Below are 62576 nucleotides of genomic sequence, written 5' to 3' on the forward strand. Positions count from 1 at the left end.
GCATGTATTACAGTACAAGTACAGTCACACAGTAGCATGTATTACAGTACAAGTACAGTCAAACATCCTGTCTAAGAGGAGCATTTCAAAAAAGCCCTTGCGGTCTTGTTTCTGTTGAAAGTCCTTCGTACATATTTTATCGACATGACGTCAGATCATACATCCTGCTGTTCATCTTGTAACAAACCATAGTTCAATAAGGTTTGGTACAGAATATTTTTTGTTAAACTTACCCTCATTATAATTAAACCAATAAAGTTAAAATTGCAACTTATAGGGGGATTAAGAAGCCTAAACTATTCAAAGTAGTCTTCACACTTTCAACAACCAAGCTAAATTGCCCAATTATTATTATGCTTTATTTTAGTATTAATATATAACTGTTTAAACTGTAATCTACTTTCTATATTTTCGCCACATTGAACCCATAAAAAAAGGTTTCAAACAAGAAGTGTTTGTGGGGCCGGAGAACGGATTCACTGGATGTACATTCATTTAAATGGATTAAATTGGTGAACCGAGGTTCCACTGTGCAGCCATGCCACAGTGTTAACCTTCATTTCAGTGCATAGAGGTGTCTTCACTGCGACCAGCTGGCGGAGATGCTGAGTCATCGGCCGGTCTGTTCAGGTGTTTCTAGAACCTGAGGAGCCGCATGACTCGGTCAGCCGTGCAGCTCCTATTGGTCGATGGCCTGTTTTCATCAGTCCGCAAGTTAATGACCTGAATGGCTGAGTCGATGTGGCCCACCGCCTGCCGCCAGTACACCGTTTAAAAAACCCCAGCATTAATTCTGATGTTTCTGTTTCTGTCCGATATGAGAGACAAATCTGATTCCACTTGATGTGACCGCAGTCAGATCAGATTTCCTGTGGCTGTTCTCTCGCCTGGTGCACGACGTCAAACACAGGAGACGGAGGTCGTCAGTTTACGAACTTAAATCAAAATTGCTTCAGCCAAATACCCGTTTTGTATTCTCAATTTAAACCGTCACCTCACCCAATGCATCAAATGAACGGCTGCATCCCCTTCCGTCATGCGGGGGGTTTATTATCACCAGATCCAACAGTTAGCTGCACAAAAAAAACCTGCAAGTGTTTGAATAGAAATGTAAACGTCAAGGCCTGAAGGCATAAAACCACACCAACACACTGTTTTCTGTCACAGTTAAGATTTATTTCATTCAACATTTCACATTACAAATATTTAAAAATTATGCATACTGTTATAAATAGTTGGCTGCAAACAATTAAATAACATTAGATTTGTCTTTTTCTTTTCACTAGCACTTCTACAGACCAACTCCTAGAAATATGAACAGATCCATATAACATAACTTAATTAGAAAGGAAAATACAAAAATAGGAACTTATAAAGTGAAATGACAATAAAAATTAAGGTGATATCTTAAGTAAAAAAAAAAATGCTATTAATAAATACAACAACCTTCCCATACACAGTTAAAAACTATTCAAATCTTGCCATTAAGTAACATCGTTAACAGACAAATATTTAAATATTTATTTTCCTTCAGAAAATGTGAACCATATATTGTGGAGAACAATATAGCAATTAGTAAAAACTAGACACTTTAACATATTAAAAGCTTCACCTCAAAAATATAACAAAAATCTGATCAAAATTATAAAAATCAATTATACATTCCAATTAAAAATATACCAATAAACGGCTAAATACATTGTTGACCTAATAATTACAATGCAATCAATCACAGTAGCTTAAAAGAAACAAAATAAGCAAATGAGCACAAAACCTTTAATGTTTGAAAAATAACTTCAATTATTTATATTAGTACAAATAGTTTGATTTCTTTTCTTTTTTACAAACACCAGCATGAAAAGGATTACAATAACAGTAGAAAATGACTGTGAAAAACATATTAACATCTTCTTTAATTAAATGTCTGCAATTAAAAATGGCATTTAAAGAATTACATTGCAAAGAGTCTTTATCTGGAAAAAGGTTCAAAAGAAGTATTGCACATAACAACTTGAAGTTAACTTGCAACATTTACCACATTCAAGTCTTTAAGCTCCCCTTCCTTCCAGATAGGTCTACGTAAGATCACCTCAACACGCAGCGGGGATCAGTTCTCAAGTCTTTTAAACAGTGTTCATTAGGATGCTCCGAGTCCTGCACTGCCAAATGGATTTTATAAGTGAGTTTCTGTCTTGTTTCTCGTCTTATCGCTCTGTCGTGTGCATCCTGCAGAGGTCTGCGGATTGGGAAGCGAGAAGGTCGACCATGTGGGGAAAGGACAGGGATGAGGGGGGGGGGGGTCTAAGGTTGTCCTTAATAACTTAATAGTTGAGAAACATTTGGTGCACACCACAACAGTTAATTTTAATAGCTAATTCATGTACTTGTCATTTTCTCTTTTTAGTCATGCATGCTAAGGATTACAATAGGTGCTAGTTGTCAAGTTCAAGAATATATATATTTATATATACTTTTTTTTTTTTTTTCAAATATTAAAATATCTAAACACCAAACATCCAATCTTGTGATACAAGATTCAGCATTTAAGCGTGAACCGAATTTTGCATTCTTATAATAAGTTACGCTCCATCTATGGAGAGGAAACCAAGACAGAAGCTACCATTTCCCAACTAGGATAGCAATGTTTAGAGATGTTAACGTCATTTTCAAATTCTTTTTTTGTTTTGCTTTTTTTTAAATTTCTCGCCATGCTGTTATTGACCAGACTGACTGGAAACATCGAGTGTGCGAAAAGCTAAGACCAAAGCGAGCGATACACTTTGGCCTCTCCTCCGATCTGAAGTCGCATCAACACAAGTGCGCACTTAGTTGTAAAGTTTCCTCAGCACTGAAATGTATAAAAAGCATAATTGAAAATAATATATATTGAAATCACTCCACTTTTTTTTCTTTTTCTTAAAATGAACATTTCCATATATGCAGATCTCTCAGTAACAAAAGTACAAAAGCTACCTTTCACAATGTGAAAAATTGAGGTATTGCAAAAAGGAGTTTCCCCATTTGTGAAAAATGTGCCTAAAATGACTGTTGGAAAAAGAAAAAATATTTAGAAAAGTAGTGCATAATAAATGTTTATATGTGCATGACAAAATAATTTAGCTAGAAAACACTGTACCAAAAATCAGCAGGCCATGTATAAAATAATCTTCTTCTTTTTTTTTTCATCTCATTTAAAAGCAAATTCTTCACAAAGTGTTTTAACTTCTTAAAATGCTCACCCACCAGACTAATGCTCAGGGTGCCAACGTGGTGCGACGGCACCGCGCCGGTATGAGGATACGCTTCTCACTAGTGTGGGTAAATCAAGTTTCTGTTCTAACTCCCTGACATAGTTAAACGCTCGGCTAGCAAGTTGCCACTGAGTGACCTCAAACGTCAAACACATGTGAGGATTACTTATACTTTTGTTATCTGAATGTGCACGTTTGACTTTCCCCAAACGCGCAGACCTACGCGAGGCAAAAGAAACGGTGCCCGTCAGCGTGCACGTTCATTTGGAGCTATTGAGAGTGTCTGCAAGTCCTGTCGGTTTTCCACTGGTGTTCTAATGGGTCTTGACCACACTGTCAAATATACTCTATATATGTGTGTGTGTGTGTCAGTGTGTGTGTTCCAAGGCCAATCTTTGGTTTGCCGGGCTTGACAGTTACGTGTAATGAACGGCATCTCTGAAGAAATGAGCGAGAAGAACAGGACACAAGAGCAAACCAGAAACGAGCTACAGTTATGATCCACAACTCCAAAGCCATCTTTGGTTCCCAAAAACGCCACTGGGGAAGAACAGAGTGAACAAAGCGCAAACTGCATGCGGGGAACGAGTGTCTGGTAGCAGAGCACACTGCAGGAACTATCTTCATTTATGCTTCAAAAACACTGGATGCTGAGTTGGACTCGCTTTCGGCAGGAGAAAGGGCCGATTTCCTCCACGACTCGAGTGTGTGCTGACGATTCAGAAATCAGAAAAGCTTTAATTGCTCCTTTCTCTCCGGGGGTGCGGAGTCAAACTTAATGTAATGGGCTGGGAGAACTGCACAAGCGCGCGCCAAAAGAAACCTAACAAAGTTGGGAATTCTCTCTCTCTCTCTCTCTCTGTGGGTGGGGTTGGTTAAGCCCATCTGTCTCTCCGGTGGCATCGAGACGCTTACGATGCGATGCTACGCTCTACTCCGGGCTTGATTACAAAAATAAGGAGGTGATGAAGTAAGTAGAAAACTGTGCCAGTCACACCACGCTGCTGCACCCCTCCCTTCGTTCTGGGGGGGGGGCGCACCATTGGTTGACGATGCTTTTCTTCCTGCCGGTCATTCTTTCTTTAACGTATTCGGCACATTAGCAGCTGAGTTTGAGGTATTGGTTTTTTGTATGTCAAAATGGAGATCAAAACCCAAATTGTACATTGCTAAAATTTTGTTGTGGTGTTCAAGTAATTATATTATTCTGAAAATCATAAAAGGAAGGTACAAACATTTTGTTGTGGGAGGGGAAATCATTTCATTCTGCTGTGGGACCCTCTCTAGGGTATTCAGATTCAGCTTTGGTTGACTAATACGGGTTTTCATATGTTGGATCTGCACTCTTGAAATTGGAAATAAGTGCACTCTTCTTCAGCAAAGTCTTTCTCAATTGTAATTTGTCCTGGAGCCTGTTGTGTTCAATAGAAAGCTTCACCACACCTCTCAGAATCAAACGGTCGATGATGAACTGTTTGTTCTGGAGATGCGATCAAAAAAATAAAAAATAAAAGCAGCTCTGCCACAAACAGAAGTTAATCAAATGACAAAAGAAGTGAATTTGTTTGGGGGCGGCTCTTAGCAAAGTCAAATTGATTAGCAGAGTACCGTATCACACCTCAAATCTTCCAATACATTTTCAATGAGTAATGAAAGTATTTCAAAAATCAAATACAAAAATAAAATCATGCCACAAATCTTTTTTTCCTTTCTGGATACATTTGGATATAATTCCAGTTTTTCTTTTCTATCTTTGAAAATATAGTTGTATATCAACTAAAAAAAAAAAAAAAAAAAAAAAGAATTTCAGTGAAATTAGCGTAAAGAAATCAGCAACAGAAAAGTGCATTTATTTGTACAATGATTTGCGACTCCGGCACTACCTGCCCTCCTGCCCCCCCTGTTGCCTCTCCCTCTCTGTCGTCCGCTCAGTTCCAGCGGAAGGAGATGTGGCGGGGTCTGTCGCCCCCTTCCTTCACCAGGGGTTTGTGAAACTCCCGTCCGGCACGCGAGTGGATGGCCGCCCAGCAGTACTCGCAGTAGTACTGCAGACAGGTGACGTTGGCGCAGAAGAACGGCGCAAACTTCCCGCCACAGCGAGTTCCCTGGCACTCGTCACAGAGCTGGTCGTCCAGCACGTATGGCTTCACTTCCACCTGCAACCACAAGAGGGCGCAGTCCAAAGTTAGCGAGGTTCATTTCAATGTTGCAATTATTGCTACGTTTTTCATCAAGGATTTCAATTTCGGTTCATTTAGATTTTGGTTTCACACTCCCTTTGTACTCTGCGTCATTCTCTTGGCATTGGTGTCAATAGACTGCGTTATTATCAGGCACATGACACCAAACCACAACGGAATTTGCAGAGCAATTATACAAACGACAAAACAAGTCGTGCTATTTTTTTTATGTTGTCGCTTCGCTTGATATTTGTGTTTAAATTGTACCTCTCTTGTCTTGTCCCCTTCCTCGCCATTGAATAAGAGTAAACACTACTCAAGTCGATTACAGGCAACCTTTCGCTACAACTGGGCGACTCTTTAGCTGCTGGCAGTAGCGTGAGTCACTGATTGGTTCAGCTTGCAGGTGTACCAGAAGTACTAACAGACATGACCCAAGCCGCCAACGGACAGCACCTCTCACATGGGAACACGGACCACGAGAATTAAATCTCTAACTGCAACACTCGAGTCTTTAACTCTTGTCCGTCCGCATGGAAAAGGTTTACTTCCTTCCGTTTCTGTTCTACAAAAGAGCGCCTGTTCCTGTTTTACTCATCACTAATGTTTTAGAATCTATTCGCAATTATGCATGTTGTATTTATTTAATTTAAATGGCGTTTTGAATGTTAAAATGTAATATGTTTTACGAACCGATCTGGATTCGGTGGTGAGTTAGAGACCCCCACCCTACATGACTGTGTCAAATTTCATAAACATCGGTCAATAATCAACCGAGATATTGAGGAACAGATCTTAAAGCTCGTTTGACTGGAATGTTAACGAATTCCAAACTGATCCAGAATCCAGGATCTCTTCTGGATGGTCATCAAAATCTAATCATCTGTTGCTGGTAACATTCCCAACATTTCCCAGAAATTTCATAAAGATCCGTCTGGAAATCTTTGAGTTATCTTGCTAAAAATCGGATGGACGGACAGACAAACCCACGAGGGGGGGGGGGAAACATTACCTCCTTGGTGTTAGGAAAATATTTCTGTATATAGCGCAGTCTCAGAAAAGGCAAGGAGAATTAGAGGGGAACAAAACAGGAAGTGAGATGCGGTCGAGATAGATGGAGAAAGAAGGGGAGGCCAAAAAAAACCCACTGAGCTCTCTTTCCTTTCCACTCACCCGTTTATCGATTTCTCCATGCTGCAGCTGCACAAAGCGAGCACTGATAGCAGCAATGTAGCTCTGCTGATTAGAGAAGGCGACCCGCCCTGCTCCCTTGGGGTACTTCAGCTCCGGGTCTGTGTCGATGCCAGCGTAGCAAACTCCGCCATAGAGGCGGTCCATGATCATGGCCAGCTCCACTGCACAGGGGGGGGGGTCAGCGCTAACTGCACATGTTACACGCACACACTTGTTGTTCTGAGATCGTAAAGTCATCAGCGAAGATGGGTTGAAGTAGAGTTTAATGAGACGTGTGGGAACAGTGTCCACTACTGACGTGGCTACAATAAATCAATACAACTCTGTCTTGTTCTGTATAATTCTTCGCAACTGTTAATAAAAGTAGTAAAGAAAAAGCAGCTGCTTTTCCCTGTGCAGACAAAGGTAGTACGTTAAATGCTCTGCAGATCGTTATGACCTTCACCACAGACGGGCGTCATCACAAAACACAGCAAATATTAACACACCACACATAACATCACTATCAGGGTAAAGAGGAATTGAATATAGTGCAGAGCCAGGCACGACACAGAATGACTTCCTGATTGGACCGGTGTGGGTCAACGACGATTTCACCGGAACAGCGGTTCTTTTATCTCTGCCCTCGAGCAGGCCTGACGCTTATCATCAACAGAACCGCCTCACAGAAAGCGGAATTGGGCTCAAAGCTGGAACCTAATCACGCATGAGAAGTGTGGATGTGTAATTACTGTTGCTCACGTATGATTTACAGTCGGCAACTAATCAACGCTTTGCTCTGTTGACATAATTAAAGCGTCTTGTGAGCCTGTCAGCCGACATTTTGCTGCCACACAGATGGCCAACATTTTAGTTGAAAGTCAGACGCAGACGTAACATGAGAAAAAAATGAGGGCTTACCTGCACGGAGCGGACGAGGGACACCTCCCACAAAGATGGTTTTTCTCGGGTCCAGAGGCTGAGATCCATCCATCACAAAATCGCTATCGTTCAGGTTCCACGGGCGGATCTGGACCTGTCGACACAAAACCGACAGGTCTCAGCTCTAGAAGCGTAGAGCTGAATATGGAGTTCAGTAAAAGTCCGGGTTTCGCTGAGGTCAGTCAGCCACATCGGGGGGGTTGTAAACAGATTAGGGGTGTGTTCCCACTGACCGGCTTGTCTTTGATGGTGGGGCTGGACACGCAGAGGTACAGCTTTCCGTCCTCCTCGATGCAGGCGTCGATCAAAGCCTGCACTGAGCTCTCATCCTGGAAGAGGAGGAAGGCGTAGCCTACGCAGAACACAGAGGAGTTATTCATGGTGCTGGGGACGCACAGGGTTAACAAAGGCATTCTGCATTCACAGCAGGAGGGAAGAAGCAAACAGAAAATTAAAGCATGGTTACACAGAATGCTTCACATGAATGCTTAGACAAAGCCACACACACACACACACATTTCCAGTGGTCCTAAACGAATAAAGCTTAGAAAGTTTTGACTCAATCGCTCTTCAATTAAAAAGTATAATTACTGGATGACAAAGTGTAGAATAAAGAAGCTGCGATGACTCTGAAACTTACCTTTTGGGGGGAAATAAGATTTGCTCTCCGCTTTGTGAGGCCAGTCAACAAACAGGTGTCCAAAACGGCGAAAACTGGCTGTAATTTCATCTGGAATGACACAAACAAAATTAATTATTATCAACAGCCTGTAAAGTTGTGCTGCAGGTGCAGCTTTCTTCTCCTCCATTCTCTACATTACATTAATAACCCTAAAAAAGCCACAAAAAAAACACACAACCGGTACGGCTCCGGGGAGAAGATCTACGAATAAGTTTACCTTCGTCGATGTCTGGGGGCAGCCCTCCAACAAAGACCTTGCGTGAGTAGCGTTCAACACGCTCGCCGTTCTGGTGTGTGAAGCAGTGTGGCGAGCCCAGCCCTGCAAGGCCCTGATCGCCACGCTCATCATCAGGAAAACCATCTTCCATGGGGAAGAGAGAGGAGTGGCCTGTGAGAGGGAAGACGTGGAGGAGAGCAGGTAAGGTTCACTTCCTGAACAGAGATCTCGAGGACGCACAATCACTTTCATCTTGAGAGACGTTTCATTCACTTTTGACTGCAGTGGTTATCCACCGGCTGAGTTTTCCTGACCGCCTGCTACCATTAATGCATCGAAATCTCTTTATCAATGATGCACTGAAAGAAGTCTCTGTTTCCTAAGGCACAGCTCGCCTTTAAGATTCTGCAGTGCAAACAAAATGTGTGTTTTCAACGCCAATTTAATATCTGAAGGCATGATCAAGAAAGGTGATGCTAGCATCAGGTGGAAACAGTGCAAGTGGCAGTGAAGGGTATAGAGAAAACAGATTGGAAGGCGATTATAAACTAAATTATATTAAAGATGTCTGATTAAAATAAATAAAAACAGACAAAGCAAACAAAAAAGTTAAGGGCTTTTGGGAAAATGCTATTCGTGTAGCACGGAGAGATTGCAAAGGAAAAATAAACTGAACCAAAAACGCAAGTAATCTTTCATTATGTTAATGAGCTGCTATGACTCATACACAGCCAGCGTTGCCTGTGGAGGATTGAACATGCATGCAGGTCGTCTCCAACACAGCAACTTCCCCACTGAGCAAGTCTAACTAGTTTGACATCGAACTGAGTGTGTGTGTGTGTGTGTGTGTGTGCGCGATGTAGAGGGTAAGCCCTCGCTGGCTTATTCCTGCTCCTATACAACATGCCCCGAGCTGCTTTATAAAGATTTATGCAAGGGGGTTAGCTTAAGCTAACAGTGTGTGTGTGTGTGTGAAAGTTTGTCTACGGCCATGTGTCAGCGATTCTGTTGCAAGTGAGTGTGAATCGCATTCAACACTTTCAATGCCTCGTTGTGTCGTTAACTTTCCACTGTACGTGACACCGACGACCGTCGTCTGGTTTGAGAATCTCGCAGGATGTGTATGAAATTGAGCAACGGAGCAAAGCAGGGTCAAGTGCAACAACAAGCACACACTCAAGGATGACGGATGCAAAAGATCACATCGCAAGCTTGGAGCAAGGCTTGACACTTAGAACAGTCGTGCAGGCAATCAATGGACACAAAGACAAGAGCTATTTAGACCTTGAATGGCATTTGTTTGACAGACAACACCCCATAGCCGATATAATTACAGCAGCACCAATCACCATAACAAAATATGTCAAAATAGTAAGACCTACGAACTTGAATTTGACGTTAGAGAAGTGACACATAATACCCATCGTTATATTTTACCTCGTCTCCTGCCATAATTCCTGGCTGCATGTGGAATAAGGACAAATCAAAGAAGAGGGTAATTATAAGTTATGCATAATATGCTGCACCAATAAAAGCAATAGGTGGTCCTGTTAATGCAGACCGTTTCCTGCCCCCCCCCCCCCCCCCACACACACACACACATTTAATCAGCCGTGACTTAGGATCAGCCATTAGAACTAGAACCGTGCATAACTTACATTGTTCTAATAGTGGAAAGTCTTTATCTACAGGTCTGTGTAATCAGGCTCAACTTTAGCACAACTTATCAGTTCACTCACTCAAACTGGTTGAAGGGTACGAGGAGAAAGAGGAGAAAATCCAAGGACTGTCCCTTGAGGGACACCGTAGATACTCAGTAATGATAAAATATTATGACAGGATAATAAGTGCAGTGCTTTACTATTCAAACCAAGCATCAAATACTACATGAAGGTCAAGCAGTACTAAAATCCACATTGGAAGCGCAGAAACAAGATTGAACTCCAACCAGTTTGTCACTCGAGACTAAGCTTGTCATGTGGCAGTGGTTTATCAGTCTGTTTGATCTTGTGAGGCTTTCAGAGGTAATACTGGAGCATGAACAAAGCTCAACAACGATTGCCCTGGGACGTCACCTCGGGCCTTTAAATCTAGTGGCATGTCACTTTTTGAGGAACTGATGGTGGACGTACCTGCAGGATTGAGCTGTCTGGCTATATTCTCATTTGCAAGACAAATCAGGAAGTCACTGAGTTAAAGCCTTTGTCGTGTGAAGAGAAAGTGAAAATTGTCATCACTCTAGCACCAGGAGTTCAGCTGTGTGGCAATGAGGAAGGTGGTAAAATAAAACTCCAACTATGCATTGGGAAGTGTTTTGCAATTTTATGAACAATGTTCAGACTTACCTTGGCAACAGAAATGTTGTGTGTGTGTGTGTGTGTGTGTGTCAGTGACGTGCAGTCAGGGGAGGCGGTGCCTTTTAGATTATTATTCAATTAAAATCACTCAGTTTTCCACATTTATCGGTCAAATACTGAGAAGAGACGCGGTGAGGCAGCAGCCAGCTGAGCCTCACCATGGATTAATCAATCACTCAGCTAACTGTGCTACGTGCTATGCAGCGAGACCGCATTGCCGTCTCTGTATGCCACTATTTACTATAGCTATATGGACTACTTTTTGTGAACTGTATATGCGTAATGTGTTTCTTGTTCTGAGCAATCATAAAACAGCTGAAAGGGAGGTGAGGCACGTAGTATTTGTGCCTCATGGTAGGAGGTGCCGTGACCCCAAGGATTCTATTTGGGACTCGTTGGCTACAAAGTAAGTTACAGCTAGCGATTGTAGCTAGTAGCCAATAGAGGGGTTCGTCCTTTCAGTAAGTAGTTGCTTTTATTTATAAGTAAAGGCATTTTTTTATTAAATGTGTGGTGGTTATATATTTATTTAAGACATGCTTTAAAGCCAACTAACAGGTTCAACAGACAACAGTTCAGTTCCCATCATGTGTGTGTACACAAGGCAATGCTCTTTACAACTCATTCCAATTCATAGTGTTTCCTTGAATCGAGCTGAAGCTGAAGCTCCTGAAAATGTGAAGAGACTGAAACCTAGACCCATTGAAAACTGAGAACGGGGAGAAGATGAAGAAAAGCACAGAGTACATAGGAAATAAATAATAATTTTTAACCCAGATAGAGCGAGAGAAAGATGTGAATGGGTAAAGATTGAAAAATAGCAGAACACTATAAATATGATGTACGTGTGAGCGAGTGAGAGGAAAACTAGAGATGAGAATCAAGCTGATAAAAAGCTGGGAGGGGGCGAGAGAAAATGAGTGAGAGATCAGGAGAATGAGGAATGAAATCTCTGTACGCTGAGGAGAGAGAGAGAGAGAGAGAGATGGTGTGCAACCTCTGAATCCTGGCTGTCCACCATCTGCCTCAGGGCTCGAGGACAAGTCCTGATCATGTGACCAGCATGTGATACAGTGATCTTGTGAGCAATCTACTGTTTATCATCCTGACCCCAAAAACCAGTCGGCAAAAGCTGCAACACGATGGATGAAAGGGGAAATGTGAACCGAAAATGAAACTTCAGTTCATCAGTGGGGTTTAATGAATTCACATTTTATATGAGGGGAATAAAACTATGAAATCCAAGCAATAGGCATAAAACCATCGTAACACAAATGTAGAGCAGTCGCATCCTAAGGGAACTTTTTGTGTGACATTCTAACCCTTAAAAAAAACCTCTGTCCACTCATCCGCTTTAATTCTTCTTAATTTATTTATCTAAGGAACCACGTCAGCAGAAACATTTGTTGGTTCAAGCTATTTCAAAGGAGGCGAGAAATAGACCATTTTTATTTCGTGCCAGCATTTACAAAGCAGAGAGGCTCTGAAGGGAGACAAAAAGCTTCGCTTGGGCTCTGTCCCAGAAAAGAAAACGCACAATGCCTCAAAATCACCAGACAAAAAAACAAGGTCATCTCACACCATCTAAATATCTCCACCTGCAGTACTTGGGACCAGTTAACTGCCAATTTAAAAAAAAAGAAGGGAAAAACTGAGACACAACGATAGAAACTGAGTGAATACGAATCCGCTGAAGAAGTACTGGCATGATTTACTGGAGGGAGGACAAATTTAGTCTCACAACAGGGTCTTACTTCTATTTCAATAAATCTTTATTTAACCTTCTACATGGGGGGGGGGGGATTATTTTCACATTAAAGAGTTGTTGTGTTTTGGGGTCTAAAATTTTTTCAGCAATTTCTTAGAAATAATTATTCAAATTGTGCATGCAAATACTCTCTGAATTTAAGCCCTGTGATGTTCGTGGCCCCTGGAAAGCCCCAGCAGGGTCCCGTACATACCGTTGAGGGGCAGAGCGTTGTCCCCTCCAGGATGAGGAAAACCCAGGCGACCTGCACAGGAAGACAAAGAACACTTTAAGTATAGCTCAATGGGAAAATTATTCATATTTATCACGTTTAGACTTTTGCTCTTATGTCAGTCGATCTACAACTAAAGTAAAACTACAGAAACGGCATTCAGTGACATCACAGACAAACTGATCAGCTCTGTAGCTTGTAGTAGTTTTATGCCTGAGATGACAGTCTTCAATAATGATATATTTACTTTCCTAATGGGAAATATTTGAGCAGTTCTGCATACAGTGGGTCGATAAATGGTTTCTGAAAAGGTTGGCTTGAGCAGAACATGTTAAACATTGTGTGTTTGTGAAGGGCGCATCATGGCTGTCACAGACACATGATCACACCAGTGTTCCCAGTGCAACCCCCCCCATTAAAAAAACACAGGCCTATTGACTCAAGCTCCTCTCTGCTTGGGGCTGGGCTGAACGCAGTATAGGCTGCAACTATGGGATATTTTTTTCCGATGATCAGGCTGAAGATGTAAATCGAAATAAATCTGCATCTATATTCGTTGTCATTTTGCATGCGCACGCACAACAAAATAGCATTTACAGCATTTTTTCTTATTAATGTAACATTACATTAACATTCATTTCATCAGCATAGCCTACATTGCGTTGCAAGCACAATAACAATAATTAAACAGCCTATACGGCGCAATGCTGATGGTTAAAAATACAGGACCTCAAATATAAATGGCTTGCTGCGACTTGTTAAACACGGGCCGCTGAAGCCCACTGAAGCTCAACACCAGCAAACGTATTTTTGCATGATTTCGGGGCTGGGGAGTTAATTCAAATGATTTAGTTCAACCAGCCAGTTTTCACAGAAACGTAACTGAAAAAGAAAAACTGGAAACATAAGTGAGCGTCGTCGGTAAGGCGAGGATGAACCCAGGGAGCCAGAAAAGTCTAATAACGGGGAGGGATGAGGAAATGTTTAGAGAGCTGGGCGTCTGAGGTATTATTAATATTGTACATGAAATAAATCCAAATTCAACATTTCTAGAGTCCTACAATCCAGGTGAGAAGTAGGCTGGATGAATGATGTGATATTCTGAGGCTATGCAGAAAGGAAGACGGATTCTGTGTGACGCATTTGATTTGATTCTCTCTCTCTCTCTCTCTTTGTATATGTGCCACTTTCCGGGCCCGACACACCCACCCCACATCGACGCAAATGCATGTTATGTTAAGATGCAAAACAAGCTTCAAAGTTATGCAAGGCTCGCTAGCTGCAGAGGATAATGAGATGAAAGAGCTGAAATAGTGAGGCCATTGTTGTGCGGGTACGGCCCGCTCTGCCATTGTTGCATTCCGATGCCTCGGGTCACGTTGAAATGTGCGAGTCCTTCCTGCACATCTCGCCTATCGAGCCGCTCCGTAGAACTCAGAGATTCAGAGATCCGCAGGAAGCCGGGACTGGCCACCCGCGGCTTTGGGAGCTAAGTTTCTACACCAACGTGGATTTACATACGTTCCAGGACACTTATGTATTACAATATAAGGTCACTCTCTCCATTGTCATGGTTCACGAGCAGGGTGGTGTGTGTGTGTGTGTGTGCCCCCTTGTCTGAACGCCCGGCACGGTAACATAGCACATGCGTGCAGGCACACACACACTAGGCGGCGTTGTGTTGTGCATGTGCGGTGGCTGAACAGAGGGATCCTTTCTCAGTCAGGACAATGCTAGAAGCGATTCAAAGGCACTTCAACCATCGACATCTTTCCTCAACTGTTCTCTGGCTTCACTGGCCTCACTTTGGCCTCACTTTGGCCGCCAAGAGACAGTTGCGCTCTGATTATATGTATCTGAATGTGTTCGTGCACACATAAAAGCCATGTTCATGCTATGTGCGTGTACGTGTGCGTCTAAGCGTGTGCCAGAGAGCAGGCGAGGGCAGCCGTGCAATTAGGTCTGAGAGCAGTGAATGCTCAAAGAATATGAGCTGTAATTATATTTTTCTGATTTACTTTGCTGCGAGGGAAAAGGGAATTGACTTCGGTTGCTGCCGCTGCACTCGGCACGCCGTTGTGCAAGTCCTGACTATAATTATGAAAACAAGGAAATGGTGGAATAATCCTTTTGTAGCAGGTCGAGGGCTGAAAGAGCAAAAAAGATGAGGAGTACGGGACGGGATATGGCGTGATGCATCTTGGGAAAGCAATAAAGGGACACTGGGTAAAAACGATTTATTTGTTATATCGCAGATAAACCAGCCACAACAAATGAGCATGTTTCATATTCGAGTCAGTTGGGTTCCACGTTACTTGTGCTCGACTTACTCAGAGTGCATACCTCTGAACAATCCCGCATGTCTGTTTGCTTTTCCACACCCACGCCCCACCCCTGGCTCCGGAGTTCATGGAAATTGATTTCAGTGCTCATCAAATGTACTTTAAATTCAAGGGAAATTAATTTTAAAAAGAAATTCCGCATCTCCCAACGTCATCCAGATAAGAAGCAGAATGTATTTGGTTTTATTTCCTGTCCCGCGGGGCCAACATCACATCAAATTTCTTGGAAATCCATCCTGTAGTTTTCGTGTAAGCCTGCTGACAGACAGACAAACAAACAAACAAGCAATCCAACAAAACCACCCAACGGGCAAGTTTGTGGTTTCCAGCTCTGTGCCGGCACGGCTGGAACAAAGACACCAGACACGTGGCTAATAAGCTTAGCCTTTGTCTTCCCTTCATACTAATGTATAGAGATAGGATCGATTTTGGTAAATCATTAAAACATCAGGCCACAGCTGGATGTGACTAAGCCCAGTGGGTGAGAAGCTAAACTAGGAGCAAGGTGATGGGAAAATATCAGGAGCTCAGACTCACCTTGTTTGGTATTAAACACCTAAAAATGCGTCCCTTTGTGGGTTTTTGGCTCTTAGCTGTGTGATGACCTAAAAAAGACGGCCGTCTATTCGGCATTATTAGATGAATTCTTGTGATGCGATCAAATAGGGAGAGATTCTGCTCTCAGTTCGGACCCTAGTCTATAAGTGAAGGCCCAGGCTGTCTTTCCTGAAGGTTTGCTTCTTTCTAAATGATCCCTAGCAGACTCGCTGCGACAACAAACACTTCCCTTGACCTAAAAGCTGATATTATCCAAAGACGTTTCTGCCACATAAGCACTCCTTATCTATAATTCTATAATTGCTGCCTAAACTACACCCTAAAACAATAAACCACGCTGGCACCTGCACTCAAGAAAGCGTTTCTTGGTCAGCATCGACTCGCGCTGTCACGCAATAACAGACACCGGCTCATCTCTGTCAGTCAAAGACAGCCCGTGCCCAGTATATGCCTACGGTATGTCCCAAAGAAGAGACGGCTCTCTCTCTGATCGTGACCTCAATGAAGGGAAAGCTTATTGCAGCACGTCTATATTAGGCAGCAGTTTGGCTCAACCTCAAACTAGCAGGTGGATGGAAACATAGTAATCACCCCATTCGTAGAGCGCATGAAAAAGCAGGAACGCAGGTGCGTGAGAGACTGATGCCTCTTGGCTTGCTGAAACGTGGACGTCCGGTCTCCAAGTCTACGTGTGATGTTCATTGTGTTGCGCGTTTGTCCTCCTCGTTCTCATGACTAAATTGGACACACTCTTCTTAAACTTACCAAATGCGTTTCTCTGGGTTTTAAATTTGTTTGTTCGAAGAATTCCAACTAAAGCAGGCTTGTTCCTCGTATATCTATAACTTTAAAGCGTCTTAACGCCTCCGGAGACGGAGGTGATGTAATCGCCAGCGATTGTTTGTCTGCCCATCCGCCCGTCCGTCCGTCTGTCTGTCTGTTAGCAAGATAACTCTTGGGATTTCTTTGGGAATCGCTGCAGCTGGAATCAAGAGCCCACTACTTCTTTTCAGATCAGGGAGGGAGACCTGCCGCCTCTCTCAAAAATCATCCCTTAAATACGAAGCCTGAGCTCCCACAGAGTTTCTCTGAATCTCCAATGGCGGGGCTGCCACAGCCGAGATAATTAATGGAAAAGGCTGCTCTTTCATCATTTTTCCTCTGAACACAGAAGAAGAGACGTGATGTCTGGTTGTCTGACCTGCGAAAGCGTCTCTGTTGAAGTGAGGCATAAGAAGTGTGACGGTGTGAGCAGCTCGCGGCTCTCCGAGGCCAATCGGACGACATGGAGCAGCACACTCATCAGTATCGCGTGTTTTATTTCAATATACAAACGGGGCGGGTGGCGCTACAATTCATTTTATATGTTGCAGACATCAACGCAAGTCTAAAAGAGTTGACAGGAATTGTGCTTTCACGTAACATGATATGCACCATGCACCACATTTCATGATTATTTAATGAGTCTCGAGATGTCGAATTTGAATATGGCAAAAATATTCTTACTTCAGCCGAGTGCAGAATGAAAACTAGCGTGAAGGCCAACATCGTCACCTTTCAGAGTGTCCTGCTCGGCCCTCATGATGTCGATCAGGGAGCTCTCTAGCGTGTTCATGTTGAAGCTGTCAAACGCCCTGGTGCGATCCTAGAGAGAGGAGAGAGAATGGGAGGAACTCCGTTTAATTTCCCCCCCCGGACACATTTCAACAAGGCAGACAGGGCTTTTCCATTGGCCAGCTGGGCAGGTGTAGCACACACCGTTTCCTGTTTGCATATCCACAAATCGAGAGCATCAAAGCACATGATGGCACAGTACAGACAAAAAATAAAATAAATTAACTTAAATCTCCAGTGATTCAGCAGCATATTCAGCAAAATAAAAAAGATGCTTGACTTTTGCACATCTCAGGTTTTGCCTTTCTATTCACCCAACTGCATTTCAAATGCATGAGCGTGAGATGGAGTCGAGTCACACGAGAACCTGTGGATTGAACATCATTTCTTCTGCAGGGTTTTTTCATCGACTTAATTCTCAGCACACGCAGCCCGTTGTGAGTTTAACCTGTAATAGTTTACTGACTAACTAAGCCGTGAGGTCCAGTCAGGCAGCACAAATGGCTGAAAGGTGCAGCAGAACGGAGCAGGAGCGAGTCTTGACAGCTTTGTCATCTGCAACAAGGAACACCTTCAGCATACCAACCATGCTGGAAAGATTTGTACACAAAATATGCACAAACACGCACACACGCATACGCAAAGCGTCACGCTGATAAGACGTCTGTCCGGACTCCGCCTAACGAAACAGGCGGTCGCTGACAACAACTTCAACAAACTGATCAAGGTGTTTGACTCCCTTCCCCAAAACAACCATGGATCAGGCCAGCAATGCTGCTGAAGCCATCATGAAACGCACATCTTTAAGTCTGCAGTTGGCGCCCAAGGTCGCCATCACACGATTATCCATCTGTCACATTTTTCCAGCCAGATGTTGACCTTTTAAAAAAAAAAAAAAAAAAAAGATCTGCTCCTCATTTAAGTGTTCCGGGCCTCACGCGGCACAAGGCCTAAGACTCCTCTGGCTCGACATGGTTGTCCAAAGAGCTGCATCTCACCATTAATGGGTTTATTTCCAATAAATGTGCTTTATTTTTTTGTGCAGCCATTAAAAAGGCAAAATAACATTTGATATTTGCATTGTATCAATCTCAGCAACAACGATTAGCATCAGACAATAAAGATGATCACGAGTAGATTTCAGGTAAATGCTGACATGCATTTGAAATGTTAGCATTTTAGCAAGCAAGTAAAAATAAATAGTAAAATAATTAGGACAGAAAAGGAGGAGCTGCCCTTTAAACATATAGGCCTGTAAAAAATCCATGCATGAAATTGTTACTCAGATTATTTTAACAAAATGCTAACCTGGAAAAGACCCACAATAAAGTTCACATATCGATATATAAGGGGTTAAAATAAGCGTACAATCGTCACGATAACCCTAAACATGCCTGATAAGGGACAGACTTTACACAAGAATTGCCCAACATGTCTGTCAGCCTGGACGTAAGCTATTTGTAAAGTCAGTCTCGCAGTTATTCCATTCAATACGTCGCCTTTTAAACAAATACGAGACAAACCAACCGATCGGCGACCATTTTATTCATTTTGCGTGATCGGCCGATTCCAAGATATGAAACCGATCTTATCCACTGATCTTATCTACCTTCACAAAGGTCTGAGAGTCAGCTGCTGTCCCCCTCCTGCTCCGCCATGACATCACTGACAGGCCCGCCTACTTGCACGAGCCTATCGCTCTGCCCCCTGCACAAGCGTTAAAAGCTGGCTGGACATGTAGAAAAAAAGAAGAAGCCTGTCTGGTGAAAAAGCAGAAATGCTTTTTGTTAATGCTAAAAAAAAAAAAGCCACTAATGTACAAGAGACTGCAACAAGTCTGTGCAAACAGTGACCTGTGCCATGTTAATTCTTGTTACCCGATGACTTGTGAAAATGTTACACATGCTGCACGATTTTTTTGTAGAATAGTTTTAGGCATTTTGTCTTTTTGTACTACAAGAAAGAAAACCAAAAACTCAGGACACCTTATTGGTGGTTTAGGTTGTTTTGTTCGTTTGTCCTGTAGATGCTTGTCATTTCCTTTTATTTGTAAAATAAATACTGCAGTGCACCTTATTTTTGGGTGAAAGGCTCGAAGCAGGTCTGCAGGGTAACCTGTTGCACAAGTTTTGTTTGTGTTCAATAAAGTCAGACTGGAACATTGAAGGTGTGTGCGGTCAGTTATTTAAAAAAAATCAGAATCGGCAGGTCAGGCTTTTTAAAGATCGGTGATCGACCAGAAAATTGGAATCGGTGCAGTCCTAAATACAGCTATTCCTAACCCCTCCAGTGTGTATCCATTATCCGGTTACCATGTCAAACTAAAGGTCAATGTCTGTGGAGAACTGTCCGACAGCAAAGCCCCCTCAGCCAAAGCCCAAAGAACGATTAATACGCCATGAACTCTGTGTCGATGGGTTCAGACAAACAGCCCTGCGTTTGTGAACCATATGACAAAGGGTCAGTCAGGCGTGCAACTCACGTTTCCATCGGCTGTCTGGTTGCCTCCAACGGTCCCAAAAAATTCAATCGCTACTTTAAGATCTGATCAGGCAAAGAGGCCGGTTGGATGTCTGCCAATCTCGCTGGAGAAATGGCCCAGCTTTCCCGGCTGCAGCCAAAATCTCTTACCAGCTTTCTGCCTGGTGTGGATTTCCCCAAGGACTGAAGCGAAAACAGGCAGCAGGGTAAGAAGGACACGCCCAGTGGCCCCTCAAAACAAATAGCAACACTGGGACACAGGCCAGATTACGCTGACCAATTTCCCATATCCGCTTCGATGTCTAAGGTGAACTTGGGTATTGCTTTATGTCAAATAATGATCTAAAGGGAGGGTAAGCAAGAAAAACTGGTTGCCGTGGGATGCGAGCCCACTGGTGATCACAGGAAATGTTTTGGACGCTGAGATCAGCTCTTGCTGCTTTTGCATTACTAAACTCTAGTAAATGTATTGTGCCGTCTTCCCTAGTACAGTTATATTCTGTTCTACTGCAGGATGGTCCGGTAATATTGTTCCAGGCGAAATGAGACTCATTCTGCGGCGAAGGCAGACTCCGTCCGGCGGGTGCGAGGTCTGGACAAGCATCGCCCGGGAGAAGTGTCGACAGATTAATCCCCAAAACGCGCATCCTCCTCCTCGCAACTGGCCGGCTGACCAGCGAGGTACTCGTCTCTGGCAGATTGCAGGGTTGGCACGAATACACACAGTCGGGGGTCGCCTGTCACAAAGCACTCGTCGAAGATTTCCACACAAGAAGACACACAAACTGCATGTTTATCTGTAGCTTGTAGGCCACAGGTATAAACTTAGGTGACAATACCTGACATATATTTTTTAAAAAGGCGCCAGTGATACGCGTCATAAAAACAAATGCACAATGATCTTATACTGCCAGTCAATAAAAAGCATGCTGGGCTGATTTGCATTCAGCAACACGCCCTGCAGCAAGTCTTGTGGCTATTTTTGAATATTTGACCCTGAATCAACAAACGTGCGCTGAGCTGAGCGACACACAACAGGGCGCTTCAGAACTGGAGGTTTATTCCATATCATTTTTGAAGCGTTTAGTCCGCATTCACAAATTAGTGTCCTGGTAATGTATATACAGCAGTACAAATTATAAATATGCTATACAAAATAGCTACTGCCTCTGTAGTAGGTGAATGGAAAAGGCTACTTAGCTAATGCAGGTTACGACCCTGGAACTGTTCAAGTGTGACAGAAACAACACTTGCATCAAAAATTGACCTGAAAGTTTGCAGCAGCCTCTCAAGTCTGAATAGGATGCAATCTAAAGCGCCATTAAACAAATGGGGCGACCTCCATGACATGAAGGTGAATAGTAAAGGATGAAATACAGCATGCCGAGTGTCATTCACTCAGACATTAATCTTCTGTGTCAGCTGCCCATGAATTTGAAATGGGCGGCGGGGGGGGGGGGGGGGGTGAATGAATGGGTGCAATACGAGTTTATAGGTCTTTAAAAAGGATGGACATGGTTTTGATCTTCAATTACACACACGCGACACAACAGGCCACAGAGAGGAAGCCCAAATCAAAGAAGGGAAGGGGGGAAATGGCAGTTGAAAGAAAGAGGGTGACGGAAAGAGAGCAAGGGGGGAGCAGTGAGGTAATGCAAAGCAAAAGGTGAAGAAAGGAGGTCGGGAAAGGGAAGCGGGTCGAGCTTCTGAGGATTGTGATTCGGTTTCTTCCTGGTCAAACTATTTCAAAGAGCAGCAGTGACATTAAACACTCCCAACTGTCAAACAACTTATTACCCTGCACTGGCTGATTTGCTGTGTGTGTGTGTGTGTGTGTGTGTGTGCGCATCGGAGCTAGAACACAAGTGGGGGGGGGGGGGTCCAGGAGTTTCGGCGCTACCTGTTGGATTAAACTGAACTAACTCCTTTCATGGTAGGAATTGAGTTTGGCTAAATACAACATGACCTTTTCCACATGCCTTCTGATTCGCCTTTGTTCCCTTGTTTAGCTTCATGGTGAGAAGACAGGGACCAGAGACTGACCCGGGCTGTGGACGCATGGTTGGTGCACGCATGTCACCTTTCTTCCCGTGTCAGGGCATCCCGTCGAGGGTGTGAGAAGGGGCACAATGAGGCCGTATGAGCAGCAGAGCTATGCGCTAGCCAGCACGGCTCAAGTCTCTCATTAGTCTAAAGCCACATTTCCACTACGTAGCGCCGGCTCTACTGGTCCCGAGAACGGTGCCGTCGCTCGTTTTCCATTACAGGGAAGCAGCACCTCGGGGTGGAAGGATATTGCACAGACAAAAAAAAAAAGCCCTGGTGTAGTGCTCTATACACACACACACACACACACACACCTCATGACCCTCTCATTAGCTATAAAAGAGCGGAACGTCTGCACATCCTCAACATAGCCGACAGAACCTGAGCGTCATAGCGCCTCTCCAAAAATCTTTACTCTCTGGAGGAGATTTTGAAAGAGCCAACTAGTACCCTGACAAGGATATGAGCTTTTAATTACGCAACGTGACCCCCGCCCTTCAGAATGGACGTCTCACACCAAGCGCAGCTCTGACTATCACGCCAACAATGACTTTCCTAACTTCCCTAAACACCGATCAGGCGACCTTTCAGACGAGACACTGAACAGAGATCGCATATTTAAGTCGGTCAACGGGCAACGCAACATTTGCTTCCCTTGCAGGCACAGAGGCGGTGGTTTCATAACGCGCCTTCATGTAATAGCACTATAAAAGGCTGCAGCGTATCTAAGCTACACAAACAGCGAGGAGGGAGCCGTTACCAGCGGTTACCCAAGTCCCTTACTGAGACAATATCCTGCCCCGGCTTACCCCCCAGCAGGCCCGGCAGCTCGCCTGCCCACATTTATCGGCCTCAATCTGCCAAGTGCACCTGACACAGGAAACTGACCTCGACCTTTCACAGGTGAGGAAATAGAGAACAAGTAATAGTATACTTTCAGGTGCTCTGAGCCCCCCTCTCCCCCATTGTCCAAAGGCAGGTGGGTTCGGTTCACTTTACAGTATGCGTCCTGACCCATGATCGGCCAAGCGACCTGTCCAGGTTCTAACCCTGCCGTCTCAGCTGGGATCGGTTTCAGTCTCCTGCAGTCCCTCCAGGATAAGGATGCACAAGTAAGGGGCCGATGGACAGAAACAAGAGAAGAAGAACAGCGAGACAACGTCCTGGCCTAACCCTACCCCCCCCCCCCCCCCCCGTGTGTGTCATGGTGCCGTTACTGATGTTCATTGGATGAAATACCTGCTAAATGCTGTGCATACTTGTGCTCAAATGGCAAGGGCTCCTCGCCTCGAGCAGCAAACCGCCGTAACGCACGCGAGCGTCTCGCTGCTCCTGTCTGCCGAACAGCATTAGCAAACCGATTGAGCAGCAGAACTCTGAGGCAAAAGCTACTGACCATTAAACTATTGTGTTCAAATGGAAACTACGTGAGGAAGTTGGAGGAAGCTCACAGAAGACAGACATTTCATAAAGCAGGTCCTCGTGAGGGCCGGGAAGTCAGACGAGTCGGAGGAGCTGTGGTATTTATATCACCAAGCATCGGCGGGGGGGGGGGGTTGTCTAAAAGCAACGTGTGACATCAGTCATCTGAAGAGTGTGTGACCATGACAAACAGCATTCTGGGGGTTTTTTTTATTATTTTTTGAGGAGCTTTTGTTCTTGGTTTGAAGAAAGAAACCGACAAGACGCTGACTTAATGGCCAACAGCTCTTTCAGAATGATTTGCACCGAGGAGGCGTCCTGACAAATAAACTTGACACTTGGCTGCCTGTGTAATAATTTAACAGTGGTTTCCATGGTGACGTCTTTAACGCTGCAAAGTGATCCCCATGCTCAAAATACAATATTGCATTTTTATTTATTTTTTCCTTTTCCCAATTACAGGAGGTGAAACGACATCAGACATCAGTTCGGAAATGCAAAGACATTACGTTTGTGAGCAGGAAACAAACGCCTCTCTTACAACAAACGCATTTCCAAAGCGTCTGTGGCGAACGCTTCCTAGTAGTCGCAATATTTACACGCAAAAACAGCCCGTTAGCACCAATAAACACAGTGGAGATACTCCTTGATTTATGTGTCCTTGCAGTATCAAGAGGCCAAGAACATAGCCCTAGCAAAGCAGAGCAGCATACTGCACTTAGCAGTAATGCTAGCTTTAGCGTAACGCCGAGACAGAAGGGACGCTCCGCTGCACGAAATGGACAGAATCGCTAATCAGATGAAAAGGAATTAGCCAAACATAACTAAGTTCCTGTTCCATCAACACCCTGCTTTTATCTCGGTCTTGCCGTGATCTTTGAATTTAAATGTGATGCTTTTTAAAAAGGTTGACCTTTACAACAAAATAATTCCAACAGATATTAAGTCCTAATGATTCACAGGTCAGATGTGAGCCTGAGCCTGTGCGCATAGCAACAGTAATTAAAACGGTCAACTGATGCTAAATTGTTGCCTTATTCTGTAAAATATACCCCAGACAAGTCAGGACATGTCAGAACAACGTCTGCACTGTTTGGTCTGTGGTTCATTGTGAGTCAATAAGTACGTATGTGGAGCTGAAGCAGCACTCAGGTCCGGTCACAGTGTTCATTACTATGTAATTACTATCCTGACATGTCGTCATCAGTGCAACAGTCCACCTCGCCACCCTTTGTCCTGAGCATCCGTCACAAGCGATACAATCCAGCTTTAAACGCTCTACGTGTATATACACACAACAACTACAAGTAGTTGTGCCTTCTGACATTTAGCATTCGGTACAAAGCCTATATGAGTGGTTTCCATAGAAACTTGTTCAAGGTGACTCTGAAGGGTTGTCATGTTTTCTGCATCATATCTCCCAACACCCAGATTCCGGCTTCACCAGCCTTTACACAGAAATTAGCCACTATAAACCTTTGTTTCAAATTAAGATTTTCAAATTTTCCATTGTGGAATTTTTTATGAAAATATTTTTTTTAAGTGACACAATTGGAGGTGATTATTGGAAAAATAATCAATTTTTTAGGAGACATGGGTCCGGGAGGGGGGGCGGGGGCATCAGATTATTCCTGTAGAAAACATCATCGGTAAAATAGCAATGCTACTAAGCAGATAACGTAGTCATGGCTACCCAGAAGTTAAGGAAGACAGTTCCTGGGTAGGGAGGGGGGGGGCAGAGGTTACGTGCAGCACTTAGAGAAACCTTTCATCAGACCTACAGACCTCCCCTCCCTTCACCACTGCCTCCTTGCAACATCCGACACAATCGTGAGCTGGAGCGGATCAATAAAATGGCTGCATCTCCGAGTTCTCTTTACCGCTTTCAAATCAGTCTCCCGGCGCCGTCTTCCCCGTGTGCAGACCCACGACCAAACCGACTGTGAAAAGGATGGCATCTTGGAAATGAATAGCTGGGCTGTTCGTCAAACAACGGTGTGGGTGCCATTTTCTTTTTGCTTATTCATTCAGAAACTAATCCCATAGTATGTCACTAATATTTAGAATTCGCCTTCCGTCATTTCTTATGCCTGTTCTCCACAGACTCGCTGACGTTACCCATTTCTAACCTCCTCACTTACATATTATTCTCCCCATCCATACATGATGCCACCCCCCCTACACACACACACACACACCCTCACTCTTCCCTCCGCCTTCCCATCTTGGCTATGTGGCACACAACGCTGCCCTCTGCAGAGACACATTAGTCATCATCCGGGACATACAGCTGTGGAAGTGGGGAACCCAAAGACGTATACCTAAGGTAGCGCATTAAAAAAAATATATATATAATCAAACTCACATTTAATCAAAAAGAAGCACCTACTGCAGACAAAAAATGCATGACACAAAAGGAGACGAAAACACAATTCATTCAGAAAAAACATTTGAGGTAGTGAAATTAACCTAAATGTAGAATTAAAGGTGAAATAAACAACAAGATGATGAAAGGAGAACTGACCTGAAAGGGAAAGATGTCACTGCGGCCGACGCCGTCGTCCATCCAGGACTTGGGGTTGAAGCCGGCGGGGCTGTTCCGAGGGTACTTCTGGGACGCCACGTGGTTGTTTGGGAAGGTCTTTTTCAACGGGGAGATGGAGTTGATGGGTGTCATGCCGCCATTCAGCCCACGGCGATAATCTCTGCCCTGGGATCCTCCCCACCCGCCACTGCCATAGCCCCCACCGGGACTCCAGGAAGTGGAGGAGCCAGAGGAAGGAGAGGGGCTCTGATAGCTGGCTGGACCCCAGGGGGACGGGGGCTTGTTCAGGCTGTTGGATAAATGCGGCAACTGGCTGAAAGCCGGATTCCTGTGCGGAAAGGGGGGCGGCGGGTGGGGAGAGGCCGGGGAGCGCCGATGTTGCTGGTGTTGGTTGTGGGGGTGTTGGAAATGAGGGTGTGGCGGGGGAGCCGGGTGGTGCTGGGACAAGGCTGCGGCTGGTCCAATCTGGGGGGAGAAGTTCCCCCCGAACCCTGGGCTGACATGGTGAGAGAAGTTCTGGAACAGCAGGGGCCCGTTGTTGGCAGACGCCGGGTTGAAGAAGCTGACGTCCTCATTGATGATGGTTGACGGCGCTGGAGGGATGGCAGCTGACCAGTTGTTGAAGCTAGCGAGTGATGACGAGGTTGCACTGGACTGGACCGGGCCGGCCCCCCCGAGACCAGACGTCTCCTGGTAGTCGAAGCCGGTCAGGACGGGAGACTCGAGACGGAGCTGCTTCTCCTTCCCGTTGCTTCCTTCGGACGCGCCACTGTCCGCCTTGGCTTCCTCTGACCGGGCCTTTTCCAGTTCTGAAATGATCCCGCCGCCGCCGCCGCTTCCACCATCCTGGTGATTCCCCGGAGACAACTGCTGCTGCTGCTGCTGCTTTTCTTGTGTTTCTTGTATTTCCTGTTGCTGCTGTGCTTTGGGCTTCTCTGGGCCCCCCAGGATTTCGTCTTGCACGCTGTTGTGAGCGGCAGAGCCGGGGAAGAGCCAGGGAGATCCTCCCGCGGTGCCATTCCCTGCAGCTGCGGTGCTGTTTATGAAGGCGGCGGGGCTCTGCGACACATTTTGGTGGTGGTGAGGGGGCTGCAGATGCGGGTGGATTCGGACCGGGAATGCAGATTTGTTGCCAGTGTTGTTTTGAACTAGGACTCCAAACCCGTAATCCCCCATTTGTTTTCTTCCCCCCACGCACAAAATGCTATCCCGTGATCGCTCGGTCCTATTGAGAGAAGAGCACACAGGATTGACATGTACTGAGTTAGCAGTCTGTCGCTATTGTTCCGCTATAGATCAAGGGATTTAGATGCAACTGTGTGACGGCCATTCACATTTTCTAATGACAAGGAAAATCTTTTTCTTTTTCTTTTTTTTTTTTTCCTGATGGGTGTTTTATTCCAGCAAATGATTCCTAGAACTATATTATAACACTGTTATAAATGAACTCGTTCTAGCACTAAAAATAAAATACACCCATCGGTGAAAGAAAAAAAAAACTCAACCAGTTGACGTTACATCTTTAGCCAATTATAACCCCGTGACGTCGACAGCTTATAAATCCACAGCTGACCTGCTGACAAGTCACCGATTTCGATCTGTCGCGTCGAACCGACGCGTTTTCCCCAAATCCAGAGACGGATTCCTCCCGCAAACCGGCAGACAGACAAAGCACGACCCGCAGCGTGACCTTTAAACGGAGCGCAGTAACAAAATAGATCAAGGAACGCCGAATATATGAAGAATAAACCATTCGACCTTGTTTGACAGCTGTCAAGAGTCCATGGAGAGTCCACCCTGAAAACGCGATCAGATCTCAGACGAGTCAAACGCTCGTTTACTGCCATCGAATTCAATGGTTTCCTGCGTATTACACGATTAATTATTTTACACTTGAGGCAACTGTCCCGACAGTCAATCGGAGAAACCGGACACGTTAGCTGAAAAGCTATCTCTCGCTGCTAACGTTAGCTAGCTAGCTATCTGAGAGTTAGCGCAAATGCTAGCTAGCCGAACAGCTTCCAAGCAGGCAAAAAAAAAAAAAATGTCACCTTATGATCACCACCTTCGACCCTCGGCGATGTCTTTGTCCAGATCCTTCGCTCGGGGCAAGAGCAAGGCGGGTGTCCTTGAGAAAATAGTCCGCCGGGCGAACGGCTCTCGGAGGCGATATGAACGCTGACTCGCACAGTGCCGTCGGTCAGCTTTTTTTTTTTTTTTTCCTCCCTTCTCCTGACGTGTCCTGCCTGCTCAATGACACAGCTCCGCCGCTGCCGCTGCCTCTAAACCGGACCGTGGAGCCGAAGGAGCGTCTGTTAACAGCGTGACACGTCAATCTATCCGCGGCTCTTTCACAAGCTCGATTCGGTCGGTTGTCTGATTTCAGTATTTTTTGTTATTTTTTTTGATGAGCTGACTTTGCTACAGATCCAACCGAGTCCCCGCGGTGCTTCTTGGTTGCCCCTCTCTCTCGGAAACCGACTGTGGCCGAATGACAGCGAGAGATCAGCCGAGACACACTTCCGCCTCTTTGCGCCACCCTTTTCGCAGTGGCCACGCCCCCCCCCCCCCCCCCCCCCCCCGACAGCCACACCTCGATGTGCGATTGGTCAGATCGTCGTCGGCCTCGCCCTGTTTCAGCGACCATTCACGGTCATGCACCAATAATACAGTCACACTCCGCATAGGCACCGCCCACTGAGGTCGGGAAAGACGGGGGGGGGGGGAAAAACCATCCCAGCAGGGCCCTGACGCGTTTCAGCCGGCATCAGGTCGTGAGAAAACCGACAGCATCACCCCCTCCCCGCCTCCTTCTCGTGAAAGGATGGGAATGCGTCACAGAAAGAGCATCGTTTTTGCTATTTTCTATCACATGCTCATCCATTGTAAATGTGGGAATGAAATTGGAGGCATGGCGTTGTTTCATCTTTTGTAAAAAAAAAAAAAAATTCTTGGTACCTCTCCATGGTATCGTGTGTTAAATTGAGTAAACGTTCTACATTAGCGCCACAAGAATCAATAGCATACATTTTGCTTTATATACTCCCTATAATATTTTTGTAATGACAAAAGAGGATCTTATGGCTATTAATTAAGGTATATTTATTAACACCAAGGTTTGGAACTAGATTGCATCATATCCAGTATTAGTTAATAATGCAGTAGTAGAGTTAGTAATAAATATATTTGAATTTAAGCATGTTCACATTTGAATTTCCAAAGACACCCTTATCATTTCTTGGCTGAATGTGAGAGAATATTTTCTCTATTTTAACATTTGGAATACATCAAAGGCAGGTTTTCTGATCATTCTTGGCGTAAGAGGTTTGGACACACTTTTATTTTATAAGTATTCTTTGGCCACATAAATTTCTGATTGTGTAATATGTTGTACATGCTATGTTTGTCACATGGGATTTATGGTACTCGTGTTTTTGGGTGCCCTGCCTTGGTTCCATCTCACCTGTGGTGTACCCCACCCCTCACCTTTTGACCGCTGCGATAGGCTCCAGCATAACCGTCGACCCGGTAACAGACAAAGCGGTCAGGAAGATGAATGAATGAATGTTTTTGGTTCCCTGCAATGAGGTTCCGTCTCACCTGGGGTGTACCCCACCTCTCACCTGTAGCTGTGATAGGCTCCAACAACACCTGTGATAATGAATGAATCAATGAATGTTTTTGGTGCCCTGCAATGAGGTTCCGTCTCACCTGGGGTGTACCCCACCTCTCACCTGTAGCTGCGATAGGTTCCAACAACACCTGTGAGCTGTACTTCCGACAATGAATGAATGAATGAATGAATGAATGTTTCTGGTGGGTTTTTTCACCTCTTTTATTGTTCTGCGTTTTTGTTATTGACAAAATTAAAAAGTTGTTATGGAACAAACTGCAGATTGTTGTTTGTCATGTATAAATGACAAACAAGCAAATTGGCTAATAATTCAAGTGGGTCTTGTTGAAGCTGTACAGTGTATTTAAACAATACTAATATACACAGGATATAATACCTTTTTGATCTTCATGTGTCTATAGCCGAGATGAACGTACTGACCCTCAAGTTGTCCCCATAAAGTCAAATTCTTATTTCGAATGTATATAATCTTCATTTTTTAAATTATTATTCTATTCCCTGATATAATAGTTTTAATCATAATTTCTTCCAATTTGTGCAGAATCTGTCACACTCTTGTTAATGCTATTAACTCATCTAAAAGTCTGGTCCTCTTTATGCTACGAGACGCCTGACTGTTCTCCTCTGACCCAAATCATCACAATATCTTTTTTTATCTCCTGCTCTGTCCTCCTCTGTGTCCTTCTCACCAGGACGGTCATGATCACCTGGTGGGTCATCAAACAGCTTTTACTCTGTTAGTCTCACTGACTCCCAAGTGGCAGCATCACATGCAGCAGCAAATCACTATCTAATAAATCTGTCACTTTAAGTCCAACTGAGTGTGTGATAAATTGGGGAATCGATTGTGTTCCGCATTAGTAGGTGTGCAGAGCAGGGATGGGGTTAATTGCAGACATTGGCATGGTGAGAAAGTGAATGGTTTGAAGTATGCTAAGCCGACTTTAAATTAAATTACAAAATGTCTGACGGCAAAATAATTCACTTTTCGCTAGCACAGTGGCGCTGGGCAAATACCCTTACAAAATTAATATCTAATTTTAACGCCACTATTTTTCTTACTTCCTGGAAACCAGTCTTTTATCCAAACCACTGGTAACTGTGAATCAATCTTTTGTTAAATTTAGGGAACTTAACTGGTTTTATTGGTGATGAATTTTATATATATATATATATATATATATAATAAATATAAACACAAAGCACTATACATATATTATAACATGATTGTGACTTTCCCATCTTGTGTTCGGGACAATTGTTAATCAAACACTGGTGAGCAGGAATAGAATGATATTACGTATTCTTATAGGACTAAATCATATTCCATCTTCCATCCTGAGCAGTGGAGTGTATTCCTCTGACAGTCAGGTGGATGCTGAGGCGGAGTGCTCTGTACAGCGAGAAGATTTCTCGGACAGAATAACCGGTCTTGCTGGCCTCACTGAAGGAACACCGCCCTCTCCTCCTCCTGTCATTTCTTCTGCATATATTTTTTCTCTGTCACACACACACACACACACACACATTTTTTTCTCAAACTCCCCATGTCCTAAACATAAAGCTGAAATGTCATAAGTTTCAGCCTGAAATGTTGCTGTGTTAAAAGCTACTGAGATGTGAGATTTGTGTGCTTTATTAACGACTAATAGCCACTTGTACCATGTGTTCTCTTATTGGCAGTAGTTTTCCATGTGCTCTTCCATATCTGAGACTGGGTAGATGCTTTGAATAAAACATTGAATCCATTAAAAAATTAGTAGCAGTTTTACCCTAGTCAAAATTATCGTGCCATTCCTCTCAGAGTGTGAGATAGAGAATGTGTACATTCATTTGTGTGCATGCCTCTGTGCCTAAACACACGCTGGACTTCCTTTACTTGTTTCATTGGCCATACTCAAAATGTATGTCTGAAGACTTGTTAGTTTTTCAAGTTGTTTTTTGCTGTGAGCAGCTGTTTTTGTGTCAATCAAGTACCACTAGATGTGTGCATGTATGATGCCTGAGAGATGGACAGATGCTGTAACAGAGCCTCACCTTGTGCTGTTACGGGTTCTTGTTGTGTCTTATGAAATATTCAGAGAATGCATGCTTCTAAAAAAACAGTGGGGACGAGCTTCTGGCCAGCTGTAGGACACAAAGATGGATCTCTGGGTAAAAGGCAGAATGGTGGTGGTTGGACGATGCAAAAATACAATACAGATGATAGAGCTGTCATTGTATACTTTAAAGGTATGTAAATGCTAAGAGACAAGGCAAAAGGATTTAGCTGACTTACTAATAGCCTGAAAATAATTACATTTACATTTAAATTACTTATTTAAATGGAAGTGCAATATTTTTCATCAGACAGACATCTCTTGAAGATTAGCCTAGGAAAATAAAGGTGAAATAAAATAACATGTCCCTGAGGTTTACCTGGGAGTGTGTGTCCTGCAATGTGTGGTGTGATGTTGCATAATGCAGGTATAGTAATATATCATGCAGCTCTGGTTACATTCACATTAAATGCCATTACTTGCAGTATATTTTTCACACGCATGTAATACCTGACAGATGTAGCAGAACCTATGTCAGTCTTCAGATATTATTATCACTTATTGATCTTTCTGAATCTATCATTCATAATCATCAAGACCAGAATTTGAAATAGAGATTTTTTTAAAACATCAGGGGTTCTCCACTTATCATATCAGAAAGCAATTTCTTTCCTCAGTGTTTCTTTTTCCTGACAACCTGAGATCTTTCACATCCCTCATCTCTCTGTGTGTGTGTGTAGGGACGACTGATTTCACGACTCCACTGGGTACAAAAGGGTTAATAAATTACACCAGAGCCCCAGCTGGGGGTCTGAGAAGTGAGTGTAGTGTGGGTGTGTGTTTGTGAACATTAGATTGTGCAAATAGGTAAATGTCTTTCTGTGGGTTAACCGATTTGAACTGCAGCAAAACTTGAAAATGTCTGGCGTTTTTTTAGTCGTTCTTTATAAGAAATTTTCATTTATCTTTCCATATTAATGAAGGAAACAGAGTCGTGTTGAATAAACAGAACGATGATTATTGTCGTCTCGTCATTTTTATGATGAACTGTTTGAACATCATGTTTCGCTTTTTTTGTGTGAACATGTCAAAGTAAGCATTTAGCACAAAGCTAAACTACGAATAGCTAAAAAGAAGAGTCAACTGGACCAACTGTTCAAGTTTGATTGACGATGTTTCTCCTCTCATCCAGTTCTAAATGACTGGTAGAGAATTTAGATACTTATACTGCTGTTGGAGAAGAAAACAAAGAAACAAAGGAGGGAATGAAACCACGAAGGCAATCAGACTCCCCAGGAGTATTAGCATTTCCTTTATGAACACTAATGCCCCCCCATAGTCATGAAACCTGACTAACGAATCCCCTGGAGTCATTAGCATCCATAAGGTGAAGGGTTGTTGTTGTTGTTGTTGTTGTTGTTGTTATTCAATTGGATTATAAAGTATTAGGCCATGTGAAGGATTATTTATTTTTTCACAAGAAACATCAAATACAGTATTTCTGACAAATGTCCAACGAGTTACAACAACTAGGAGTTTCACATTCCTGCAGAAGTCTTGATTTGAGGCTATGTTTGTTGGTGGGGGGGGGGGGGGGCACATATGTTACGATATGTTAATTTTAGTTAGCTCCACCCCCCACAAATTGTTGTTGTATGAGGCAGGAGCTTGGTTGACATGCCAGTTGTAATTTGACTTGGTCTCTGCATCCTGGAAGATCTGTCTGGTCCGGATTCGTCTTTTTGTCCCTCCCTTGTTCCTCTATCTCTTTCCCACCCACACTGCTGACTGAGACTAAATCAGCTAAGGACATTAATGCTGAGTCAGAAAGACCTTCGCCACCTTCTGCCTTATACACACACACACACACACACGATGGGTATATATATAGTTATATATATATAACTATATATATATATATAGCGTAGCATAATGTAGCGTATATATATATATATATATATATATATATCCTGCAGGCATATGCATGTATATATATATAACTATATATATACATGCATATGCCTGCAGGATAGATAGATAGATAGATAGTGTGGCCCGTTGGTAGTTAGAACCATTGATTGGAGTATATCATACAGATGATCAATTTAAAACCACACTGGCTCAGCCAGTCCCTCGGCTCTGGGGTCATGGGAGGCACTCAGCACATGACTGTTTGGAGGTTGGGGGTGGGATCCTAATTTAAACGAAAGAGCATTTTGCATGAACCCATGCGTATCTTGTTTCATCACCAGAAACACACAGCACAGCAATGAACTGAAGATATACATTAATCATGAATGCACCACATACACTCTCTACGCACCAATGACATGGCAACCAACTATCAATACCTCACAAAATCCATAACAAGCTGCTTAGCATATTGTTTGACCATCTGAATGAGAGGAACTGAATTGTTTTGTGAAAAGAATGAGGAAACTGTTCTTGTTTTAGCGTGCCAGCTTTCACTGTCACATGTCGGTGCTTCAAATCTGGAGTGTTTGATGCTAACGGGCGAAGAAATTCCCATAAAGCACCACATTCCACAAGGACAAAGCGAATGTGTTGAGAAGTCAGCCGGAGAAGCAGATTCGATTTTCTTCAAAATGTTCTTCTTTTTTTTTTTTTTTAAACACTAATATAATGAAGTTAAAAGTTGCTCGCTGTCTCAAGTGTTAGGATAGAAACCATCTCAGCTATATCGCGCGAGTGCTTCATAGTCTGGAGGTGACCGTTGATATCCTCTGGCAGAAAGGAGCAGTGTAAGTCTGGGGCACTTAGCTCTGTAGCAACGGGCTTTGCTGATATAATATACACAACGCTACATTATGCTACGCTAACATTCGCCATGCTGTAATGATTCAGTTCATGCAAATCATTCAAGGAAGAGTCGTGAATCCCATACTGCTGCAAACGTTTTCATCTCCCTGCGAGTGTTCCTGATTTCTACAGTCGTCCAAACGCTCAGCTTCTCCGTTCCGAGCCGGCACGAAAGGACAGATGGTCGGATCAAACCCCATCAAACATTTACCACCTCGCAGGAGCAGTCTGATCACGCTCTCACTCAGCAGAACGGTCCATCCACATCACCCGCACATGTACATCATGCACACACATGCTCGCCCCACAAGCTCGGCTTTTTTTTGTGTGTTTTTTGTTTTCTATCAGATTGTGCTTCGGCAGAAGTCTGAATGGTGTAATAACGTTTCCTTCCCACAATCATCAAACAAAATACTGTGTGATGGACTAAACTACTCCACCATGCTTTCTTTACGCTGGTAAAGAGCTTGGTCAAGGACTTTCATCAGGACATATTGGAAAGCATTTTCCCTGTACCCTTGAATCGCCGGAAGTCACCTGCATCGCAAGCAAAAAGAGAAGGATGATACAGAAGAAGGGAGGACAAGAATGATGAGTCAAGGGAGGGAGAGAGAGAGGAGGGGGGGAGGGAGGGAGGGAGGGAGGATGACGGTGTTGAGTAGGAAAGGAAGAGCGAAACGGATGATGAGCAGGCAGGGGGGGGGGGGAGGTGGAGGATGATGAGAGGAGGAGAGGGAGGAGGAGGAGGCAGTAGCTAAAATGGATCGCTGCATTGCTGTCATGCCACAATGTCCTTCAGGCTTTCAGTGAAACAACAAGCACCCACTGAATGGTGACGATATGCAGCAAACTCTTTTGCACACGGAATAAGATTCAGCCCAGCATGGCTTGTAAAAACCATCGATGTTGCTTCCAGTCCAGCATCATGCATGCATGTTCCCGACACGGTAAACTGCACGGAACAATTTTATTGCAGCTATATGACACAACGTAATGAATGGAACACATGGCAACACAAGTCGAAGAAAAGAAAAATCATGATGATTAGACTGTTTCTAACCAGCACCTCTGCAGAGATTTAGTTTCCAAGTCAACCGCAGCCACCCTTGTCATTACCATGCAATAGTGTTCTATACCGGTATTCATCTGAATCATATCTGCTGATTCTCGCTTCATTAAAGTGTAGTTTTATTGTCCTCTTGTCGATAACATTACAGTTTAGCATGTGAGGTTTGGTTTGGACCTTAAGATTGCAGGAATCTTTAGCCTACTGCCAAAACTGTGGCGTAGGAACAATGTACGTATTATAAGTAAGTAAGCCATTCATTTTAATAATAAGCTCTAATTATTGACAAGTGATGCAGTTTAAGATGCTTTAACTGCTTCATATGGTTTGTTTGCTGCAAGTGTAGATTCTGCAGTGCACCTCCTCCGGGATCAATAAAGTTTTATTTTAACCTATAAATACATCATAATTTACAATCCAATTTGTGGACTTGCTCACGACGTAGAGCAGATCGCTTGCTGATTGAATGATTGGTTGTTCAATCCCCAGTTCTGGCTGTATGTCAAAGTGTCCTTGGGCAAGGAACTGAAAAAAGGCTGAACATAGAAATACAGTGAGGTTGAAGTAGCTTCTGATGCAGGTCTGCATCCATCCAACCATCCAACCATCCATCCAACCATCCATCCATCCATCCATCCATCCTCTTGTCGAAGAGAAGACCTCAATCTTCTTATCTGCAGTCGCTTTATCCGCCTAGTGGGTCATGGGAGTTGCTAGGGCTTATTCAAGCTGATAACGGGTCGGAGGCTGGTTACACCCCGGATGTGTCGCCAGTGCATCGCAGGGCCACGCATAGACAGACAACCATTCACGCACACACTCACACCTACGGACAATTGAGATTGACCAATTCACCTCGCTGGGAGCGCTCGCAAGGCTCAGCCGTTTAGCGTCAGCATTCGGAAGCGTGCTCGTAGCTTAAGGCGTATCTCGGTATGCTCGTATGTTGAGGTATTATTTGTATTTGTATTTTGCATGCATAAAATTACCAGATGTAGTCAACATAAATACAAATTTAATACGTAATTTATTTTCTTCTCTTTTCTTTTTTGTCAGAAACTTCAATAAACCCTGTAAAGAAATTTGCTGGCACAATTCTATCACGCTTTAGGGCTTTACAAAGCTCAGTAAATACTCGAGTAAATATGCCAATAGTTCTTTTCCACTGCTGGTGATCAGTATCAATGTAAAAAGAAGAATTCTTTAAAATAGGTTGAATCAACATTTTCATTTCCCTAACTAAATCTTCCTCTCGTACTCGTACTTCCTTTCTGTCTTCCCACTGACCTTGCATCCAACTGATCTCTGTGGGGGATGGGGCTCCGATCGGTAACCAAACACGAGAGAGAAACGTATGCACTAGAATATAATGTCATTCACGTCCACTGATGAAATAGTCACGTATGAGCAGGAGTTTTGCTGGGAACTTTATAAGCGGACTAGAGCAACAAAATACTTTTGAAGAAACACTGTCTATCTAAAGCAGTGTCTTATTTATAGCCCCCCACCCACCTATGTTACTGCTGATGCAAACTGCTAACTTACAGCATGTGGCCTCGCTGGCATACGATCTGCCACCCAAAGAAATCAAACACAAGCCAACAGGTCACGGTTGTAAAATCATTATGGGCTGTACGCTATTCAGTGCAAACAGGCTGCAAGTGTTTGAAGAGTTTTCAAAGACCCTGGTGAAACAGTCATGAACATACTCACACAACATATTCTCACTCGCATACGTGGATTTACTCAACGCCAACCTTTGCTGGTCGTGCTGCGCATTGTCACAGCTTGGCCTATAATAAGCTGCGTGAGTCAGCAAGCCATTTTTTTTTTCTTCCTTCAAACGGATAACTACCCACATGTGATCATGTGAGCTCCAGCCGCCAGGGCAACACGGGTGCAGAATAACACAGCCGTCACGGCAACACATCATCTCTGTCTTCGTCTCAGGCAGGACATCTGTTTGTTTTAAAAGTCAATTTACACGCACACACACACACACACACACACACACACATACACCTTAGCATTCAGAAACTCAGTTCCAGCGCCAGTGATGAGTCTGAACGCTAGCCCAGCGTCAACAGTGCTAAGCTCATTCAGCAGTGTGTCTGCAGTCATTGAGATGCATAGCAAGGTCTGAGCTGAGTTCTGCCAAGATGTAGGTAGGCAGCCATTTACCATCGCCACACACAGAGCAAGCAGGGGAGAGCAGAGAAGCGCAGCGAGGGAGAATCACATGCATCTTAAAGCGTTTGGATGCACGTATGCGCAGCAGGTTTTGTGCTCATTCTCAACATATGACATTTGTGCATGATTGATTGATTTAAGAAGAAAGGGGAATCAAGATTGTTAGAGAAATAGGCAACTTGATTTTATCCAACTAATCCCAAATGACCACTTAATTAAATTAACAACCCTTTAAAAAGCCAAGTAGAATTGGGAGGAAAATGGCATTTGCAAAGATGCCCCAGCTGGGGCAACATGACTGTGATTGTGCCACTGGTCTGCTGGAGGTGGTGGCCGATGATGATGCCCGACCAAAACTCTAATGAAAGCCTGTGGGCTTGGTACCTGAGTGCAACATCCTCCGCGGACTCAGCAGCAACTCTGGGCAATTCAGGCTCAAGAGTGGACTGTCATCCCACAGCATGACATCATCACAAGGATGCACCAATCCATGAGGAGGAGGATTACCTTTGTAGCATTTGCTGATGACGTACACATATCTGATTGAAAACGTTAGGGATTCCTATTTTTCTACCTGATAAATGTATCATGATTATGCAATTTATGTTTTGTTTTTTTTGTCACGTTGATGAAGTCGTCAAGATAATCAGTATTTATTGTGCTTAGTTCTGAATAGCAATGATACTCGCTGAAATAGTGAGAAGGGTAAAGAGTCTGCTAAACATCATCATGCTAGTGTTGTCAATGGGAGCGTGTTAGCAATCTGAAATCTAGCTCCAGTATTTGCAAGAAGGCTACAACCTCTCTAGATTATATATGCCGGTATGTACATTAACCATCATGTTAAACACTAAGAATTCAACCTCAGTCTACCAACATTTATATCATTTTATTTTGCCGTTCAGGTGAGATTAGGGCCAGGATGCCGTAAGGCAAGGACACTTCAGAAATGTTTTGTATCAGTGTGAGAAAATTTGCCTTTTTTCTCATTACAATTCAGACAGGTAATGCTCCCCTTTGCAATTCTCGCAGCATAATGAATGTCTGACACTTTTTTCAAGACAAATGGAAATCCTGCTGTTATAATTGGGGTCAAGGAGAACTGATTATTTACCCCCTTCTCATCCCTTTCTCTTGCCGTCTCTCCTTTCTCCCCATTTCCTCATCTTGTGAGAAGCTGACATGGAATGTGAGGAAAATAACTGTGACCTTCCTGCTCCTCTCAGTGTGTGTGTGTGAGGCTTCAGAAGTAGAAATGTCTCAGAGGCCCTAACTGGACCACAGACTGACTCCATGCACAGACACACACTGACACAAAATGGATGTTGCGTGTTTTGCATTCATAATGACTTTCAACGGAAACAAGACCGCAAGGGCTTTTTTGAAATGCTCCTCTTAGACAGGATGTTTGACCTTATTTGTACTGTAATACATGCTACTGTGTGACTGTACTTGTACTCTAACATTCTATCTAATAAATATATTCATCATCATCATCATCATCATCACCCTCATTTTCCAGGAAGCCACTCAGTTATGCCTCAACAGCCCCCGTAAACAGTCTGTTCAAGGTGGACTGTCCAGCCGATAGTTTGGCTTCACCGTTCTTTGTAAATGTTACAAAAGCACAACGGAGGTTTTTGGTTGCCCCCCCCCCCCCCCCCATCCAAGAACAACTGCATCCGATGATATCAGCAACGACAGCCAGGTGGTTTAAATTTAAATCACAGTTTTTTCATTATGTTGAGCCTGTCTGTTCAAACCGTCTTCAATTTGATGAGACAATTATGATGAGACACAAACACTGCCTTTTGCTTGCAGAACACCAGCTCGCTGTCGGTCTGACATCACGGAACGGAGCAGCGTTTTGCCATCGATAGATTGTTCAGCAAAGGCCAATAAGACTGGCTGAGAAGGGTCACCGTTGCTTGATAGCTGTGTAAAAAAAGGAGGATGAAAGAGAGACTTCATTGACCTTCCTCATACAATTTAAATTGTTCTGCACAGATTTCAAATATTGCTCCACCTACAGATATGTCTCTGGTATTAAGCAATTTTCTCCTCAAATAATTTTGCAGCGTAAAGTATGCAGTACATTTTGGCTTGTATCCATAGGAACACTAAACTCTCTTTCACTACTGAATACTATTTTGATTACTTTACACTAAGAGTTTTTCCTGTGCAGCAGATGATCCTACTCATCCCCTTTATATATTTCAGCAGTCTAATCTTTCCCTCTCTTTCTTTCTTCCTGATGCCTCCGGTTGCCACAGGTAAGGAAAATAAAATGAGATTTCCATGACAACACGAGGGAGTGACGAGGGGGTCGTTTCTGTGACCACTCAGTCTGCAGAGACAAACTTTATGACACTGATGAATCATCAAGAGAAAAAAGGACCAATACGTGAGACACGCGTTTGCTCAACGGAACCTTGCTCAAGGGAACCTTGTCAGTGATTGTCACAGGAGGGAGGGGGGGGGGCGGGGGAGTACTAACCATTGGGTTGTCGTTTTCAGGAGTTTTTCGCTACACCGTCATCATCATCATCATCATCATCATCATTAACACTTTTATCCTAACCCTTCATGCGCTCTTCTATTTTTTGCACCAGCATCTGCTATAGCAACAGATGTAACTGCATAACCTGCACACCAAGGAAGTATTTTATGGATGATAGCATATGATAGGAGAAAAGATAGGAGAGGAGAGGAGAGGAGAAGCAGGGAATGGGAAGGCAAGCAAGAGAGAAACAGGGCTTAGAGATGGAGGGAGGGGTTGCAGAAAGTCATCATCTTGGTATCTAAAAAGATAAGTAGGTCATCCTAATCTGGGGTTCAGATAGAATATAAATATGTAATGAAGCTACCTTCACAGGTAAATAAGCATCCTGGTGGAAAAACCTCTCAATATGAAGCAACCTAGTGATGTCCTCTAATCGTACATGCAACACCGGGCACACGCATACGGACAGAGGATTGGGGATTGGAGGTGTTTCAGACAGAGGAGGAAGTGATCGAGCAAGAGGAGAGGAGAAGTGACAGCATGAAAAGCGTTTGATATTTCTGCTTTCACCTTTTAATTTCTTTACCATTCAGTGGCAAAAACTTATAAAGGTATTTGTGGAATGTACACTATCCAAAACATTTTAACAATTCCCCTCCAAGAACATCTAAAACCGAATTATCTGAATTATTTACACAGGGCTGCTTGTATTTTTTCCCGAATACAAGCAGAAATGTAAACATGCTTTCGTCTTGAGACGAGTGTTGAGTTCTTCCTTCTAATATATATATATATATATATATGCATATATTCATCTTTAGCTTGTGTACCTGTACCTCTCTGTTAAACTTACTTAGACTTTACAGTAAACATTTCATCATATATGTAAAACATTTACACCATGTAAATGTGAGTATAAGAGTTTTTATTATTATTATTCTGACTCTGACGTCAACACACAATTTCCTCCAATAACCTGGTTCCATATATTTAAAAAGAAAACAACAACAACACCAGTACTGAACCCTGAGCTGCCGTCGAGGACATGGCTTTTCCGCCTGACACACTTCTCTGTCACCATTGGCCTTTGCTGATTGGATATCTTACCCTTTACCTTAATTAGGTATTGTAAAGCCGCCTTCCGTTTCCCTTTGAGCTTAGGCTTCCATTTCCCAGTCTCATTTTCCAGTGGCTCTGTAACCCCAACCACACCAGCCCTAAAATCTCAAGGGCCTATAGATCACCATGCAACATTCTACGTGTAGGTCGGTTAATGCATGGAGTCAGATTGCTGCTTTAAACCATTGTAGTGCCTTGCATCATGAACCGATGCTTCTAAAAGTGGCCATAAAAACAGTGGTTGTTTTTTTTAAGTTTACATGCAATAAAAATCCTCTTTATTTGCCCTGTGCATGCGTTTCAGAAACAAGGAAGTGCTCAAGCCATGTGTTCCCCTTACGTTCTGTTTAAAGCCTACCGGTAATGGAATGACCCATGTCTTATAGATGGGCATCAGCTGACGTGCCATCAAAGTTGATTAGGTTTACAGCATTGTGCACAGATTGAATTACTGATGATGAAATGAGCAACTTAACTCTACAGCAGTCTGACAAACATTAACTGCTATTTACATCGTAATGAGGAAGAAGAGGTGGAGGAGGAGGAGCTCACCTCTCACCTCTCCCACACGTCAGGTGGTGTGTGTTATTATAGTCATTGTGACTAGGCAGAAGCTTTACTCTAATCTCTAATGCATAGTTAGATTTTATTATATGTCTATAACAATGCATATATTCCTTCTTTGACGTGGGATTATTAGAATGCAACAAGACAATGACCATTTTCCAAGGCATGCATGGGAACATGAATACTCTACACAGTAAATTAGTTACACAATCTCTAAGTTCATGAATTACATACGTTTCTACTAAAAATATCTGTGGAAAGCTTATATCCGTGATGATGTTGCTACGTCAAGTCCTGTAAGCCCATCAAAAAACGAACGTGTTCTGTGATTTGAAATGTGGAGCTTGAACCGCTGGCAACTGCCTAAAAAAAGTATTGGGAAACAAAACTGGACAAAAAGCAGAGAAAGATGTGATCAAACCCAAATCAGTTGCATTTATGTGAGTCTGGAGGGATGTTTTTGCTTCAAGAAACGCACACATGCTTTACAGGCTTAGACTTGTGGCTCTGTGCTATAAAACCACTCAGACACTCTGAACTGGTCTGATGTATAAATAGCTTCCCAGAGCGCTGGCTGTAATGGGTGATCTGATTCTCCAGGACAATAGGTGACCTCAGCATGTGTCTCTGTTGTCTCTGGTTACCATCATTGGAGCAACAAGCTCTAATGGTGCATCCAGATCTGCATTTATGATGTTATTAATCCCGACCTGCTAGCAAGGGCTTTATTTGTACTTTTTAATTACCGCTAATAATTAAAAAAAAAAAAATACTGTTTGATTTTTGGAGGACGAGTGAAAGTTTGCGACTCGGCCCCCGAAAGCCATTACAATTCGTCATCAGGTCACGCAATGTAGCTACAATAAGAATGCCATGCCATTTAGTTGATGGAGAGATTTTTCATGCAAAAGGTGAAGCCCTAACCTGGAGGCAGCGGAGCAGTTGAAGCCAGGGAGAAATGCAATCATTAGTGCTCATTATCTGGGATCAAGGATAATTGTACCAAATTCAATTTATCACAAACCACTTCATGCTCTCAGAAACATGTCAGCCTGCATAACCAAGCAACCAACATGCACTGGCACCCGTACGGAGCGTCGTTGCTCGTGTGGCTGAATAGGAAACTAAAAAGCTGTCAAATGCACGTATGCAACGCGCTCATGCAGCTTTCATCACTTTGTCTCTTACCACAAACTGCTCTGCGCAGTCAGAGCGGACACAGCTGCCGATTCTGGACTCCTGTTGTTATTCCTGCCCCGTTTGGACACCAGAGAGCTGATGGAAACAACAAAGGCGGCCTCTCACACCAGCACAAATATGTACACACCCATAGCAGGGTATTGGTTCTAAACATGGCAGCTACACAACACCTGTCTATGAGAGCTTGAAATATACATTACAACCAGGAAATGCATGATTTATTTGGGGGGGGGGGGGGGGGGGGGGGCAGAATGAGCATGGTGCAGTACAGTAGGCAAATTAACAATTTAAATAATGTACATATTTCTTATCTAGCCAGTTTAATATATACTAATTCATATAACTTTATTGTAAATTTAATGTATGCTAAAGGTCAATGAACAAATGTATCAAAAAATGCCTGCCGCCTGACTTCTGCCTGAAAAAGCACTATTTTGTGTTTCTTTTTTTTTTAATAAAACGGGGGAAAAAAACTGCTTGTGGTATTTTTATGCTTTATTTGTTTTATGAATCAAGCATTACCAACTTTTTGGAAATGCTATGTTTGGTGATAAAAGTACATCTATGAATGAGGCCTCTGCTCCGCCCCCAAAACAGCAGACAGACAGTTAGCGGTTAGCTAGTGCACGCAGGTAAGTATTCAGCCATTAAAGAGCTAAACGTCACCTTCATGAGTACCTGAGCGCCTGAACATCAGCTAAATAGTGAGCAAATAGCATTCATCTTAGCATTCATCAGTTGGACACTGAAACAGCAAATGAATGGTGACGTTGTCTCAGGGATGTGGGAACAAACAGGTCGTCGACGTGAAAAGGTGTCGGCCGGCGTCAGTCGTTCTCCCTCTGAGTAACCAAACCAGCCGATTATACCGGTTTGACAAGTGACTCTAGTGGAAAACCCACAAACAAACAGAACAGACAAGAAGACAAATAGCTGCGTCTGCTAAGCAAACAATTACATTCATCAATGATATCATCCGCATGAGAAAGGTTTGAACATGCAATTGGAAAACAGGAGCCTGAACTTGCATCACCTTTTACAGGCACGTGTCTTTCGTGTGCTTTCATCAACTGACCGATTTCCCCGTCCCTTGCTCAGCTGCTGGATGCTGCGACTCAGAGATGTTTGTTCACAGCAGCATCCTTCTAAAGTCAGCCTTACTAGTAGCCTAGCAGCAAAGAGGCCAGTCAGATAAACACAGATACACTTACAGGGCTGTTTTTATCAGCGCAATCACACGCTGACACACCCACTGAAAGGACTGCTGTGTGTTCACAAGACCTCGAGCAACAGCACATGGTGAGCCCACGTGACCACGTCCATGTGACCCTCTCTCTCTCGCTCTCTCTCGCTCCTCACTGGGGCATATCTGCATAACCACAGGCCCGACAGAACATCTGATACGCATAACGCATACATATACTGCAGACAGTACCGCAAACAGGCACCTTTGCTCGGAGCTGCAAGCACACACCTAATCTTTTCATGTGACCCTGATTAATATTTAATTCAACTTGTAAAGTCATCTATAGTCAAATGTTCCCCGTCCTCCACCCTGTCCTGTTACATTTCTATTTTGAGGGGATTTAATCGCGTTCCCGTTGTGAATCTAGGTCACGCTTCACGCCTGTTTCGTGCAGTGCGCTTTAGAAAGAAATGTCAAATAAACAGCCGGCTGTTTTAGCGTCAAATAATTGTATTTTATTTTCAGTTTTGTCGGCTCTAAAATAGCGTATTTTCACAACGCTGGAAATGTCTTTAGTCAGGAAGCAGCGCAGTCTGGGATCACACGCACCACGTGACAGTGTAGCTGCAGGACTGCGTGTTTCTGTGTGATAGCGTGGATGACGCTGCAGAATGAGGCTCCTCTTTTAGTGCTTATAGACGATGTGAATGCTTATCTCATGACCTGAGGCTCTCGTCCTCTCCTGGTGCGTTCTTCGCTCCTCTTTGCACCCTTCTCCCATTATGTGCTTTGACTTGTTTGGAGGAGTTAAAGGGAAATTTACCAAAGGGCTCGTCCTTGAAACGAGCAGAAGGAGCAAATAACCGCTCGTGTATGTAGATCGGTATCGTGGTAGAAGGGTGAGGGGGGGGGGGGGGGGTCAGAGCTGGGGCAGAAGTGTTGGAAAGGAGACCAGACTAAATAAAGGCAGTGTGAGAGAGGAACTGTAAGGGCACTGCAGCGCCCGCCTTGTGTCCAGGCCAGCGGACCCTAATTGATTGAGACGGCTAACTTCTACTAATTCAGCTGATGAAGCTTTTCCACTCTCAGGACTGCTGGCTGGACACAAACAAACAGGAGGAGGTCAGCAGAGGCGGAGCAAAGACGAAAATGGAGGCGTGGGCAGGGTGTTTTTATAACATGCCCCCCCCCCCCTACGCACAGACAAACCAACACCGCCACAACGATGGAGTCGAAGACAAAGTGCTGATAGCGCTGTTCCCATTTCAGTGCACGTTGGTGAAGGGCACGTGCACGGCTGGCTGGAGCTTTGAAGATAATCTGGCCTGCTAGACAGCAGACGAGCCGACTGGTGGTGCAGAGGAATGCTGTCTGGACCACTTCTGATGTGACTCTCAATCGTGATTCACGTGATCTCATCTACAGGCGTGGCGTGGCGTGGAGGAAAATCCAGCCCGACATGTCCGACAATCAACGCGATCGAATCGCCTCAGCCTCAACCAATCAGCAACGGGGCGTCAGCAGATTAGAGGCGAGCGCTTTCCATTGAAGGCAGCGGTGCACTTCTCACGCCTTCCCTCCTGCCTTAAAGGCTTTCCCCAATCCCTGCCTTGCCCTCGACCACGCTGCTGCATGTGTGATATAAATAGCATCAGCTATTATAGGCTGCAGAGATCTGCAGATGAGCGGCGCGCGACCCCAAGATTACCCCTGCTGCTGCAGTCTTCCATGCAGCCACCATCTGCTGGGACGCTCTGGATTATGCAGAATGACGGGGAAGGAAAGGAAGGGATGCAGGAGGTGGTAGAGGAGAGGACAGATAGTATAGAAATGCACCGTCTTACCTGGAATTGGTTATCTGTTGAGGCTTCCCGAGCTTTTCAGTGGAGATTACACTGATATTTCATCACTGAATGTTGCAGCAGATTAGATTTCTCTCCTTAAATCCCTTTTCCTACTTGAGCATGAAATGTCAGTGGCGTTGGTTGGGAAGCAATAATCTGGCTCCGTGTGAAAGCCACAGCGGATAGATTTATAAACCTGCTAAAACAAAGTGTGAGACGGAGAGCAGGACGAAGGGGAGTGTGACCCAGAGGTGGTTGGGGGGGGGGGGGGGCATCCTTCCACTTGCTCTTGCTCCCCTGATGAAGGCCTATCTCTGTGTTTTTTCAGTTCTGTACAATGTAAAACAGTGGACGGCTTGTCAGACGGAAGCTATGTGACAGTATGCCGGAGACACAGTGGGAGCCTGTCAGGCGTTCCAATGCAGGGAATACAGGAAGGAGGGATCCCGACTCAGAGAGGAGGAAAACGGGGAGGCATGAGGCAACATATGGCCTCCACTCATTGTCACTATGACACAATCTGGGACTAGTTGGCATGAATACAGCACGGTGCCACATTCTGTGTGTGCGTTTATGTTTGTGTTTGTGTATGTGTGTGTGTGTTAGGGGGGGGGGGGGGCAAAACCAAGCCATGGCAAAATCTCCTTTTGGAAAATAGGCTGACCTCGGGTCTAGATTCATATTAAATGAGGGATTACAGTCTTCTAAAGCCACAAACTCATGCAGCAGAGTGCATCTTTGCATCTCTCTCTCTCTCTCTCTCTCTCTCTCTCTCTCTCTATGTGGCTATGACTCTGCCATACACAGCTATAGATGATTTGCTAGTGAACGTTTTGTCGATGCCGGTGCATACGTGCAGGATTACTGACTCCACGGAACAGCCACCTCATGGGTGGGCGATTGGGTCACGTCCAATCACGCTTATGCATGCATGCGTGTGTGTGTGTGTGTGTGTGTGTGTCAGAGGCTGAGCATCGTGCTGTTCGTGGGACAGGCTGCCATTTGTATGCCCTTGGCCCGCAAAGGACGATCAGCTGCCAACGGTCAGCTCAAGGAAAGAGGAATGGAGAACTTGAGGAGGGGATTGAGATGAAGATAAGAGATAAAAGTCGACGCGGAAGTCTTTCCAGTGGGGTCTTATTTTAAATCATCTTCATGACTCGCTATTGAAAGAGGGAAGAGAGAGAATATGTTAATATTTTGGGTGAGCCCATCCCGTTACAAGAGAGATGGATCGTGATTATTTTGGTCATTTGAAACTAAAATAAACTTTACTTTGTGACTCAGCTGTTATAACTAAAAGACACAAGTTTGCTTCACAATCGCCACCACCTTGAATGCAGGGGCGACAAACACAATATGAGCTTCCATCAAAACATTCTCAAAATGACGAAACCGAGCGTCCATAAATAAATAAAGTACAATAAATAAGAGGGGAAAAATAAGAAAGAGTATCATCAAGGGGAGAGACGGCAGCAGCGGGAAGTAGGATGCAAACAAAAACCGGAAAGGCACGGAATCACAAACACACTCGCAGCGGTGCAGACCTTGATCACTTATTTATTCAGACCTGAGGAGAGCGCTGGGACGATCAGGTTTCCTAATGACTAAAACACCCACACACACACACACACACTGGCAATGCAGCAGCCAATCCCACAGGGCTGAGTTCAGTTCAATTACTGTTATCGTACACCTTGGACTGAGATGACTGAGACTGGTGGGACCCTGTCTGCCCACCAACCCTCAATGTATGCCCTGCACTGAAGGACACACACACACACACACACACATGCACACACAGGATCAAATACAAGCACGATATTCACCGAGCACACGCTCACAGAACCTCCATCACTCCTGCAATGTCCCATCACAAGCTTTGTGCCATCATTTACAGTCATTATTGATTACTCTGTGGCTGTGGCATACACACACACACACACACACACACACATGCAAATGTGAAAAGCACACATTTGAAAAGCATAATGCATAAAGACACACACTGCACACTTCCACACATTCCCAAGACGTTCGATGTCGGTGTATTGATTTCTGCCGGGAATGGCGGTGGCTCCTCTACGTGACACTGCTCCATCTTCTGCCCGTGTTCTGTTTGTTTTATCCTCACTCTTACGCATGTCATTTCATTGTTCAGACTTAATGGGGGAAAAAAGAAGAAACGGCGAGGGGAGGAAAGACAAAGATCACTGAGGAAAATATGCAAAAGCAAATGCCCCGCTTCACAGACGCAGAGAAATCCTCAAACGAATAGAGAATTCATGCGCAGCTGGGAGAGGCTGTATTTGAAATTCTGTGGATGTTATGCTGCCGTTACAGTCGCTGCAATGATATGAGCATGGCGCATGCAAACAGAGAAAATATAAAGAAACTATTTCATCAAATAGAAGAAATCGGTTCCAAAAGTCCATTCATAGACACAGATGAATATCTGCTCTGCCTTATTTAACCCAGCGAAAGGGGAAGGAACAATGTAAACGCAAAGATAAAGCAAAAAACAAGATTGACATATTTAATGCAATTGTGCTACTGCATTGAATGGCGCAGACAGTCAAGCCTGCATATGTTTCTATTTCCCTGCGAGACAGAGCCTGGACAATGATCAGCTGCACCATGCAAATGAGGGCTGGTGGCCTGCTTGCACAAAGAATGGGGGGAACGGGAGAGAGAAGGGAAAAGACGGCGAGAAGAAGAGGGAGAGGGAGAGAATCAGAGCGCTGATGGTAGCTACCATGGTAACCAGCATCATGCACACACTCAGTCGTGAAACATTTATGTTTAATCTACACAGCCCTGTTTCTGGGCGTGAAGTCGTGGCTGAACCTGAAGGATGCCTCGCTGCGGGTCAGGGGTCCCCCGGCGATGTCCGAGACGTTCGCGCCACACGTCATCAATCACATCATCAATCAGCTTCTGTCTTGTAATGGTCATTTTACACACCATGTGTGTGTCAGACTATGTTAAAACTGCCCTTTTGACTAAAAAAAAAATTGGTTATGAGTTTATTCAAACTGAATATATGTCATATTGTGCTAGGTCATGTTTGTTTTTTATCTTGTCTGTGTTTTTCTCCCCACTTCCTGTTTTATTTTGGCACTCACCCCTCCTCTCTCGTTTCTGACCTTGACTTCCTGCCATTGTGTGATTGTCAACCCCCCCCCCATCCCCCGATTGGTTCCACCTGTGTTCCCCTACCTCACGTATTAATTGTTTGTAACAGAGAACCAGTTTGAAACAGAGAACCATTGCCAATCCGTGCAAGTGTGACTTGATTCTTTGATACTTTGCCATTCTTGATTTGTGACTTTGTTCTTTATCACGGCCGTACTTATATTCCTCTGCGGGGGTCATTTCTGTTGAGACTTTGCATTAAGCGTTATTGATGATAAGTCGGTTGCCCCTGAAAGGCCGATACGTACTATATGTGATGCTGTGTATAGAATAGGAACATGAACACTGCATATCCCCTACTGTGGCAATGAGGATGAGTTACCATCCCCCCACATTTCACCATGACTATGATGTGAATCTGTCCTGCATACGCTTGAACGACGAACGTGGGCACACAATTAGGTATTTGATTGGTTGTGCCTTCCATTAACCGAGCCTCATATTTCTCTCTTTCCCATCCATTCATTCCTTAAGCCTTCCTCTGAGAGAGCGATCAATCAGAGCAGTGACAAGACGTCTGCAGTCGATGTTAAGCAGATGCAGAATGTTCCTGTTACTTTACTGCTGTATGGATTTACTGCATACGTGCAGCTGTATGCATGTATGTACCATGAAGCCTGTCAGAAAGACAAAAAAACACGTATTCTCATCATCCAGGTGAGAAAATCATTATTATTTTTAACTTCAATTAGTGTGTGTGGGGGGGGCTGAAACAGAAAATTATCATATTTGATTGACGTTATATTCTTCGTAATTACCCAAACGAATAATAGGCGATCAAAACGTTTTACAGTTCGTTTTCTCTCAGTCAGCCTCCCAGTTATTCACGAGGACATATGGCGAGTCAGGAAGGTGAAGACAGTGATGCTTCCGGATTGGGGCTGGAATATGTCAGGAAGATACCTGTGAGGAGACGGGGCTGTGTGTGCTAAAACTCATACTGCACAAACACACACACAGAGAGACACACACTAACATCTGGCTTTTGTCTTAGATGGAAAGGCTACAATCAGAATGAATTCATGGTTGAATGATTCTGGAGGTGTTGGGTGTCTGGGGCATAACATGCGTTTAAAATCTACATCGAGTCATTTAGCCAGCCTGCCTGCATATGTTAGCTTGATTTACTCTGCACAGTGCCCTCATGCATCACACCAGGAAGAGTCACTTTAATATGATTCCCGGCAGCGCCTCTGGTTTGTAACTTGTCGTTCCTACCCTACCCAGACACATTTATTAACTTAAATCCGATCCGGAAAGTGATCCATAATCCAGGATCTCTTCTGGATCATCACCTAAATTTAATGATCTGTTCCTGGTAATATTCCCACTAATTGGTAATATTCCCACTAATTCCTGAAAATTGTCATCAAGATCCATCCATAACTTTGTGAGTTATCTTTCTAAGAGAGAGACAGACAGACAGACAGACAAACCAACGCAGGTGAAAACAGAGCCTCCTCGGTGGACGTGATGATTCCACTGTTCATGCACAGATCATATAGTTTATACAGCTCAGGTTATAACATGTCCCGCATCAGTTCACGTTCTCTCCTGTCTAGCCGGCAGCTTAAAGCAAAATAACACTTTAGAAATATGGATTACACACCAGAGAGGAAGCTTCAAATGAGTCTTTAATGTCGCATGACCCACGCGCACACGGGGAAGGTTTGTTTGAGCAAGAAGGAGAGGAGGGGGGGGCGGGGGGAAACGAGGGGAGGGTCAACAGAAGGAGAAACAGATGCTCAGGCCTCGGATGCCTGCGTGCAGGTATAATGATCCTGATGAGCTTCATCGAGAACAGCGCGACACGCGGAGGAAGATGAGGTAGGGTTTGGGAAACACCTCAGTGAAAAGCAACACCTGTGTGTGCGCCTGTGTGTGCGTGTTGTATGGTAAATGGGCTATAAGCAAGTTATTACTGTGTCGTGACGTGAGGGAGAGGGCAGCCTCCCTCTCAGATGCAGAGCAAGGCGAAGGAGGAAGGAGCCGAGCTGGCTCCCTGATCAATAACAGAATGAACTCACACCTGTTGTGTTCTCTGGAAGAAAAGAATTGAGTGGAAGAACAATAAAGAAAACAACAACCCCCCCCCACTCCCTGATTAGATTCTGAGGCCATCCCTGCACAGCTCGTGCTACTGATGCTGGCAGAACGTGCAGCCTAATATCAGAAGCCATCTCCTCTTTCAGATCCTTCCCAAGCAGCACCAGCGGCTTTCATCATGCGCTGGCTCTGAGCGACCTTTGCAGGTGCCCTGGAAATGCAGTGAATAGTCGAGGCCCGGCTCTCCACAAGCCGCTGCACGGTCGATGGTGTTGTGTGTGTGTGTGTGTGTGTGTGTGTGTGCGACCGACCAGCTCACAAATGCACTCGCACGCATCCACGCCATCCTCCGCGTGGCACATCTGTATTCCACACTCGTATGTTGGCTATCTCGCTTTCAGCCGCTGGTAAAGTGTTACGCTGTGTACGAGGAGATTGTTATCCCTCTTCTTCACAGAGATCTCATTATCGCCTCTGTCAGGATTACAGTACGGCGGCGTGACATTCGAGGGTGTGTCCTCTGATGGTCCACACACGTGGGACATTTCAACTATGTTGCAATGTCGCTAGGCGGCACGATGGCGCGGTCGGTGGCACCGTTGCGTCACAGCGAAGAGGAGAGGGTCACAGGTTCCGGGAGGAGTTTGCAAGTGCCCCCCCCCCCCGTGTCACCGAAAGCATGCAGGTGAATTGGTTACGCTAAAATATTTTGTTGTTAATACCTCGTCAAATACTTGGACTGGGAACGTGTTTCCATGGTGTTTGCATGGTCAATGAATTCGGCGGCACTAATAAATTTAGCATGAAGTGGAGAGCGCTTGCTGCAAGATTGTCATGGCAACATCACCACAGCGCATGCTATGCCCTGGGTGCAATTACCCAAGAGTTTATTAAGGGGTTGATCTATCTCAGTGCTTTCTTGTGTCTCTCCCTCACATTGTTTGCTGCCTTTTCTTTCTTTTTTTATATATATATAAATGAACTGTCAGCTGTACGCGTCTGCATTTGGTTCCCAAATCCCAATCTGTTCCCACAAGTCTGTCTGATGCAGTCTCTCTGATTTGTAGGTCACGCAGTTTAGCGGAAATAAAGTGAGGACGCACAGAGCTTTTTACCCTCTAGTGGTGAAGCTGGAGAAAACAACAACAACAACAACAACAACACGGGAATGTAACACGGTTTTCGTTCCTGTCCGGTCGTAAGTTGAGGCAGTGACCCAGTTAAGAGAGAGCTTCGTATTTCTGAATGGATTCTTTTATCTACCTGTCGAGGAAGTCGGATGTGAACAAGAGGGTTATATTTTGTGAGAGCAGAACCGCCCGGTCTGATGTCATCCTTCCTCCCTGCAGCCCCCAGTGGAATCAGGCTGACCCTCGCACTGCTGGAAAATCGCCTGTGAAACGCATTACATTAAAGAGCTCTGAAAGGAGCTTTGGATACGCTTTTAAAATGTCAGCCATTCATTCATTCAAGCTCCTTGTGCCATCAGTGATTAGGTGAATAAATGTGAACGCGACAGAACCCAGTGAGTGCAGACCTCCAGCGGGGCAGCTCGTTTTCACTATTCCTGTTATGACATTTTATCTAAGAGCAACAGTTCTGGTCACCTTAGTTTGACCCGCACCAGATTAATGCATGACGTGAAACGCTGTCACAGTCGCTCGGAGGTTCCATTCAAGAGAAACCATATTGATGCCTTTTTCAGAATCAAAGTGATCATCTGAGTTTTATTGAGTGTTTCCTCACAGCAGGAATCTCGTAGATTAAACTGGAATGCAATTTGGATCCTGATCAGACTTTGATGTGGAGTAAATCTATGGAGACAGCAAAAAAACAACAACATTTAATAAATGACATGCACTGCCACTAGATATCACACTGGGGTGGGGGGGTGATCAATAGGGCCCCGATGCATATATGCATGTGTGTGGTTGTTTCGAGGGGCCCGTTGTACTATCAGAATCAGAATCAGAAGTAGTAAATTGGGTGTAAATCAAATTTCGTTGTGTGTTTGCAGTGTAAAAAGTGTGTAACATATAATGACAATTAAAGGCTTTCTGTCTTTCTCATAGGAGATAACGCAAGGTGGAGCGTTAACATAACTAACATTCCAAACGTCAGCGAACATAAGTTTAGCAACCATGAAAATGGAAGTTTAATAACAAGCAAACAATATCTAAAAATAATTCCACTGCTGTTGCATTATGGGGAATATCAGCTTTGTGTAAGCAGCAGAAGTGAAGAGGGGAAAATCTTGCAGGTTTCATTTCCAGTGTTGATTAACATGAATTAATACATCACATTCAAGCATCAATAACAGCCTTCATCGAGTGTGTGTTTGATTTGTTTCCACAAACACACACACACACACACACACGCACATGCACATATTAACATATGCTCAGGGGGGGAAAAAATGCTGTTAAGCTCAATATTTCACAGTTTTGCCAGTTTGTGTTCCAACACAAAAGCTGTGACAACAGGAAGCAGAAACAGAAACGCTGAACCGAGGTTCACACTGTCAGCGCTCATTTTATTTATTTTTACCACCAAACAATGAACAAGGAATTTTCCTAGTCTGTGAGTGCGTGGGTATAAAGGTAATAATAACATTTTAAAAAAAGGAACCCAGCAGACAGAGTGAGGAAGAGGAGCAGAAGGAGGCAAAGAGGGAGGGAATAGGTGGTATTTGAAATGAACATGGTATATCCCCCACTAGGCCTCAAACGCCTCTCTGGAGACGAGAGGGACTTAACATTTCATGCTAAAGACACAACACTGAGACACGCAGGACAACTTGTCTCGGGAGAAAGAGCGACGAAGGCTCCTTCTTACACACGAAGGCGAACAGAATGAAGCGACAAGTCTCTCAATGATCAGGGGAACTCCGGCAAACACCAAACCACGCTCTGTGTGTGTGTGTGTGTGTGTGTGTGTGTGAGAACGAGAGACAGTCTAATTCTGCCCTTCACGCTTTTAGGGGTCCACGTTGTAATGAATGAGTGAATGTGCATGCGGGTCTGCAGGTTTAACATTCATAGAAATCCTCAAACACTTTCTGCTTGCAGTGTTGATGCATAAAACATGAAAGACATTCTCCTTCATTTCCTCCTGTTTGCCCATATTCATCCTCCGTTCCGCTGCGACGCTGACGTCCACAGATGCCGCCGCTGCGTCAATGGAGGGATGAATCCATGATATTTACTCGCCTGTGACGCAAACACGAGTCTCCGTGGCCATTTCTGATTTCATCTCAGGGCGTTCTCAAATCAAGCCACAGCGGCATTGGACAAATTGATCTCATCTTAAATATCCATCCAGTCACTGACAACCAATAAAGGACATCAGAATAGTTTTGCACACCATTAAATAGATGGAACGATGGGCAGCACGGCGGCACAGTGGTTAGCTGAATAAAGACACGTCAATTTGCAGGGACAAAAATCATCCTCTGAATTCAGAATACAAGCTGCTTCCATCGGGGGTTCGGATGGCACTCCCCCCCCGGTTACTAAAAATAGATATATGTTCTCTTTTGTCCCGCTCTCCATCAGGGCCTTGAATGCCACAGAAAGGAGGTGACCTTGCACACTGTTCACTTTCTCTGTATGCATGTAACCTGTTTGCACTGTTCTTATCATGTTGATTATATTACCGGTACAATGATGCTGCTCAACTCTTGTGTCTTATATGTCCCTTGCATGTGTTGTTAAATGTATGTATGACTGCTGTAAAACAAATTCAAATAAGTCAATAAAAGTGAAGTGAAGGAGACTCCAGTAGATCTCAGATCTCTGATTAAGCAGTTAAGAAAATGAATGAATGAATGAATGGACTTTACATGTTCATATTACAGCATCATCATCATCAATGTACATGAAGTCAGAAGATAGATAGATAGATAGATAGATAGATAGATAGATAGATAGATAGATAGATAGATAGATAGACAGATAGATAGATAGATAGATAGATAGATAGATAGATAGATAGATAGATAGATAGATAGATAGATAGATAGATAGATCGATCGATAGATAGATAGATGAGTCCCTCCTCCCTCTCCCTCCCCCTCCTCCTGCGCTGCACCGCGGTCAGCCACTGTCCTGTCTTGAAGGTAAAACCGCATTTTATCTATATAGTAATTAAAACCGTTTTTCTATTGTCATTAGAGTTGATTTGGTCGTTTTTAGAAGGCTGGTACGGAGTTTTATGTGGGAAATATGGGAAATATTGATCTGAGCTACGAGTGATTTGAGTTACGAGGTCGGTCACAGGAATGAACTATACTCGTATGTCAAGGTATTACTTACTGTACTCTAACTGCAGTTCATGTACAAGTAAAACAAATAGTAATAATTATATTCACACACATGAAGCGTAAGTGCGAAACCGACGTTTCACTTTGAGACGCTGAATTGCTGCTGACAGCAGCTCCGGTTCAAGTTTATTCTGTCATTTAAATAAAAGACATTTTGAAGGTTAATCGGTGCAAAATGAATAAAGAACGTTCAGGTGACTTCTGGATCCACGGGCGGACCTGGGGGGGGACGAGTTATTGTTTACGAAGGTTTACGACCTCACTGATTAGCCTCGACTAGCGTGCTAACGATGACTAGCTAACGTTAGCTCCGACCTAACTAATTAGCTTTGACTCGCGAGCTAACGATGACTAGCTAACGTTAGCATAGCTTCCGGCGGCAGCACGTTCGTCCTAATTAAAAGCTGCGTTTCAGACTAAAGTAATAGTGTTCAAGCAATAATCGATGCTCAAAGCGGCTGGGTGTTAATTTTCTGTATTATTGTGTTATTTATTTTCTCTTTCTTTTGTCTATTGACAACCAAAATCAAACTGTGTTGGTTATATAGCGCAGCATCATTTGTGTACACACAACAACAACAACACTCCCACTAACTTCAGTCATTTATCTGCAGGTGGTTTTAAAAGAATGGCAAACACTGCTATACAGGTTGCTGCTAGTTCACAGGCTCAGGCCCATCTGATGGACGACGGGGACGCTGGACTGAGGTAATGTAACCATAGCAACAACATGACGCAGGTCAAGGTGAGCTTGTAGCGCGTTGTGTAGCTGGAGGATAAAATACCCCGAGTGTTTGACTGCAGGATGAACAACAAATCGTTACTATCAGGTGTTGCTGTGTTGTACTTTGTACATGACGCCATACTGTACAAAGTACAAAATGATATACAGTATTTCATAGAATTGGGAGGCAACATAAAGGCGTGCATGATCCCAACCCTGCTTTCCGAGAAATAACAAAAACCAAATTAATTAGTTTCTTTTTTATTGAAGTATGATAATTGAATTCAAGACTTTGTGATGAAACCTTTTTCTCTTTGAAGATGAGAAGGCACAATGACCGTCATTAAACGCCAACTCGGGCTCAAGCGATATCGTTGATGAAAAGAAGTCGTTTTAAAATCTCTGCATCTTCATTCACGTGAAAGAGGAGACGACATTTGTCACTGTCGGACGGTCTTCTCTGGCGCTGATGTATAAATTGGTCGTGAGTGAAACACTCAAGATGGCTGCACTCCAGAGCGTCACAGTTTTATCTGGAAAAAGCACACAAGAAGTGCTTTCATGGCATCGAACCGATCTCAAGCGCCCGACTCGCTGGCCTGTGGGTTCAGAATATATTGGAGACCTCTGTGTTGTGTTACTGCCGTAGAAGATAAGGAGGAACTTCCGTCTTTCTGACAGCGATGACGGACCCGGAGTGGAGCAGGATAGCATCCGAGGTGATTCCAGCGCCGTCCTGTTGGGAGACGACACGAAGAAATTAGAAGAGGTAAAGTTCCCACTCGCTGAGAAATGTTTATTTTTATTTCATGTGGGTGAAATGGCAGCCAGCCGGACATGATCCACCCCGTTATCCAGCGAAGTAGACGGGGGTCGGAACCATTTGCAGAACCCGTCTCCTCTCTCAGACACTTTCATCCTGACACAAGCTTCCCTGAATTTCCAACCGGAGCGGGCGGGGCTGACGCTCGTGGCCTTTGTGGCCTTTGTATTCACCGGTTTGTTTTGTGTTCCTCAGCACGAAGCCTCAGGTGACGACGACCCGTCTACCGTCTCTATCGACGAATCATCGCCCGCTGAAAGCGTCGCTGCAGACGAGGCGCTCCCCCTGGACCAGACCGAGGACTTCAACGATCCGGATGAGCGCGCCCTGACCGAAGGTGCGGTAGCAGTAATTCAAAGCGAGGCTGCGAGGCCGTACCTGATGAGGAACAGAATATTAGTTTGTTGGCAGGTCAGGCTGGCGTTTGGAACAGAAAGCCCTCGGGGAACGCTCAAAGTAGCATCGACGGTAATATCGGTTCTGCAGTCGGACTCATCTGCTTTGTTTGCGATGCACTGGGCCAGATCTTTGAAGTGCCGAAGTATATTTCTGTCGCTTTACTTTGATTTTTTATTTTACTTGAATTTATTTATTCGCGGCGGAAAAGCTCGATATTCCCAAGAGCAGTAAATATGGCGGATAAACATCTCGTTCTCATTCTGTTGCCATCGCAGTGTACAAATGTTAAAAGGCAAGCAACGACTTGTCCCCACTTTAATAATTTAATCGAGGTTTCAGAGCAGACTCGATAGCGTGTGAAGTTCAAAATGCAGTATTGTCCATGTCTGATGTGTACTTTTCCTTCTGTTTTACTCGTCGCGTCCAGTTTGGCAGACCGCCTGGCACAAGGATCACATGACCGTGTTGAGCAGCGAGACGTTCGACCGCCTCGTGAAGATGAGTCCGGATTTCTACGGCTGTAAGAGCAACCTGGCGGCGTTCGTCTTGACGACGAGTAAGTGTGTCGGTGAAATCCGGTAGATTCCTTTCATCGATTCTTCTTTTTATATAGTTTTTCTCTTGATGAAGCAAGCTGCATTTTACTTCCAAGGAGTTTATGTACATATAAACATTAATTTATTGTTGAGGCTACTTCAGGAAGAGGCGAAATGAAAACACATTTAGTCCTTCAAACAGGAAACGCAATAAGGCGAGCTGCGTGCTTTTGTTTTGAAGGAAACGTTTCGTCGTTTTGCTCTGGATTCTGAGAGTTTCTAGCTCTTGATTTTGCTTCTACGTCTTTTCTATTTGGACTCCGTTTTTAAAATGTATTTTTAACACACGTAAGTACTTAATATAAATGCTCTCGACGAGTCATTCTCCGTTTCGGCCATATTTCCATGTCACTCTGTCTCTGGCGGTTGCTAGCGGCAACATTAGTATTGGATTAGTAAGAAATGTTTTTTTTTTTTTCCCCTCCGTTCAAAGCGTTGAAAGCAGGAGGTCGTCCGTGCGAGCGTTACGAGGTGGTGGCGTTGGGAGCTGGCCGTTCAAGCAGCAGGCAGTGGCTACGCTTCAATGGGATGATGGTTCACGACGGCCACGCCGTGGTCATCGCCAAACGGGCGCTCCAGAGGTACAAACGGCTGTTAAGATATAGAAGTAGAAGATTCACCTCATAAAAGCGGTGAACGCCGTTCGTCCTCTCCGGTACCGGTACCGGTGTCGTGTCCGGTGCGGCTGAAAGTGAGAATGCTCTTCTCTGGCTTGTCTCCAGGTTTCTCTACAAACAGCTTCTGCTGTTCTTCGACGCCGACCCGGAGGCCCGGGAGGACAGCGTTTTCCAGCGCGGAGCAGACGGCCAGCGGCTTCAGCTCAAGCCGACGATCAGTCTTCACCTCTACACCAACCACTGTCCCGAAGGAGCTCCTAATAACTTGTGCTACAAGTACAGCAGCCTGTCGCTCCCGTCCTTTAGAAGTTGCAGCGTCCATGTTTGTCCCGTGTTGTCCCTCGCTATATCGCGGCTCGTTTCCCGTGGATTCACTGTCGCGCGTTTTCTTGCCGAAAATATATCGCGGGATTCTAAGATTTCCATTATTATTATTATTATTATTATATTCTAGCCTAATAAAATTAAAACAGTAAAAAAAAAAAAGAGTACACATTTGTAAGTGTTGGTTATGCGTGTCGGAAAGGTTACAGCAGAGGGTGGGTCGATAACAGAGCAGGGAGGATCCAAAAAGGTAAAAATACACGTAAAATAAATATGGTGATGTTACTTTGAGGATTTCCGCCCCCACATCACGGCGTCCTGAAACGTAACGAAGGATAACTTGTATACGCGATTCCTTATTAAGGATTATCATCCAGATGAATCCTACCTCTAATCTGTGCTTCATTTGCTCTTGGAAGTGCTTGTCGTGAGGAAAGAAATCATTTTTGCTCTGCCTTCAGATGGAATCAGAATGAATAAAGACGCTCTGTCCTGCTCAGGGATTCTGGGAACCGTCTCTGGACCGCCGTGAACCTGCATTATTACGCCAACGACGCGCTGGTGCCTGCGAACAACCTCGACCCGAGCCTGTGGGCCGCCAAAGCCTGCTGCATGTCCGGCATCGACAAGCTGTTCCGCTGGACCGTGACGGGAGTCCAGGGCGCTCTGCTGAGTCACTTCATCCGGCCGCTCTACGTCGCCAGCGTGGTCGTAGGTAAAGAGCCTCGGAGCAGCTCGACTCTGGGGATGTGAGATTAGCGCTAACATCTGCACCAGGGATTACAGACGGCATCTTCCGGCTCTCGGGCCAAGAAATAGTTCATATAATTCATGTCTTCCACTTTTTTTTTTTTTTCTCATTGCTTTCATGTAGGGAGCAAGCAAATCTTCCACGAGCAAGTCTTTGATATCTCCGAGCGACTGGCTGATAAGCTGCAGGATTTTGCGCTGCCGCCCTACAAGCAGCACGACGTCGTCTTGCACCACGGCGAATACGTGGGGCCGCCGTCGGCCTCCCTGCAGCACGAGAGTCTCAGCATCAACTGGTGCCTCGGAGACAAGGACATGGAAGTGCTGGACGGCGCCGTGGGCTTCGTCATCGACGCGTGAGACGCAGATGTTTTATACCAGACGTGTCACTTCCTCTTCATTCAGTCGGTACGCGCACATGGAAGCGCGCTAGTCATTGCCCGCGTGCCTTTTCTTCCCAGCTCTCCCTACGTGAGCGGACCCGGCTTCTCCAGCAGACTGTGTAAGAGAGCGCTCTACAGCTACTTCCGCCGGGTCGCTCTGCTGGGCGGGCGTACGGATCTGCTGGGTTTCCCCACCTATCGCAGCGCCAAGGTGTGTGTGTGTGTGTGTGTGTGTGTGTGTGGCAGCTGCATCCTGTGACGGCGTTAGCGTTAGCGTAGCTTTGTCTCGGCATCGCTTTGGTAACAGTTGGCTGTTTTGCAGGAAGAAGCCGACGTCTACCAGGAAGTCAAATATCTGGTCAAGCAGCATTTTCTCTGGCACCACGCGGGTTCCTGGAACTCTAAGAATCTGGTGGACTGCTTTGGTGCCTGAATGCGCGCCCAGTTACCGGGCCATGTGGGACGTTTCTCTGTGTTGAGTTCTGTTTTGTTTCATATTTTGCACTTTCGGGTTTGTGTAGGGGAAACAAGAAGAAGTGAAGTCTTCAGTTTGAATTAGCTGTGAAGGGAAAGCTTGTTTGGGGGGTTCCTTTTATTTTATCGCCCTGTCGAATAGATTTGAGTCACCCTGACGTAGGGCAAATGTTCGACTGTTAATGAAAGGACATCTTTGAGTTTTCTGTTCTGTGTCCAGAATAAACCCAGTGTGTTTAGATCCAGTCGGTTCTGTCTCTTGTCTCTCTAGGCAACCAAAGTTGTGTGCAATAACGTGTTTTACAATATTTGTTTTTACCACTCTGCAGGGCAAAACATTCTGTAGCCTCATTTTAAGTTCAACTGGAATTTGTACAAGCAACAAACCAATAGCTCATACAAGTATTTGGTCCATAGTGTTGATGGAAAACTCTAAAAAAAAGATGTGAAACTTTGCAGAAGCGGCCAAGCTCGGAGTTTTAAAGCCCTAACAAGACATAATTTGAGAGATTTAATCTCTAATCTGAAACATGCACAGTAACGGTGCTGCACACTGTTCCTAACAATGTATTAGTGGTACATTTACATGATTCATACAATACAAACGGGAAAAGAAAATCCACGACAAAAGTTGTCTAAAATTATTGGAGAGAAGTGACGAGTTCTGCAGAAACGGATATAAACACAGGGAGACTCGCATCAAGGAATTAAAAATGTTATATTTTCATGCAAACTGTGTGGTACCACGGTTCATTGTCACCATGGCTCCACTAACCAGTTGCTTGGCAACCAACTCCTCCTTGGATCCGACGCTACTGCTCATGCCCTCATAATTACAGGCTCTCTTACAATATTTGGCAAAAACAAAAAAGCAAACAATTGTGCGATAAGACAACCTAACGAAAGCTGCGATGGCGGCGCTACGATTAACCACGGCTTCTCTGCATGCACAATATCTCTGGATCTGCAGATCCGCGTGCAGCAACACATCCACATCTGTCTCGTCTTCTTTTTACTGCTGGTGGAGCAAGTGATTCCTCCAGCCAGGCGTTGGGCTTCTCCCTCCGTGGGAAGGCGCGGCTCCTGATCCTGAGGCGCTACTCTGGGCTCGAGGGAGAACCAAGGAATTCACAAAGAGGCCTGCAAGATAAATGAATAAATATCCATCAATAACGTGAATCCTTGAAAGACGTGACATTTTTTAGTGTGTGGTTGAAGAATCTGTTTTTGGGGAGCTGAGTGTCTGTTGTCTCCCTCTAATTGTGTTTATTGATCACCTTCTGGCTGTTGGACTTCTTTCAGCAACGGTGGAGAGACCTGGGACGAGGCGAGTCGGAGGAATGACCTGCCTGACCTGAATATCACACGGTTTGCTGTCATTCAGCTCATTTGAGTGACCAGTGAGACCCCTGATGATCTTCAGCTCCCACTGCCAGAAACATTTCCCGCGCTTTTCACTGGGATGTAAAATCCGAGTGGGCCGTCCTGTGGCTGGTCGCCCTGCAGGGGGCGGAGCATCCCGTCCTTTGTGAGGACACCTCCTTTAAAGGTTTCATTTGCATGCACCATGTGTCCTGGTGCCTCGGGGTTCCTCAGGAGAAGTTGGAAAGTCTTGCTGGGGGCGGCTGAGACTTGACTCAACACCCCCCAGTTGAATGAATTGTGATTTTTCGGTGCTTAGATGCGTATTAAAATGGCTGCAGCGTCTTATGTGTGATGCTTTTAATGCTTTGTGTCCTCACCCAGGTTTGGTCTCTTGCAGGACGAGTTTCTCTGGCTGGAGTCCGAGGAAGCCGAGGTGCTGTCCGTCGAGCTGGACTTCACAGAGCGGACGGACGGCACCGATGCTCTTGGAGGCTTCGCTTTGGGTTTGGCCACGACTCCGGTCGATGCCGAGTTGCTCCATTCTGGACGAGGACAGCAAAGACACTCGGCTCACGTCGATCGGTTGAGCTCACCACGGTTTG

General features: G+C 44.5%; 2 protein-coding genes across 2 annotated transcripts; one reads left to right on the top strand and one right to left on the bottom strand.

Annotated features, from left to right (window-relative positions):
• Window positions 1-5143: 5143 nt before the first annotated feature.
• On the bottom strand, window positions 5144-28247 carry LOC137900912 (cytoplasmic polyadenylation element-binding protein 4-like). The gene is made up of 11 exons (XM_068745061.1): window positions 27841-28247; window positions 25769-27014; window positions 17236-17326; window positions 12764-12814; window positions 9883-9906; window positions 8446-8616; window positions 8187-8276; window positions 7780-7898; window positions 7526-7640; window positions 6605-6786; window positions 5144-5407 (listed from the first exon to the last, which is right to left on the bottom strand). The coding sequence occupies exons 2-11, from the start codon at window positions 26963-26965 to the stop codon at window positions 5180-5182; spliced, it is 2268 nt and encodes a 755-aa protein (XP_068601162.1). The 5' UTR covers window positions 26966-27014; window positions 27841-28247; the 3' UTR covers window positions 5144-5179.
• Window positions 28248-56249: 28002 nt separating this feature from the next.
• On the top strand, window positions 56250-60568 carry adad2 (adenosine deaminase domain containing 2). The gene is made up of 10 exons (XM_068744266.1): window positions 56250-56264; window positions 56893-57012; window positions 57262-57403; window positions 57893-58033; window positions 58504-58642; window positions 58784-58954; window positions 59503-59717; window positions 59877-60108; window positions 60214-60346; window positions 60458-60568. The coding sequence occupies exons 1-10, from the start codon at window positions 56250-56252 to the stop codon at window positions 60566-60568; spliced, it is 1419 nt and encodes a 472-aa protein (XP_068600367.1).
• Window positions 60569-62576: the final 2008 nt, after the last annotated feature.

This window comes from Brachionichthys hirsutus, chromosome 10, assembly GCF_040956055.1.
Source record: "Brachionichthys hirsutus isolate HB-005 chromosome 10, CSIRO-AGI_Bhir_v1, whole genome shotgun sequence".
Taxonomy (NCBI): domain Eukaryota; kingdom Metazoa; phylum Chordata; class Actinopteri; order Lophiiformes; family Brachionichthyidae; genus Brachionichthys; species Brachionichthys hirsutus.

Bases quoted from the DNA above. Each gene is read 5' to 3' on its own strand.
- LOC137900912 (XM_068745061.1), bottom strand. From the start codon at position 26,965: ATGGGGGATTACGGGTTTGGAGTCCTAGTTCAAAACAACACTGGCAAC. The intron at 12,815-17,235 runs GTGACGATGTTG...CTTCCTGTGCAG, and splicing joins CGAGCAGGACACTCTGAAAG to GTCGCCTGGGTTTTCCTCAT. The intron at 8,277-8,445 runs GTAAACTTATTC...GTGTCATTCCAG, and splicing joins GCCCCCAGACATCGACGAAG to ATGAAATTACAGCCAGTTTT.
- adad2 (XM_068744266.1), top strand. The intron at 57,013-57,261 runs GTAAAGTTCCCA...TGTGTTCCTCAG, and splicing joins ACACGAAGAAATTAGAAGAG to CACGAAGCCTCAGGTGACGA. The intron at 58,955-59,502 runs GTACAGCAGCCT...TGTCCTGCTCAG, and splicing joins CCTAATAACTTGTGCTACAA to GGATTCTGGGAACCGTCTCT.